General features: G+C 43.5%; 1 long non-coding RNA gene across 1 annotated transcript; it reads right to left on the reverse strand.

Annotated features, from left to right (window-relative positions):
• Window positions 1–15,090: 15,090 nt before the first annotated feature.
• LOC146829776 (uncharacterized) lies at window positions 15,091–21,214 on the reverse strand. The gene is made up of 2 exons (XR_014962297.1): window positions 19,996–21,214; window positions 15,091–19,888 (listed from the first exon to the last, which is right to left on the reverse strand). It is a non-coding gene; the product is annotated as an uncharacterized LOC146829776 (long non-coding RNA).
• Between the last annotated feature and the right edge of the window lie 50,875 nt (window positions 21,215–72,089).

Here is a 72,089-nt window from a genome sequence, read left to right on the forward strand (position 1 = left end):
CTGCTGTGGGCGGTCCTCCCACTCTTCTCGCATCACCCTGCTGGTCATGGATCTGCTATGGATGGCCCTCCCACTCTTCTCGCATCACCCTGCTGGTCATGGATCTGCTATGGATGGCCCTCCCACTCTTCTCGATTCACCCTGCTGTTCATGGGTCTGCCATGGGCAGCCCTCCCCTTCTTCTTGCTTCACCCTGCTGCTCATTGTTCTGCCATGGGTGGCCCTTCCACTCATCTTGGTTCACCCAGCTATTCAAGGGTCTGCTCGGGGTGGCCCTTCCCTTCTTCTTGCTTCACCCTGCTGCTCATGGGTCTGCTACGGTTGGGCCTCTGACTCTTCTTGCATCACCCTGCTGCTCATGGGTCTGCTACGGGTGGCCCTCCCACTCTTCTTGCATCACCCTGCTGGTCATGGGTCTGATATGGGCAACTCTTCCAATCTGCTATCCTTTTCATTTTGCTGAAACCAGAAAAATTAGACTCTTGAGCAGAGTAGGGGTCTGAATAGTGCAAGTTTGTCATTTTGCACAGTATTTTAGCACAACATGTTTTCTTCTGTAAAGGTTTGGGGCAAAAATGCATTAAAATAAGTACACCACAAATATTCTGTTGTTTCTGTGCCTTCTCTGTAAATCTGTACTTTCCATAATGCACCTCATCTAAACATCTATTTATTAAAGCCTGCCTTATCCATGTCTCACTTCCATCATGATACATTACAATAATAAATGTACTTCTATAGGTAAAGTGCAAAATCTTCTAGTCACAAATGCCTAACCTATGTAATGTCTGAAAAAAACATCATGTTGCTCAGTGTGCCTTTTTCATTTCCAATCCAAGTTGAAATACCCTGTATTCACTATGATCAGCAGAAACGTGAAGTGATGCATTATGCTTGGAGGGAGAAATTGGCAATGCTGTAATTACTAGATAGATGTTTGCGTGAGGCATTTTACAAGTTATGTTTCTTTTCCATCAATTGTTTCTTTTGCATATGTCACCGTAAGTGGGAAGGGTATGCCCATACGTGGGTCCTTTGCTCACTACATCACTGGATTCAAGCTAGCATGGTTGATGAAGGGTGATGCCCTGAAACCTGTCCCAGGATGCTTGTTTCCAGTCCAGGGAGGACCTGGCTTAGCAGTTCAGGCTGGACTGTCCCCACAAGGAACAGGTTCAGGACTGATTTGTAAATGGCTTGTTCCAAACTGGGGTGGTGTGGTGAGCAAAAGAATGATGGATTAAACACAGATCCTTGTGACTGGGGGTGAATGTTTGCATTGTCCTGCATTCCGTCAATCAATTTTTTCTTTTGCACCCCTTGCGGAGTTTGCGGAATTCAGGGACTCAGCGGAGGAAGCAGAATTCCTGAATTCCTCCATTCCTGCCTAAAGCAGATTTTATTTTTCATTCGCATGCTTGAGTTTTCTTTTTGTTCTCAACCGCTAGTGCCAAGACACCTGGGCCGCTTGCGCACAAGACTATCACACCGATAACAAGCTCCCACGAGACTTCACTCTCACTAACATCTAGCATTCTCAGAGCCTATTGCTATCCCAAACAAAAATATCAAGCAGATTTTCTGATGGAGAATACAGCTGAGAGGCATTTGTAGTGGATGTTCTTCTCAAACTGCCCATTGGAGTTTTTTTTGGGTGCAAAAAGCCATTCTTTTAAAACCTTTTTTTCAAACCACAAGGTGGTGGCCCAGAGACTCCGAATTCCTGTTTGAGTCTAGCAGGATCCTTCCAGTGCGTTGTCCCTCTCCTGGTCACTTTTGATTGGGATTAGGAGCTGGGTGGATCACTTTCCTTTTCTGTTGCATAAATGCCACTAGATTTAGGGACTTTGTTTTTGTGATGTCACAAGGGTAATGTCTTTGGAGGATGTGTGTTGTAAACATTTTTAGCCCTGTTAATTTTGTTTTTGGCATTGCTGAATTAATGCTGTGTTCTCTGTGTTACCAAGTCTCTTTTGTCTGACCACAATATGTGTGTTTGGCCTAGGCCACCATATGACTTTGTTGTTCATTTCCCCATGTGACCTGGTGCCGTTTTGTAAAGTCAGTGTCAACACTAGGACTGCATGTGTTCTTTGTTGATATTGGTACACAACAGCAATCGTGTAAGAATAATTCTATTTTCAGCTGCACCATCCTGAGTCCCACATCCCACATGATGCATTGCACATAAAGCAAACAGTTACAGCTGAATTGTTTTGTTGTTGTTGTTGCTCTTTCTTATCCTTCCTCATTGTACAGTCACCGTGAAAGTTTATATTGGTGTAGTTTTCCATTTTACGAATGAACACTGTATACTATTGTTAATTATTTATAATAACTTAAGCAACTACACTAAATGATATTGTTTGTTTGTGTTACTATTTGAACTGCAACAATGCCACATTTCACTGGTGTTTTTCTTGCATATTTGCGTTTAGGTTCCCAAAAAAAGAGATATCATGCACAGTACTGCCAGACAGAAGGCCTGTGCATGATGTGAAGTGTGACTGAGTTCAACATGGTCATCCCTTCAGCTTGTTGTGTTCAGCTTGTTGTGAAACTAAGTGCCACTACCAACTGACAGCTTCAAGATGGCCCCAAAGAAAGGTGCTGCTACAAAAGTGGCTTGTAGTGAGCAGAAGTACCAGATTTCCACCACTGGCGTGCTGACCAGGACCTTTTTCAGGAAAGGTGTGCCTGCCTCACTGGCCTCCCACGAGAAAGCTGAGAGCAGCACTCCTGCATCATCAGCACCACCCCCCCAAACTAAGCCCAGTACCATGTCTGTCAGTGAGGCAGCCAGTGCAATCATGTCGACGCCAACAAGTAGTGATGTTGAATTGGATTTGTCCATTTCACAAAGTAGTACACAATCATTTCAGGAAACCTCAAAGTAGACAGCAGACACAGCCAGCAATGGATTTGTCTGCTGTTGGAGTAGAACAGGAGGTTGAGCTTTCTTCAGGGACAGAAGATGAACCTCCTCTGTTAGAATCATTGGCTCCCACATCTCCAGCAAGAAAATGGAAGGGTACTACAGCACCATCTTCTCCAAGTACCACTTCTGATGATAATGATAGGGACAAGGAGTGGATGCCGGCGGAGACCAGGAAAAAACAGAAGAGGCAAGGGAAAATAAAAATTTGAGAAAGACTTAGACTTATGGAAGGGGATGAAGAGGAGGATGATGACGAGAGGTAGTTGTGGGGGAGGGTGACACACAGAATTCTGACTTTGCTATTCAACCAGCTCCGAGGGATGTGGCACAGGTAGCACTGCCATGAGCTCCCATATTTGCAAAGCCCTAGCTGAGACGTTCACCAACCCCTGCCTCAGGAGAAGCAGGGAGGCAATCTATGATGTGCCCACCTACAAGTTCATCTTCAGGCATTGGCAGTGGGCCAGTAAAAAAAGTACTCCTCCCCAGTTTGGGACTTTTTTTACACTTAGCAAAGAGGGGGAGCACATTGCAGTATGCACCAATTCCACTCAAGTGTTTGTCGAGATAAGCCTGGTACACATTATGGTACTGGAGGCAAGATGACCCATATAAATAAATTGCTAAACGTGGTGGTTGTTGTGGTGGGGCGACCAGGGAATATCACCTACAAGTCCAATCACAGGGGAAGGTGATTATGATAAGAAAGGGTGATAGGTTCTTAACACAAGCCAGCCTTCTACGTGTGCCAGCAGATTCACGCACCTCAGCTTTTTCACAATGGCACAAGAAGACTCAGAGTGAGATGATGGAGACACCGCGGCATACAATGATTGCCCCACCACCATAAAGCTCATTGCGTATACCAATAACAAGTACTTTTCAAAAGACATCTGTGTCAGGGCCACAGGAAAAGAAGATAATCCAGGGTACTATTACGGGCTTGTTTAGACAGGAAGGACACTAGGAGCAAAACCACCCACCCCCACATTTGTACAATGGGATGCTGGCACAAATGTTAGCGCTGGACCTCCTCCTCTTTATTTTGTGGGAGGAGCGGGATTCGTAGATTTTGTATCAGCCATCTGCCCAAAATGGAAGGTACCGAGTAGGACCTATTTTGCCAGAGTGTCTGTTCCTGCACTGCATAATGATGTGCTGCAGTTGGTTGGGCAAGCTTTGCAGCAAAGTGTTGTTCACACAATCCACCTGATGACAGACATGTGGACCAGTTGTCAGGCAACTGATTTCATGTGCATCACTGCACTTTGGTTCTCTTTTACAAGGTAAAGCAAAAGATATCTTCAGGTCTTGGTGCAGAAGAAAGTATTAAGAGCATTTGGCGGCATGCAACAGTGGCCATGTTTGCCATGGAGAAATCACATACAGCTGTAAACATCTTGGAGTAATTTAACAGCCCGTTGTATGAATGGCTGTGACCCAGTGGTCTTAGAATTGGATGTGCTGCCACGGACAATGGCAGTAACATAGTTAAGGCCATGTCAGACAGAGGCTATTTCAGGGTCATGTGTTTGGTCCACTGCATCAACCTGGTGGTGCAAGACTTCCTCAAATAGGAAGACATAGTCAGCAACATATGGACCACCTGCAGATGAATCTGTACCCATTTCAGCTACATTGTGTAGTTCATATAAACATATACAGGATCTGCACATTTAGAAAATTAGACAACATACACTGGAGGATTGCAGTCCAGACTGATTCTAGACACCGCTACTGGATGTGTTGGCCTGTATATCAGCTAGCTCACAGTGCCAATAGAAACCCCTCTTACCAAGGAGAGAATAGTTCTTAGCAACCATCGAACATGACAACTCTGATCCGTTAGGATCATGGAAACTGGATTGCTTTTAGTTCAGTCACTCATGCTCACTTCTTCTCAGAGAGGTACATAGAATAAACGGTGGGAACGTGTTTCAATAAGCATTTATTGAAACAGCGTCATTCTAGTGTAAATTAGGTGTGTTGAAACAACCATTAGACAGAAACAGATATAAATGATTAGAAGAACTAACAGAGTAAAAAGATGCTAGATTTCTACCACAGTGCTAATACAATGAATTCAGGCAAGTATATCAAATATATGACAGTAATAAATGTGTACTCCTGCGATGCAACCCTAACTAGATGTACCCAAGTGTACCTAGCATGTATGTGAGTGTAAAGTCAAGAATCCCTCTAGGATAAAGTCAACCCCATTACCTGAAGTAAGAGAGACTGTGGGACCCCATCTTGGTCTCGAGATGGACACCCCGCAAGGGATGTCCGCAAGGGATGTCAGACCACTGCGAGCTGGAGTGTCTGCGTGCAGGAACCTCAGAATCTCACATCAGTGTGTCTGCATGGAAGTCAGTTTCTCCTCTGACTAGCGTATTGATGCTCACAAACACTACACAGGAATAGAAAAAGGTTGCCTAGCGCTACATTCACCTTTTGTACCCTGATGCATAGGTGTGCACATGCAGTCTAGCATAGGATTTGTACTGGAAGCATCCCCTTGCAGTGCCAAGTCTTATCCCTAAACAAATTCTTACACATCACACACATTGTATATGTGCCATCCAGTGCAGCACACATGCAGTGTGCAGTATGTTTGGAGAAATGAAAGCATTATTTCTTTTTAGCTCTCACCTTAGGAAGCATTCATTTTTACGTCAAGTCCTGTCTGGCTCTGTTAATAGATCAGATTTTGCATTGAAACGCATGGGGGCTTTTGCTGACCCTCCCGTTATTGCCTCTGAGAAAAGGGCAGCATTCCAGCATAAATTCCCTTATGCCCCAGAGTTTGCGTCACTATGCATGACTTTGTGTGGCCTTGCCCTGGCTACCATACATAATTATAATGTGCAGATGTTATTGGTTTGTTCCAAAGATTAGGAGGGCTGTGTTGCCAAGGCTAGGAGTAACACACTGCCATCGGTTATACACTGACAGATGGATAAACTGGGATAAGCAACAGAATTTGGAACAATATTTGTGGTGGTTTCCTATGAATCATTTTAATGATTGGGCAAAGGGGATCATCTTACCAGAGTTCTCCTACAATTAAATCCTACACTCTTCTTTAGGACATTCATCTTTAATCTGTTTCTCAGTTTTCCATCCTCACATTAGCCAGCATCTTCACTTTCTATCGTTCCTTCTGTCCACAGTGTCCTTGAAGGGATGACCATCATTTAAGAATGTATACTTAACTTAAGACCTGCCAATGCCAGATTCAAAACCTTTCCAGATAGACATGTCTCTTAGGCCACCTGTCAATATTGTATCAACAATTACATTAGAAGACTAAACACTGGAATATGAAATAGTGGTTTCCCCAGGCCTCTGGTGAAGAACGAACCAGTCACAATATTTGGTTGCATGGACAGAGTATAGCATGACAGACGACTCAGGAGACAGCCACTTGTTCATGCTACTCAGCTGGTTCCTGCTTTATATAGACAGCATCCCTCTCAGCACAAACCAATGAGGGAGGGTGGCCATTTGAGGGCGGTACTCTCAGGCCACCATAAAAGAGAATGAAGACTGCACACTTGTTAAAGATGGCGAGCAGGCCAATGGTATATAAAGAAATTCATGTTAAGGGTCACCACTTATAGTAATCAAGCAGATCAGTTCCTCTGCTTGGGCTCTCAATTCCTTACTCATTACTGTTTCTGTGACTTACCGGTATTATATGTTTGTTGCTTTTGTCTCCCTGCTTCCGGATATCCCCCTTGTTGATGATGCAGTGGGTTACCTGTTACTTTGTGTTTTGAGCGGAAATCCAGACAAGCTTTGGAGCTAGTCATATAGTCTGCCTGCAAGCCTCAATCCTATCACTATGTTAGCTATATTTGTATCCCTTAATGGGTTTCCCCTCAACTAACAGTGCCAGCCCTCCCCTAGGTGAAGAATTCTTAAGCCCTTGATCCACAGTCACAGATGCTGTACTATATCCTTGCATTCCTGGATTTACAAGAACCCACCTGTAGGAGTTTTTTGTCTTTCCCCCTCACCTTTCCCTATTTTTCCCTTAGATTCATGTCCTCTTCACAGACCTTGACATAGCCACCGGTGGTGAGTGAACCCTCAAGGGGGAGGGATGATATCACTATACGGATATCTGAAAGACCATATTACAGCAGCAGCATTTCACAACAAGTTTACACATCTAGTGCTGTCACCTGCCCAAGCATCACATACACAATGAAAGATTTAGTCAATCTATTTAGGGCAGAAGGAACATGTGTTCCATGGAGACTTCTGCTGTGCATTCCTTGGGCTGCATGTCGTCGGGTCAGAAGAACAAATGCCCATTTCTGACCTATTTTCATCTATATCTTTGAAAGCATTGTTTAGCATTGTTTGAGGACTGCATGAAGAAACGAGGCGCTTCTGTGCACAACCTGAGGCATATGTGTGTACTGCAATAATAAAAATATGGTACACACCATGTTGAGTTTGTTTTCCTGAATCTGCCTCCGAGGCATCATTGAAATTCAGCCTTTGGATAGAATTTCAAGCACCCACTGTGCCCTGGGCGTATCCAAAACGCCCTTCATCTTGCCTACAAAGAAGAATATCTACATTTATCATAAAACATATAAAAGTAAATGTATTTGTTCAGTCAGATCTCTGTGTTGTTCTGCCTCTGTTCTGACTTTCTTGTGATGCTCCTTCAGTGTGTTGACTCTTCAGCTAATAAACCATAGATATTGGATATTAGAAAACAAATCCAAATATCTGAGACTGCAGCAAGTGAACCAGTAACTAATATTGAGTCCATAGTGAGCTTAGGGAGCAAATCTGGCAGGAAAATTGCAGTCATTGTATCTTACTAGCTCATGTGCACAAGCTGGTAATGGGGAGCATAGGACAGAGACACTGCAACATTCTAGCTATGGAGAGCATATTGTCAATCATTCTCATGGGAAGTAAACCCTTACTTGTGCTTCTCAACAGGTTTGAAGTATATAGAGTAAAAGTCCAAATGACAAACTACATTTGTGGCAGTGATGACATGACTTTTATTTTTTAAATGTGTTTATTAAAGTTTTACCCATAGCATTACATCATCTGCAGGTGCGTCGTGTTAAAACATGAACTTTTACTTTAGACAAGTGTTATCAATATGGCACCACAATTCTGGCACAGGATTGTACATTGAAAAAAACACATGAAAAAATTTTCTCCATTAAGTGAAAGATAAAAAAAGAGGAAAGGAAGAAAAAAGAGGAAGGCGAGGAACATCAACAAATAAAAAGGTTACTCCTCTGACCGGAGAGGGGGCAGCCATGGGCAAGGGCCACTAGGGGCGCCCTACAGCAGTTATCCTAATCCAACCCAAAGGGAGGGTTCTACTATACTAGTAACTATAACTAGGTGATAGATTGGGAAGGGTCAATACGTAATAGGTGTCTCAGGTAGGGCATAGGTTGTGTTGGCTTTGTGTTTGTGGGTCCATGTGTGTCCCACAAACTGGTGGGAGGGTGAAATCATGGCCGTGGCTCTGTTGATACATAATGTATGCTGGGTATGTGCATCAGTCGTGGTGGATGCTGCTCAGTTTTGGACTCCACATTGAGTAAGAAGTTCTCCCAACATTCCCCACCCGTGCGGGAATCCCCTCCCATACAGATGAGCTTCCACTCTGGTCCATGTCAGCTCTGAAGTTCTCGAGGTTCAAGCGTCCTGGCAATGGCTATTTGGCATTTAAGCACTACAAAGGACAGATCAATGAAACAGCGAAGATGTTTGTCCCCTTTGGCTCTGGGTTGTAATCTCAAAAGGCAGGATTCAGGTATAAGAGTAAGATTATGTTCTGATAATGCAGTCACTCTGGTAGTTTCCTCTAGCTAGACTAGATGCAACACCGTGCAGCCCCACACCATGGGAAAAACCACAGCATTCAATCATTTACAGTGTGGACATTCAAGGGAAAGTTCCAGAAACATGCGCTTAATGCCTTGTGGGGAGCGATAGGTGTGGTGTCCATAAATTAATTGTGTGAAGCTGAACCTGGGGTTACGAGATATCCGTTTCACCACCTGAAATGCCTGGGTCCGGCTGCATACGACAAAGGCTGTTGTAGCATTCCATCCCATTTAGTACTTGCCCCATTTGCATGGTCAGGAGGAGAAGTACTGAACGTTTCACACTGCACATGTAGTATGGCATGAAATCTTAGAAACTGACCTGTGCCCAGTCTGTAACTCTCCATGCCATCCTGGTAAGACAGGGCTGTCTGTTCACTATAAAGGCCACTTATCCATTCGACCTCCACATTTCTCCATGGAGTCATGTCAGCGTGTTGTACCACAGTTTGTAAGCGTGGTGGTTCCCAGGTGGCAATCAATGGAGAGTATGCAAAGTGAGGGCCTCTGGTGTTCATGTATCTGCACCAGCAGCAGAGGGCCACTTCCATCTGTCTTGTCTCCCCCTGAGGGCTGACAATGGCATTGGAGTGCCATGTTTATGTCCTCACACCATTTAGCACCTCACAAATGAGCGGTGATTCAGGACTATTCAGTTCCCATAAGTATGCCATCGGCCACTGCACTTGTGCGCCTGCATAATAGAGTCCGAAGTTAGGTCCCCCAGGACCATGGTCGTTTGAGCGTGATCAATGCTCCATATCAGTTGAGGAGTGATCCATTGAGTTCAGGGTAGAAACTGTAAAGAAGCACGAGTGGAAGGGCTAGAAAAAAGTATAGGAGTTGGTGTAGAACCAGCATTTTAAAGATCACTACTTGGCCCATCAAGGCAGTGACCGCCAAAAAGGCAGGGACTGGCAGATGAAACTGACTGCATTGTCAATGGTAGGTCTGGGCGAAAATGTTCACTCCGTTTGCGGAAGTTGCGAAGTTTTGGCATTTCCGCGTTCTGCAGACAACGCGGTGATGTCAAAACTTCTTTGATCCTCTGTGAAAGCGGAAGTATTTTCTTGTTCGCGCTTTAAAAATGTGTTCTAGCGTACGCATTAGCGACTTACCGGATCCCTGCGTTCACCGACACGTTTTCCTATCCGTTCGCGTACACCACGAGATGTTGTATTGTTGGTAGCCGGTCGCACTATCCCGCGAGAGTTTGCGATCTTGAACACGTCTTTCGACCCGGAACAGGAAATAAGCATCGCAAGCAAGATGGCCGTGCCCATTAGCGAACGCATGGGCAAGTTAGAGATATATTACCCCGCGAGCACGCAAAAACACATCGTGAATGGGCAGGAAAAGCAATCTCCGCGTCTTTGTGAAAGTTCCGCGTGCTCGCGGAGATTTAGAGCAATTTTGAGATAATTTGCGTAAGGCAACTATGCAAATTCAGCCCACCCCTAGTCAATGGTCCCCCCATAGTGTGGTATATCATGGCGCTTATATATTCAAAGGCTTGTAGAATCACTGCAGATGGTTCACCGTGGAGTTCAGCCCATGTGGGACTGGCCTATGCACTAGAGGAAATAAGAAGGATTTTGGCCAATTCACATGTAGGGCTTATTTTCTCCAAAGTTGTCAGCATACAATGAGATAATGTGATTTGTGCCTTGTTCTGTTGCTCTCTGGTGAAGCTGGCCAGTCAGAAGCTCCATAGACAAAGCGAAGATGAGGGGAGACAGGGGTCATCCCTTTCTAGTGCCCCTTCTAATGCTGAAGCTGTTGGAGATTAGCTGACTAGTCTTCACTCATACCAATTGGTCAGTGTAAAGGGTGCGGACCCAACCCAGGAACCCTTGTCCAAACCCCATGTTGGTGAGGGTTAAAAGAAGGAAATCTCAGAAAAAGGGTATCAGATGCCTCCTCAATGTCCAGTGATACCACTGCAGGAGCAAAGCTTCTGCTGGTGTGTTGTGCAGAAGGCATAGGAGCCAGAGGATGTTAAGAAACATGCTGTGACCAGGTATCAATCTGGATTCATCAGCGTGGATAAGCAAATAAATAATAGGCAGTTCGCAAATACTTTGTCCAGAATCGTGCAGTCTAAATTGCGCAAGGTTAGGGGGCAGTAGGAGGGAATTTCAAGCAGATCTCTCCCTGGCTTGGAAAGACCCATGATCAGAGCTTCATCAGCGAGTCTGGGAGGCAGACCCATACCTTGGCTCTGTTGAACATGTCAAGCAAGCATTGGCTGCTTTCAGTATTGAAAGCGGTGTAATACTCAACTGGGAGTCCATCAGTGCCGGGGTCTTGTTATGGGTAATCTGGGAGATAGTTTCTCATATCTCCTCCAGTTATATGGGTTTGTCCATTTCATTTTTCGGCAGGTGGTTCACTGATATGTGCCATCAGGGGCTAGAATGTTGAGTGCTATTCTACCCACTCTACACAATACTCCTCTGTTCAGCTGACCAGTCTCCAAGGCCCGTGGCCGCTGGATGATATCGTTACAGCATGAATCAACAGGCTGGGCCTGTCTCCCCCATCCGCTTCCCCCTATTCCTATCCCATATCCCCGTCTCCCGCCATCTGTTCCGACGATGCTCCACCAGTCTGTTCACCCCTCGTCGCTCTCTCGGCTTTTTACCTTAATACCAGATCAGCTGTCAAGCATCACCATGAACTCTTTACCCTACTCGACTCACACAAACCAGATCTTCTATTTCTCACAGAGACCTGGCTCTGCGACAGCTCCCTCCCTTCCCTACTGGCTATGCTTCCTGCATCTTATTACGCTCTTCGCCCTGATTGCCCGCAGAGAAATTACTTTTCAAACCCTAGATTGTCCCTCTATTGGATCATCGGACTGTCTAGTGGTCCGCTCACTTTCATTCAATTCCCCAATTACTTGTGTTCTTATCTACCGTCCTCCTTCTACCCCTCAACTCTTTCTTTTGAGCTTCCAAGATCTGGTGGCCACCCTAGTAGTCAACAATTCCTCCATTGTGGTACTAGGTGACTTCAATTTCTGGCCCTCTGACCCGGCCGAATGTTTAACATCTAAAGAGTTCTTGGAGTCTCTCCGCTCTCTCAACTTCATTTCCGCTGTCCACGCCCCAACCCATAGCCAGGGTCATATCCTTGAGCAGATCTGGTCCCTCAACTGCCCGGTAACCTCACTGTCTATTTCTCCCTGCACCTGGCCCGATCATTCCCTCATTTCTTTTTCCTTATCCCTTAGCCCAGCTCTTAAGCCCTCTCTCGCCAAAAACATTTGGGCGCGCTCATGGAACCGTGTCGATGTGGCTTCCCTGTCTGCCACACTTTCGGCTTCCAGCCCGGACCTCCGTGGGCTTTCATCTCTCGGCCAAGCACACTCCATCAACGCGTGGCTTCGAGCAGGCTGCGATTCAGTCGCCCCTTTAAGGCGGATTTCATCTAGGCGTTCTAAAGACGCGAATCGCTGGTTCAATGAGGAACTGAAGGCTCAAAAACTCAACGTCCGCCGGGCTGAGCGCTCTTGGCGGTGAGACTACTGCCCGATCCTTAGAAATCATTATATCACCCTTTTGGCCCTTTACAAAATCTCTATTTTGTTAACTAAGAAGGCTTATTTCTCGTCCATAATCCACACCGCCGAAAATCGGCCTAGAGAAATTTTCACCATTGTGCACGACCTCGCATACTCCGACAGGGCCACACTCAAACCCTCCCCCTCACAGCACCTCTGTGATTCCCTCAACTCTTACTTTCTCGATAAAATAGCTGCTATTAAAGCCAACATCCCCCTCCCCTCCCCGTCCTTTGTTAGCCCCCAGTGTCCCCCAGCTGCAGTCCGCCTCGAATCCGTCCCTCTTCTTACAGAAGATTCCTTCCTATCTCTTCTGCCTTTGGTTAAATCCGCTTCCCCTCTAGATCCTTGCCCAGCACACATCCTCAAACAAATCTACTCTACCTGTGTTCTGCCACCCCTTACCTTTCTAAATAGCTCCCTTTCACAGGGCATTGTCATTTCTCCTCTTAAATCGGCCGTTATCCTACCCATTTTAAAAAAACCTGGTGCTGACCCCTCGGTGTCTATCAACTACCGCCCCATTTCACTCTTACCTTTTCAGGCGAAGGTACTGGAACGTCATGTAACCAGAACACTGAGCACCTTTGTGGAGATGAACAATGTATTGGCCCCCAGGCAGGCCGGGTTCCGCCCCGCTCACTCCACGGAATCCGTAGTCTTGTCGGTCCTTGACAAACTTAGAGAGGGCATGGACATCAACCATCCTCAGGCCTTGGTCCTCCTCGATCTCTCCGCCGCTTTTGACACGGTTGATCATGCCATCTTACTTTCCCGTGTCAGAGCGGCGGGAATCGAGGGCTCGGCCCTGGTCTGGCTGTCCTCCTTCCTCCATGACCGCTCCCAAGCAGTGCATTTGGGTGATTATTCTGCGGATTTCCGTGCAGTTCAATGCGGGGTTCCCCAGGGATCCTCCCTCTCCCCTCTGTTATTTAATTTGTATATCGCCCCTCTTATTTTCGCTCTTCAACAGCTGGAGGTCTCCGTTTACAACTATGCGGATGACCTCCAGCTTATTTTCTCCCTATCTTCTTCCCCTGAGTCAATATCAATTTCCACTCAGTTATGACTTTCATCCTAGACTGGATGAATCACAACCACCTGAAGCTAAACCCTGACAAAACAGAGTTGGTGCTGACAGGTGGTTGCTCCAGTTCTTGGTCTTCTCCCTTCTGGCCCCCCTCCTTAGGTTCCCCCCCATTCCATCTTCCTCTGTTAAAACTCTTGGATTCAACCTCAATGATCAACTCTCTCTTCATTCCCAAGTCAGTTCTGTCATTTCCTCATCTTTTCTTTCCCTACATACCATCCGTAAAGTCTCTCGGTTTTCTCCCCCTCCGCACTCAAACTCATAGTCCTGGCAATGGTTACCTCCCGCCTGGACTATGGCAATGCCCTTTACTGTGGCATGCCCGCGTACATCGTGAGACGTCTTCAGCTGGTCCAGAACCAGGCGGCCCGCCTGGTTTTCAAATTACCTAAATCACACCATGTCACGCCCCTCCTCAAGTCTCTACACTGGCTCCCTATTCAGGAACGAGCCCAGTTTGAGCTGGGCTGCATCATCTTCAATGCCCGTGCGGTTCAGCCCCCGCCTATATCACTTCCGAAATTCATTCCTATGTTCCTCCCAGGGAGCTACGCTCATCCACCCAACAATTGCTCGTGCTTCCCCGTTTTAGAAGAAAAAAATGGGGAGGCTCCAAATTCTCCACACTTGCTCCTGCATTTTGGAACTCCCTCCCGGCCCATTTGAGATCCTGCACCCAGTACTCACTCTTTTGCAAGGCTCTCAAAACTTTACTTTTTACCCAAGCCTTCCCTTCTTAATGCCCTCAAGGTGACCCCGTTCTGCTGTTCCTCGGGAATTTCGTAGTACCTCACAGCGCCATGAAACCGCTCGGTGTACGTGCACTTAAGAAATATTTTAAACTCAAACTCATATATAACTCCCTGTAATCCCAAAAGTCCGCAATGTTGGCCAATTGCATGGTGACCAGCTCATCATCAGTCTGACAGATTGCATGAATAGGGGTGTTCTGCTTGTCCCCACAGGTGAGCCATGCTAGTATCCTACCCAAGTGATCCCCTCAGCCAGCCTGCTGTAGCATTTTCTGATGCCTATATTTGTGTCTGCCGAAGAGTACCTCAGCCTCATTTTACTGCTTCATAAGTGTTAAAGTTGTTCAGACAGGGCCTCTCGACAGGTGACCCATACTTCCAAGGATCAGAGTTAAAGTTCAATAGTAGACAGTTCCTCAAGCAAATGCCATTTCATCCCCCTGGAGGACGTCAAGCAGTGGCCACGTATTACCACCTCATGCACATTGCATTTGATGGCTCGGAATGAGGCAGAGTCAACATTGAGCTCAAAGTAGTGCTCAATGCATTGCACCAGATATGCGTGAAACAGAGGGTCAGAAAGATTTTCCACCTGCAATCGTCAAGGTGGTATGACTGGACGTAGTCAGCCAGAGTGCCAGGTGAGCAACAGGGGACAATGAACTGATAGGGTGTATCTTGAGTTTTCTACCCAGGCGAGCTGACCGCAGAGCCGATCGGTACATAGGAAGAGGTCTATCCTAGTGTGTACATCATGGACCTGTAGAAAATAGGCCTCAGCTAGGCCTACCAGTGCAAGGGGTTCGCCCTTCTCTGCACAGAGTCCTCAGACTATTAGAAAGAAGTTGGCACAGAATCTGAAATAGAAAATACATAGTTTATTAAACCTCAGGAGGTGGAACCACATTCACCCAGCACCCTGTGGTGCTGAATGAAGGTAGCACCCAGAGTAGAAGAACCATGGGTCTTTTATACCCACACAGGGGCTCAGGAAAAGGACGATGCAAGCATACATGAGAAGAGTTACATACATAGATGGTCATACAGAAATGCACCGTAAATAGTATAGGAGGAGCTAGCAGTTGCTGACTCTGGTAGAAACAACCTGATAGTTACAGACTAAAAACAGATGCATGGACAGTTAGATATTCCTGCGCATGTGCAGGGTAGCAGAGTCTAAGTATAGCCAGTCCTTTAAACAGAGCACAAGGGAAGACAAAATGGCTGCCAGAAATACAAAATGGATTCCACAAAATGTACAGGATAGCCTGTAAATACCAGATGGATTCTGCTAACGCTAATTTAATCGCAGCCAATTTACGACAGACGACCCTTTTAGCGTTAGCTGAAGACATCTCCCATAATCCAGTAGGAAAAATGAAAAATATGCATATTAATTTTTAATAACACATTTTTTTTTTCTTTTCATAAATTTCCTAATTCATTGCTAGGTGGGCATTTCTCATTCTAAATATTGTTAAGCGGGTATGTATGAGGTATAAACAGAAGTACAAAGGGAACAGAGAATTGGGTCATACAGATAGCAGGAGAGAGTAATTACTATTATCAGAAACAGAATTATTAGCTTTCTAGTCCTTAGCAAATCCTAGAACCATCCAGTAAAAACATTTTCAAGGTTCCCATGCATTTCAGTTACCATCAATTTCAATATCAAAGTATCCAACAGTACATATCTAATAAAAACATTTTCGCTAGACTTTTCCAGTGTTTCCTTTATGAGGGCTAGAGTATCTATCATTATACCCAATACAAACATTAAAGCAGTCAGACATATTATTTACAAAAATGATCCTGGATCCAGGGGACCAGGAGGACCATGAGAATTAGGACGAAGAGCTGCAAAGGGTTGCTCCTCCTCAAAAATGGGACGATCAATGGGGTACATTTTCAACAAAAAGAAAAAGAAGTCCTTGGGAAATTAAAGCCGCTGTACAACCAACCAGAGGGGAGTCTTCTCCCTGTGTCCGTTTGAGCCTCACAGGCAGGCTCTTGTTGTTCCCACGGTGGAGCTGCACAACTCGCAACTCAGGAATCATGGCCTAGTTTCAAGGGAAAAGTTTCTTCTTTCAGGATAGGGCAATCACCCACCAGGGCAAATGCGCTCAGCGATCCTGTCCAGTGTCTCAGGTAGTGCACCAGTTTTCTTCATTTCAATCTAACAGGCACCAGAGACACAGCACCTGTACCCTGAACTCAAGTCCTTCCCTAACTCCTGTATTGCTCTGCTGGCACACTGCTCTTTCGTTGGGGCCATGGATTGCATTCAGTGTGCCCAGGTATCTCCTTTACAGCCACTTTGGGACCAGGATTCAGAGGCCTGATGCTAGGATCTCTGAAGCAACCCTTGTTTCAAAGGGGGTTACCTCAAGCAAAAACCTTCTTCCCTTCCTGGTCGGTCTGTGACTCTCAGCTGGGCATCAAAAGCTTGATCCACGATTTCTCCTTTCTGATTTGTGACCCCGTCTTTCGCCCAAGATAGTAGCAGGGGTACGCTCATCACAATGCTTCCGGCCTTCTACCTTCACTGAGGTCCTGGTTGCCAGCAGTGCCTGTGCAGGTTACCTTCACTTTGACTTCAAGCTGGACTGGTGCTGACTCCTCAAGCTGGATCTGATGTACGCGCCCCTCTGGCAATGGTTGTAAAGCAGCAAATATCTATTGGTGGACAGAACAAAAGGTCTTTAGACAAGGCACAAAAATAATCTATCAACAGAGAGGATAGTCTCAGAATACTTCCTAGTCCAGGGACGCCCCATATATTAACAAGGCACCCTGGAACCACTTTCATATATGTGAGAGTAAATAAAACAACAGTCTGGACCTATTGGCAAGTATAAAAACTCTTTAGTGAACTGACAAGAGTAATACGTCACCCAATGCCAAGCAGTCAAGGAAGTCTGTGTTCATTTCTAAAGACCCTCAAGAAAAAGGAAATGTTATACACGTTTTACTCCTAAACATTGCATTATTTGTACAGGACTGCAGACACTTCTAAAATGATTTTTCTTAATTAAAGCACCTATATTGTATACTCAGGACCATGCTCTCATGTTATAGGAGCAACAGGAAAATCTAACACTGCTAATTTAACAGGGATTCCTATTACATACAGAACTAAAAACTTCAACATAATGGGTACATGTTCTCCAGCGGAACATCTTGTGACTAACAGACTCCTGTAAAACAATATTTTCCTCAAAAATGTTTGCTAAGGATCACATAGACCTCTTCCCTGCATTCTACATTTTCACAATCCAAACTATGCAACATTAGTTCTAGTAAGGACTGTCAGTTTATTTACACAGACTAGCTAATAAAACTAGCAATGCCCTTGCAAAACTGTATGTAGCATGAGAATAACAAACAATAGTGGTGTTGTCACCTGAGAATTTTCAAACAAAAACTACCCACAGCTAGTTCCCCTTAAAGATCAAATAAGGAAACAGCAACCTAGACTACTCATCCTCTCATAATTCCATCAGAGAGGATGGGTAGTAACATAGAAAAATATATTTATTCGTTTTATTAATGCTAATAATGTTTAAAACAGTATTACTGAATAGCCAATTTAATGTCTCATGGTTATTTCACAGACAGTTAAGACAGGCTCAAAAAAAAGTAAGAAAAAGAGAGAGAACACATAAATTTGCCTACCCTTAATTTGTAGAGGAGCTAGCCTCCACTCCCCAGTTTTGACGGTAAGAAACCTGTACCAGGTTTCATTCTGTCAACACAATCAACCCCAATTTGTAGCAACTGGGCATAAACAAACTCTGAGGAGCGAAATAGCACATTTCAGCTAGCCAAAGAACATATTCCTTTAGCAAATGTACTAGTGCAACATGAGACCGCATGAAGTCAAACTGAATCCCATTGCTTCCTGAATTCAACCCTAAAAACATTTATACTATATATATATGGCAGAGCCATTGTCCTTTAAAGAGAGGTCACATATACTATGTGCATTGAGTGCACACAAAAACTTGCTTTTACCAAAAAAAAAAAGGGTAAGCAAAAACCTCTTTCTTCCCCTGCCATTTCGTCTTTCAAATGTCGAAATGTCAAAGCAACGTTGTGCTGAGCCCTACAGGCTTCTAAATGTAGGACTTTGACCTATAACCTATGCAGCTGTTCCCCAGCATGCATGCAAGGTTTTCATGTGGTGCTTCCAAGTCAAAGTGACCCTAAAGACCGAAGACAGAGCAGCAAAACCCGCTCTGTGTGTCTACCAGCAATTTCAGAGGTAAGCTTAATAACTTCTGCCAATTTTTGTACATTGATATGTATAAGCAGTGTGCCAAGGGTTTGTCTAGCAGTATAGATGGTCTATGCTTACATATGTGCATTTACTGGGGCGTAAGGCAGTTTAAAAACTGATCTGACTGGAGAAAACTCATTTAAATAGTGAATTTTAACCCAATTTCGACTTTGATTTTCAGGGCACTTAAAAATTAACATCCTACAATGTTTTTGCATAATAGTCATCCCCAGAATGTCCTCTACATATCCCAGAGATGTGGCATCAAAAATGTATAATGTATACCCTTATAAAAATGAGTTTTGTACGCCTGGGTAAAGTGACATTTTCACATGTAATTGACCCCCTATTGCTGTATAGCACGGCTTAAATGCAATTTGGATGCTAGGAGGTCACAGTATCATTATTAGGCATTATAAATAGTAAAAAACGAATTTGTTTTTGCACCTATTTGAAATAACATTTTTTTTTTTATATAATCAAAATATATTCTAATCATTTTGATGAGTCTACATATGAAAAGCGAGCTGCATCCCTTGCCTATTATATTGAAACACATTAATTCTTAGCCCTAAGCACAGAAGCTTATCTTGAAACATCTTAAGTCTGCGCCACTTTTAAATGAAGGACAGCCATTATTATTGAACATCAAAAACCACTCTTATCCTTATTTTAAAAAAAAGGCATTAAGAAAAGAAATCCCTACTGTCAATCTGCAAAAATAATGAAACTACATTTCTAACTTTGGAAACAGCAGTCTGAAATGCAGAATTTTACTCCGTGTTTTTGACTTCAACTATTCTCTGTAGCCGGAGTCCGAAATAGAAATGGTCTTGTTGACACAGCTGTTTAACACGTAAAGGTGTCGAAATTCACACGCCTTGCAAGTCAACCCTTCAAGCCAACACAAATCTGTCGTGCTGTATAATGTGAATGCCTTTGAATACCCTATACAAAAGATAAATGCTGTGACATTTTGTATCTGAATTTAGTCTATTGTAAAACACACAATTTCGTTTTTCTCTTTACACAGGTCATCTTAATTTTAACTTTCTAAAGGTAAAACTCTTATCCGATAATCCATGTTAATTTTGCGCCACAATTTCCACTGAGAAAATTAATTCTCAATTGGAAAATCGTTTTTATATAGGCATATAGCCCTTAAAATTTCAAGCAAGAGCATCATTTTACTTTTTGTGTAGGATTAATGCAACAGTTTAAAAAAAAAAAAAAAACAGTTTTCTATGGAAAGTCTAACTGGTCTTTGCACAAAATAGGGCAGAGGAAGGCTCCTTGGGTTTCGTTCCTCAGCTGCCCTGTCTCATCAGAGAAGCTAAACCTCAGCGCAGAACCGGGCCACAGCGAGTGCTCCTAGCCCCCACCTTTCTCCAAGGCTGTCCTGCTGCAAGCATTACACATTTTCATGTCAGTGAAGCTTTCTAAGCAGTGATTTCACCTCCTGGTTCACTCCTCTATTTTTAGCCCCCACCTTACAAGCTGCAAGGTCAAAATCTGCCTTGCACAGCCCTGAAGCTGTCAAAGACAAAAAGCCTTCCTAATGTTATCTAAACTGCAATAATTTGCCCTATGGAAACATTTATTTTAATATACAATTTCTTTTCAAGGGTCATAAATTTAGGTTCAATTCTCAGATTTAGCAGGTTCAGCTTAAATTAGAACCTACAACCCTGTGGACCCAGCACATTGGCTCACTGAACCACCAAGAACACAAAGCTGCATAGGAACAATTTGCAAATTCGAAATACCCACAATTTTTCCAAGCTAAACTTTTAACGGGTCCCTAATTACTCTTCATTAATACTTTTGTACATTAAGGGTGTCATCAAATCACAGGGGTTGCTCTTTCTCTTGCTACACCCCTCTCAATTTCCTTTTGCGACTTATTGATGGTGATGAGACCAAATTAAATTTACTCCTTAACAATTTCACTTCTCAGAATTCTTTCACATATTCACAGTCATTCAATCACACACTTTTTCCAGTGCTAGCAACATCCAAAACACAATTTACCACACCATAACATGTAAACACACATTTAACCCACAGATCAACACTTAAGACAGAAACAAAAGACAGCCCACAGACTGTACTTAAACCAAACCATTTGTAAATACTAGTTGCAAGTCATATTCACCAGATTTGGCTGGCAGAACACCAAAAAAAAACGCTCTGCATCTCATCACTTATGAATGTTACTAAGTGCACAGACCAGGATCCTTTTATGTACATATTTAGTTCCTCGGGGTACTAGTCACCACTTACAAGTATTTTTATTCCATAATGCGCTGTACATTATAGAAGAAAGACCATACTTAATATACATATCCCTATTAGGCGTCCCCTCCGAGGGGGGGCCAGTTGTGCTTCATCAAGTTTCATTTTGGTACCATTCCAAAGGCAACACATCTTTTGAAGTGTGCTAAAGACAGATATGCCAAAAAATAGTGCAGAATATGCAATATTATAATCAAAGTAGCACTTAAGGTACCTTTAGTACGATGTGCCGTTCAAATCAATTCAGTTAGAGAAAATTCTCCTCATTACCTGCCTATGTGAATTGCAAGTCACATATGTCAAAACAAACCAAGTTGGCCAACACAAAATATACCATACTCATAGCCACAGTAAGCGTTACTAAACTACCTTACCAATCACAGGCATCAAAACCAACAGCAAGCGCCGCAGACACTTACCAATCACTTGGTGTTCAGATTCATCCTGCCAAGTTCTAAAATCGACCAAATGGTCACTGCACGGTGAATCAACAGAAGAGATCTCAGTCGAGGACCGGTGCCACCTGGATGGTCAGATCAGAAAGAAAGGAAAAGTCGCCGTGGATGCCAAGACTCTGGTCTTATCGGGCAGTGATCACGTCCAGAGCGAGATTCCAATCCTTCGTCGCGACCAATCCTTTGGGCATCCGAGTCACCGATGAGCCCCACATTGGGCGCCAATTGTAGAAAATAGGCCTCAGCTAGGCCTACCAGTGCAAGGGGTTCGCCCTTCTCTGCACAGAGTCCTCAGACTATTAGAAAGAAGTTGGCACAGAATCTGAAATAGAAAATACATAGTTTATTAAACCTCAGGAGGTGGAACCACATTCACCCAGCACCCTGTGGTGCTGAATGAAGGTAGCACCCAGAGTAGAAGAACCATGGGTCTTTTATACCCACACAGGGGCTCAGGAAAAGGACGATGCAAGCATACATGAGAAGAGTTACATACATAGATGGTCATACAGAAATGCACCGTAAATAGTATAGGAGGAGCTAGCAGTTGCTGACTCTGGTAGAAACAACCTGATAGTTACAGACTAAAAACAGATGCATGGACAGTTAGATATTCCTGCGCATGTGCAACGACAGACCTGGGAATAGTAGGAGTATTTGTGCTCCAATGTGAGTAATACTCTCCATACATAATTCTTGTGCATCCATATGAGCATGTGATAAAAGTGCTGTGTGGTGCCATTGCAGGCAGCTGTGCACAGGGAGTGAACCGGTCAAGGCTCACATCTGGCACACACTTAAAATCACCTCCCCGCAGCCTCAGGGGCCTGAGTCCTTAAAGAGCACCAGTTTGAGTGTATTGAGGAATCCTGCTTGGTTTGTATTGTGGGCATAGATCGCTACCAGTGTGAGGGGACCTCCATTTAGGTATCCTTCTAGGATCATGTAGTGTCCCTCAGTGTCAACCCTCTTCTTGCCTCTGGCAAGGGTGACACCCAAGTCTGATCCCGATAAGAGCCCCACGGATGAAAGTAAAAGTGGATGTGCCGTCCACCTGTCTCTTCAATTTTGGTGGTGAGATACGTCTCCTAAAGCATTGCAATGTGTATGTGGCTAAATTTAAGGTGTGCATTGGTGCGATACCTCTTGGTTGGAGTGCCCATACCACGCAAATTTCAGTTAATGACATGATACTGCCAGATATGAGTGTCAAGTGACACCCCAGCCATGGATTTCAGTAGCAAGGTCAGCTGTGATGGATGTGAGAACTTCATGTTCATCCGACTGGCATTTAGTTGCTCCTGGTAAGACCCCCATGTGTAGTCAGGTGCTCCCGAGAGGCATGCATATGAATAATAAATCTATTGGTAGGCATAACCAGAGCATTTTTAAAACAATATCAACAAAAAACCAGATGCTCCATCAGAGCCTGTCCAAGAAACCATAACTGTGAAGCAAACACAGTGTGAGAAAAAAAGCAGCTTTTAAACTTTAGGTAGGAACACTGGTGGAACGTGTCACTGCGGTGCAGGTCCAGTCTCAACATCACCTTGTGTCCATGCTATAGGCCCATGTTGAGTGGTAGGCCATCCAACCACCAAGACAGTACTGCTTACCTTTAAGGGTATCAAACCCAAGAGAAATCCTACCACACCTGGTAGGTCATCCCAGGGGACAGAGGACAGCGTATATGTCATCTGTTGATCAATGGGTGACTGTCAGGCCCTGATAAACCACAGCTGTTGATCAAAGTGAGCCACCTGAGTCTGATCCCAACTCCAATAGGTGGTCAGAGCCGAATATAATATGATAATAATAATAATAATATAATAATAATAATAATAATAATAGTAATATAATATCCACGTTTGTAAAGCATGAACAATCACCCGTAATGGTCTCTAGGCGCTGGGGGCCATCGGGAAGATTAAGCAAGTTATTGCCCAGAGTCACTTGGTGCTGGGCTAATCTGCTGCCGGATCGAACCGTGATCCCCAGATTCCGGAGTCAGTCGCCCTGGCCGTGGTGCCACACCCCAGAGGTGCATAGGAGTTCATGCTATGGAAGAAGGCCTTCAATACCACCGCTGACTCGTACGTTGTTGCTTTTGTCTTGAGGGATCTGCATTTGTGCCTCCTGGATTTGGGCACCAGACAGTCTGCAGCATTCTAGTCCTCAGGTGGAGTGCAAACCAGATCCTTAGCATAAAGCCAGGTCCATGGATCTTCTGATGAGTGGAATATGTTGATCATTTTGCCATCTATCACACTGAGTTTCGCTGAAAACAGAAGGGCATATTTAAATTTTGGGAGATTTTTCTTAATTTTAGAGAAAGAGCTCTGGTGGTGCTGTACCTCCATAGTTAAAATCAGGAAATCCCATGATTGTTAAGTTTTCATAGCGCCAAGGGCCCATAATGCAAAACCATTTCAGCAGCAGGTCACTATCACGATAATTCAGGAAATGAGCTATGATTGGCTGTGGTGGGGTGCCGAGTGGGCAGCCCAGTGTTAGATGTGCCCACTCAATGCAGAATTATGGTGCCTTATCTTTGAGAACTGACTTCACCAGGCATTCTTCACGGAATAATTTCATGCTAGGACCTTTTAAGCATTTGTGTCTTGGCTAGCCCTCTGCGTCTGCCACTGTGCGATGTAGGTTAGCAGCCTCCTCTTCATTAGGTTTTAGCCATTCTCTCCCTGGCTAAGATTAGCAACAACAATGAATTTGTACTACAAGAAGCAGACAAAGGGGGCAACATTGTCCTGACAAACAGAAAAGATTATGCGTCAGAGATACACAGGTAACTTTATATCACAGTCTGCTACAAAAAACGGATTGTGAATCCTTACCCCACTGTCTCCATTGTTTTCAATGATAATCTCAATCATTGGAAGGAGATTTGTCTCCTGTCTGAGGCATAATTTAGATTCTTACAAGTGGAACATCAAAGGTATCCATAATTATAAGTTTTTCCAGAAATTTCCACCCGGTCGGCCAATCATCTCCGGTATAGGTTCCCTTACAGAACCGATGGCTCAGTTTGTAGACTCTTTTCTTCAATCTATGGTATGCAATCTTCTGACTTACATTAGAGATACCACTGATCTGCTTAACAAACTAGATGATCTCAAACGGGTCGAGTCATTGTGGCTCGTTACATTAGACATGTAGTCTCTTTATACTTACATAAGAGAAGAATATGGCTGTAGAGCAACAGAACACTTTCTATCATCCCGTAGAGCAAGCCAATATGATCATTGTAAGATGTTACTGGACATGATCTCTTTAGTCCTCAATAACAACTTTTTTCTCTATGATGACACTTGGTTCCGACAACTCCAAGGGACCATGATAGGGTCTAAATTTGTCCCAGCATATGCTAATTTATTTATGGGGTGGGTGGAACTAGTAGACGCCTGGGCCCCAGCAGCTGCACCCTGGACTAAGTCCATCAATTTTTGGGGCGTTTCATTGATGATATTTTCATCATATGGTCAGGAACAGAAATTACCTTCAAATCATATTTTTACCTGAACAGTAATCCATTTAATGTGAGGTTCACCATGACAATGTCCCAAGTCACGATTCAGTTTTTGGATCTGCTGCTATATAATCAGAAAAACACCTCACAGAGTACTTTATTCAGGAAAGAGACAGCTGTCAATAGCCTGCTGCATTTCCAAATTTTGCATCCCCTAGTACTACGAAAGCAATCTCCTATGGGGAATTGGTTTGCATTAAGTGAATCTGCAGTGAAGACACAGAGTATATAGATCATAGTCATCAGCTAATACAATGACTCAAACACCTTGGATACAAAGATTCTGTGCCTTCACAAGCAGTGGATAGAGCAAGTATCTTAAAACGTCCTGAAATATTACTACCAAAAAAGGGATCTAACAAGGAACGTTTATCATTCATTACCACAAACTACACTCTGAATCAAGAGATGTTTAAGATTCTTAAAAAACAGTGGTATTGCTCAAGGGGGTACCTGGAGTAGGTAATCTTCTCCAGAATAACCCAAGCATTGTGTACAGAAGGTGCAGAACTATTAGAGAGGTAGTGTGCGCGAGCTATACACGGCCAAAAAAGAAGGTGCAAGACACCTGGCATGCCCGTCCTTTAGGTTTTTTCCCATGTGGCGGGTGTAACATTTGTCACTTAGGAAAGATCACAAAGACGTTTGAATCTAACATAAGGAGGACTTAATCTAAGACATTACATAAATAGCTTAACACAATATGTAATTTATGTGTGCGTCTGTGTATGTAGGAAAATCTATGTGGGTAGTACTGCTCGTCTCCTAAAAACGTGCATTCAGGAACACAGTAAAGCATGCGTTAACGAGGATACCTCGTATGCGTTAGTGTGCCTTGTGTGTGATTCAGCTAAGAATAGGTCCAATTTTAAGTTCCATGCAATTGGCCACCTACCAAACATTTAGAGGGGAGGTGACAGGGAACGCCTTCTACACCAACTGGAAGCTAAATGGATCTGTAGATTGAGATGTACTCATTTTGGACACAAATCACTTCCTATGATTTTTTACCGTGTTTTATAATGACAGCTTTAAACTATGTCTGCTGTTTACTTTCTGGACCAAGGATAGCAGTTAGTTAAATCTTATTGCCTATATTATGGCAATGTTAAATGGAACAAACTGTGAGGTCAGATATTTTATTGTGGTGATATCAACAAATGGGAAGCAATTTTGAACACTAGATATTGGTGCGGCTTTGAGCCCTCTTGCTCTTGCTCTATCTATTATCTGTCCCCTTGATGATGTTGTTCTTACTTATTCATTGCCCTGGCAATATCACCAGTTTAAATAAACAGTAGGTTTTTATCCTTTGCACCACTGCCATATACTGTATAAGAGTGATGGTATGCTTGATGTTCTGCCTAATGAGAAATTTATGATGACATTCCAAAAAGGAGTTCAGAACAATGATATGGTTTTTATGTTCGACACAAAATTATGTATTTTTGAGGTGTCTGCAGAAATTCTGTAGACGCTTAGCCACTACAGACACAGGAATAACTATGTAATCCTCTTTTGCGTGTACTGTTGCTATTTCATTTAATTTATTGGCACATTGCTGTGACTTAAATGTTTCTTTTTATTTGAGGACACTCCGTACAATGTACGCTATGAGATAGATTGGTGGTGCAGTCTTGTTGCGCCGAATGTCATGTCTGTGTGGCTCAATGGTTGTCCAGGGGGACCTTCGGCGTGAGCTGGTGTTCCATTGGGGTTTTTCACAAAGTGGAACAATCCACGCAGCGCAATAGGTGTAGGTAGGTAAGGGGCAGGGCTTGAGGGTAGGTTATTTATAGAGGGTCTTTTGGTGTTTTTTTCATCGCTGAGGGGATTTGTGTAAGCATAGTTTGTATGTGACCCACTCCTTTTTAGAGTTGTTTCCTGTAGTATGCATATGTATTTAAAAAAAAAATAAACATTTTTATATGTCATGTTAGGACAGGTAGCAGTTCTTCCACTCACTAAGTCGTTCTTTTAATTCAGTGCTTTTTGTGGCGATTTGGATAGTCTGGAGCAGGCTTATCCTTCCCTCTGGGGTGGGGGAGGGTGGACGGGAACCTTGTTGGGAAAAATAAGAGGAGGTAAAGGATATGATGTGTTTGTGCAGCACATGGGGTATTTCTGAAAAGTCTTGTTGGGATTATTTTTGGTTACATTTATGATAAATGTTTTTAAAGCATAATGACAATGTAGAATTTTGATATATCTATGTTTGCTTTGAGGAAGCGTATTTCTGTTTACCTGTCTTAATAAAGTGACCTTTTCTGCTAAGTCAATAACAGTGTGTGTGGATTGTTGTTATTGCGCGATGCTGCGTACGTACATCGCCTGACGTCGCTGGTTACTCGTTATTTAAAGTCCTCCCCATCCGGCATGGCAGTTTACTCTACTTTGAAAAGAACGCGGCAGTTAAACTTTGTCTACTATGTTTAGGTTAGTACAAATGGGGTGAATAAGGAACAGTAACCTGTTATAAGTGTGCGCTTTTTACTCAACTTGCGATACAGGCTCATGTAGAGGCTCGGTTTAGCAGCACAAAATTAATATCCGAAAGTAGTAAACATTACCAAGTGTACGTGTTCTGTTAAGTATCACAAAAAGTATTTTTCAAACATGGTTAATGTTGGGTAACAATACTAAGCACGTGTGTTCTTCTTACTTGTGTTTACATTACAGCCCTGTTTTCTAGCACGAAACAGTATGCGCTTTGGTTTTTGATTTTATTAAATCCTAAACCTCGACGATGCTACTTTTCTACCTGACCGTATGAGATAGGCTGCACCAGGTATATGTATCTGTCTCTGCTTGATGCACATGGGTTTGTAGGTTCTTCATTTGTTATGGAGCAGGGACTTTGTCCCATCTTTCTCGTCTAAACACATGCGATGGTGGACAGTAGCTTGTCTGTGTCTCTGTGTGGCTGTATTTTAAATGTTTGTATCACAGATGAATGGTAGAGGTTGCACCCCCTTCCCTTCTGTAGATAAAATGGAATGATTGCGGTATATGTGAGCATGTTTTAATGTTTTGTGACTTCATCTACGTGTTCCTTACTTTGAAGATTAGTTGCACTAGATCTGTAGGTGTGGCGTTTTTTGAGAAACGCATACCTTTTGGTGCTTCTTAGCATTTACTTACTGTAGTCAATATCTGTTTGGTGTATTTATATTTTTTTAGAAACACATGAAAATTCCACATGAAGCCTTAGTTCTAATGCTTGGGTTAATACCCAGTAGCACTCATTGGACTATTACTAGTTGGGTATCAATTTCAATGCTGTCTTTTCAGACTTTAATCGCGATGTTCGACTGTCCTAGTTTGACTGCGATTGACTGGTTAGTTACTAGGTACTAGATCACACTCTCTGGACTATGATTAGATAGGTATAAATCCTAAGATGTACTTTATTAGCTGCAAATTAGAACGCTTGTTTTTATATCACAAGGCTGATTGCCATTTTGGTTGACCACCTTTCTTTGATTACGGGTTTGTGCTGCCATAATATGTGTGAGCAGTAACATTATGGTTTGATAAATTAATATCCTGTGTGAGGTTTTACATACTTGCGATAGTTGCTTTACTTGACTTGTTAAACCACGAGGCATCATTAACTCGGGGCACTATGTGTTGATGGTGCATTCATATGCTTGCCGTAAATGTTAGCAGGGTATTTCCTCTTATTCTTTTCTCTTCTCCTTTTTGGTTGAGTATTTGTCTTGTCTTTCTCTTTTCACTGATTGGTCTTTCCTTTACTCTTGCTCCTCTGTTCTATTATTTTACTTTTATTTTTGTAAGTTATTTCTTTTGTCTAAATTCTTATTCTTTCTGCTGATCTTTATTACTGGTTTTACGATGGGGATTTTAATATAAGCTTGTAGCTTGACATTTTTTATGTAATAAATATTTATATATATTCATGGTTGAGTGTTAGTCGTGTCTAGTGTAGAGAATTATCATCTCTTGTCCTTGTATTTGTCAATAATTTTGTGATTTGAGATCTATTCGAGAATACAGACTTGTGTTTTACATGTTTTGTACATGTGTTATTGTATGGCATTGCTTCTCTTTTACTTTTTTGATTTTGTACATTGTGGTGATTTTGTTATTTTGTTATGTCTACAGCCCTGAAGAAGCCTGGAAGGGTGGAAGTGTTGGCTGAGTTGCATTATTTGCCTGAACAAACTCATACTATGAATAAAAGGATTGAAGACAATATTTGAAAAATGTACCTCTGTCATCGTTTTTCTTCTCTTTGTTACTTGGATTAATCCTAGAATTATGTTTTAGATGTCTCTGTATATGCGCCCCTCTTATTTCTGTGTTCACCATTCCTGTAGGTACTGCACTGTTGGTCTCAATGTAGTCAGGCCTGACTCTTTTCACCCACTCTGTCTGCTAATTTGCGGTTCTCAGCTCAAATTTAAATCTAGAGAGACCATAAAAATGCTGGACTCCGGGGAGGTTTTGGTGTCCATGATAGCCTCAAGCACCTTGTCATACAGTGTAGAGTGAATTTGAAGGCTTGATTCAAGATAATGGAGGCTTTCAAGGGTCCTGTCAACAATGGACAGTGGATTATTAACCTTGGGTTTCACCATCTTGGTAAGCCAATCTCAGGAGTGACCAATTGGAAACCAGCGTAGCAGATGTCCGGCAGTCACACCAAGCGATTCCCAGTGACAAGCAGGTTGGATAGAGCGCATATTGGCACATTGCAGGGGAAAATCCGACATATCCCTGTTAAAGAGATCAGAACAAATTTGGGCAAGATAATCTACCTTCCAGGAGTATGTTTTGGAGTTCTCAGACAGAGGGTGCGCATCCTTCAAGCCAAATAAACTGCTGGAACAGGGGCAGAAGTACCTGTTAACTCACACTTTTCAGGTGGAGTCACCTATGTGCTAGTCTCCTCTGAGGCACTGGGGGACAAGGAGACTGTGTGTTTATCAGGGTTCACGGGAGGTTTCCTCCATACCATCTCACTCTGGCTACTATTTCCCCTCACAAACTCAGCTGAAGACAGTTAATCCCCTTAGATGGAGCGCTAGTTGACACCACAGAAACTGTAACATGGCTGCCAAAATTCTAACACTGCTACAGAATATTGCTGTTTAGCAGTCTAGTCTTTTGAAATAATGAAAGTCAGGTGAAGTGTGCTTCAACATTCCACAGCGCACTTCACTGAAGAAATTTCTGAGAGAACACCTGTTCCTGAGGCATCGTGAAAGTCAGTTAGAGGAGTTGCTTTTAAAAATCGAGTTTAGTTTAGTCCGAATACACATACATTGTGAAATAAGGTCAGTGTATTTAAAAAGAATCAAATGTATGTCACTGCAGAAATTGAACGTTAAAATAATAGCAATCCTCAAAGAATTCCCAAGTGCTTTTATTTTTGTAAACTTGCGATATAGTCAAGGAAGTTAAAACGCTTGATTAATGGAAGTTAGCCCGGAAATGTTCTTTTCACCGTGAATGCTTTACCGCGTGTGAAAGAGGCTTAACCATCTGTTTTTTGTCAGCAAGGTTAAAGAAGCCAACTAACTTGGGTGCTACCTGTCAACGCGCCGCGTAGTTGGAATTCACTTAGTAAAAGAAATTTCAAGCTCCAGTTAAATAGGGTGAAAGCACAAACTAGCCGAGACAAAATAAAATTAGAACTGTCATCGAGTAACTTCATTTAAAATAAAAACAACAGAAATAGAGTTCAGGAGAATCCTATTGTTTCCTCAATGCTACAACTTGTGAAGAGCTCAATCGGTAATTCAGTGAAAAGAAGGTTTAAAGCAGCACATTAAAAATGAAACTGAAAAGATCAAAAGAGCGGTCCATACACCGTGAGTACAATAGATAAAGGGGAGAATAAATATAACCAACTCAAAAGTGAATAAATAAGAAAACTCTTACCACAATCTTTCTTGCATCATAGCCACAAAACAGGATCCTGAAACAGTAAAAGAAAATAAACAAGCTAAGTGAAATCTTCTCATCTCAACTAGACAAACAACACCAGAAGTAAGAAGAGTAGTACGCTTCCCAAGTTTCCCTGCTAATATAAGTTATCTAATGTGTAGGACAGTAGGATCTGCTTCACATGGTTACCGACACTTTTTGCTGGTGTTCCCCTGTTTTTCGACTTCAGTCAGGCTGGGACCCTGCTATTCAGGGCCCCAGCCTAACTGCTTCATCTCTAAATTGATTGCATGTACTTTAGGTACACTCCAGATTGGATTCTGGAGTACCCTTGTGAGTCCCGAGTATATGGTAAACTATGTACCCAGGGCATAGGTACTGCAGAGGCCTACCAGGGGCTGAAGCATGTGTTGGGCAACCCCTGGGAAGCCCTCCAAAATGACACCACAGGTCTGCTACTGCAGCCTGGGTAAGGTGGTGCATGCACCCCTTACTGAGGTAGATGTTCACTATATCTCACTTCATACTGTACATAGAAACCTATCAGTCAACCCTATTGCAGGCCTTATCAATCCTGAAGGCAGGGTGCTTGGTTATATGTGAGAGGGTGCCCAGGCATGAGCTGAGCCCCTCTGCAGTCTTCAGAATCTCTTCTCCGGGGTTGTCGATAGTGCAGCCTGACCATATACTCTTAAGTGCATTATATCTAAAATGGTTAATGCTAACTTTGGACTGGCTGCACGGAAACATGTCGTGTTTGGTGTCAAACACCTTGGAATCATACCCTCACATCAAGTCCTGATGTGAGAATATGATCCCGCCCTTTTAGAGGGAGAGACATGTCCTGATACATCCGTTAGAAACTTATAGAGCCCTGGCATCACAAAATGGATGCTGCAGCAACAGAGACGGGTCTGGCCTCCTGCTGCTGACTGAAACTCTGGCAGGGGAGGGCTGGACAATAGGTTTCCTGTCACAGGGAGGTGTAACCACCTCCCAGACAGGCTTATGTGTATTGGGGCTGGGTGGGAGCATTCTCTGAGTGCTTTGAAGTCCTACACTGGGGGCAAATTTGGTGTCCCTGTGCATAGTCCAGCTCTAACCGGCTCAGGAGCTTCCAGCCCCTGCTCTGGCGTGAAACTTGACAAAGGAAAAGGGTGTAGTCACCCTTCTTTCCAAACCCTCTGATGGGTGGGTTCCCAGAGCTAGTCCAACCCCTTCCTTAGTAAGGAACCCCTGTAACCAGAACTTTAGATATCCCTGGATGAAACTCTGAAGCTGAATCCTGGAAATTTCTTGCTCTACTAAAGACTAGAGGAATGACGAAATCTCCCTTGGGGTCAATGAGTGACTGCCCTGCTTGGCAGGCACCAACAAAGCATTTTGCCGGTCTGCATTTCCGAAGTATTTGCAGCCCAGGAAGAATATTTCCAGACATCGTGTAGGCCGACCCAAGTTTCCAGCAAAGCGGAAACCCGCAGCCCTCGTGAGTAGCATGGAACTGGAACTCCTGGTCACCATGTACTTTTGCAAGAGCATTAACTTCTCGATGTCTCTTGAAGTCATGCTTGGGGTTACTTGTAGCCCCCTCCTCAAGCAGAGAATCCACCGAAGATTGTCAGCTTAGTCACCAAGAGTGACCCATAGGCTGCAATTTTGTGTTGTCAGCCTAGTCACCAAGAGTGACCCATAGGCTGCAATTTTGTGTTTCCTCTCAAGGCTTCTTTGAGATGCCTGGTCTATAGACTGGTGGGTCCATGTGAAGGCAACTTTGATTTTCCTTGGGCTTCCCTGCTTGCTCCATACATGCCCTGACTCCCAACCTAGTGGTGAGTCCTGCAGACCTTACTGGTCTGCACCAAAGCATCTTTCTGCGTGGGTTGCTGTTGCCAAGGCTTGTTGTGTCCAATCCGGGCACCAACGCTGCAGCACTCGACACCCTTCGTGGCACTGCTTGAATCGAGCTCCTGGTCATCCTCAATGCCTCCTGGTCCTCATGGCTGAAGAGTCAAGCTTCACCTTCTTCACCTGAAATCACCCGACTTAGGTGGGCATTCACCTATCGTCCTCCTGGTCACTGGCAAGTGACCCAGACTCTGTCCCCTCTGCTTTCAGGTTCTTCTCAACTTTGACCCAGGCTTGAATCTCTTCATACACTTTGCATCTTCCCAGCAGCATCACTTCTTTACCAGCTCCCATTGAAATCGACGATGCGACCCGACACCATTTGACATCTATGCACCCGGCCTCCCCGGCTGAGGTAACACGAGTACTCCAGTGCTTCCATGGGTGTTGGCCCTAGAACTTCCTAAGTCCCAAAGAGTTTGGTCCTGACTCATTTCTAAGTGTCCCTAATCTTTTAAAATCTAAACGCGACTTTCCCCATAGAAGCTAACGGATGCTCGCGGTATATCCTGTCCACCAGTTATAGTGGGCACCCTGTACCAGTCCAAACAACCCCTAGGTTAAAGACAACTTTTATTGAAAGCTATCCTGGTGGTAGCTTTGGAGAGCAGTCTTCAGGCTAAGTCTTGAAGGAATATAAAGCAGCTTGTTTTACCAGTCTATAATCTCTCGAATGGCTACATGAAAGACAACCACACCAGGTATATATATATAATATATGTATTTATTTCTAAACACACCCTCCTAGACTCTTTATGAGGCTAGAGGTCAAAATACATAAGTAAATCTTTAAATATGACATTAAAAAGCACAAATACACATCAGGCCCTAAGGACGAGCCAAACCATATACAAAAATAGTGGTATAAGAACCACAACTTAATTAGACATAAGGCCTTGAGCCTGTAGAGTCTCTGGGACCCCAAGGAACCACCCAAGGTGGGGACACAGGGGACCCACGGGGGTCTATGTGCAGTGTTTGAACTGCACATAAAATCATGAAAGCACAAACATAGATAAAAACTGATAAAAGAAAAAAAAAGTTTGATATGTACATTAGTTAAATAACATTGTCTATCCCAAGGTGTAAAAGTGCCTTCAGGTGGAGGTAAGTTAGCCTACAAGATGGTGCATTCCAGACTTTAGTCACAAATAGACATTATGCGTTGACACTTTTTCTGATTCTCATAATATTTTTCAAGAAAACAGTCATCGCACATACTAGTAATGTACTATCTAGAAATTGTAGGTATAAAAACGCACGCTGCTTGATGTCCATACACGGTGCCATAGCAGCACGGGTTGCATTTTTATAATATCAGAAACGTAGGGGATGCCTAACTCGCTATGACAGTTAAAAACCAGGGAGCTCGCTGGTACAGCCAGAATAAATCTTAAGAATGCATTTTCTACACGTTGAATCATAGACACATCATGGAAGCCCCACACTCCAGCCCTGTATATTGCAATGCTTAAACATTTGGCCTGAAAGATTTTAAGGAGTATACCGAGGGGCCTTTTCCCCATTTTCTTGGAGAAATTAACAAGGGCGGCAGTCTCCTTCATAAATAAGAAGCTCCTGCTTTTCACCGCTGGGCCCCAAGAGCCCGTATTAGTGAATAGTACTCCAAGGTAAGTAAAAGTGTTGGTGGAATCTACTCTTTTAACCCCAAGGGGAGGCTGTTACATTTAATTCTCCCTCGCCAGCAGGTCATCACAAAAGTTTTTTTAGCGTTTTGTTTCAGGCCTAGATTATCCACGAAGCAAGAGTAGGTTGAGAGTGCTTTCTGCAAACCTAATTGCGTACGGGCCATTAGGACAGCGTCATCAGCATGCAGGAGGGCGACCATAGGCCGTTTAGTGACATACGGAGGATTCTGTGCCGTTCCTTCGATCTACTGCTCCAAGGCATTAGTATAAAGATTAAAAAGGAATGGCGCAAGAACACATCCTTGCCGCACCCCCTATCCACAGAGAATGGTGCAGTACATTCCCCGTTCGTACCATTGCGCACCTTAGCAGTGGCCCCAGAATACAATTGTTTTAAAAACTGGATCAGTACCGGGTCAACTTTTAAATTTGTGAGTATGCTCCACAGGTTATTGTGTATCACACAATCAAAGGTGGCTGTTAAATCTACAAATGCCACATAGAGTTTCCCACCCTTTGCATGTGTGTACTTCCCGATTAAAATATTTAAATTCAGAGTTTGTTCAATTGTCCCTAGTTCTTGTCTAAAACCATATTGCACATCACTTATTATGTTATTATCATCCGCCCAGGTTTGTAATTTGTTCAGGACAACTTTCATCAAGGAATCGAGTAGAGATATCGGATAATAGCATGCCGGTAACAGTCTCTACCCATGTTTTTAGAAAACCCTTAGCACAACTTGCATGGAATACCCTGGTTATCAGAGGTGACCATTGTAAAGGGGCGGTTTTAAATAAGTCGATGGGAAGGCCATCTGGTCCAGGGGCCTTGCCACCACTACTGGAAATTATTGCCTTGGTCACCTCATCAAGGAAGATTTCTAGTTCAATTGGGGTAAAAGTAATGGTGTTTTCAACCTGTGGAGTTTAAAAATCAGAGGTGATTTCATCATGTCCCTGTGTGCTATAGACCTTTGAAAAATAGAGTACCCATGCCTGTTCATCTATTGCAATTGAGATCAACGCAACATCTTTAGGTTTGAAAAATGGCGCATTCACTGCCCGCCATAACAGGGTACAATCTTTACTAAGTGATGCATCATGAAGAGACGTCCATATCTGTTTTTTTAATTCTTTCTTTCGATTTTTTCTTGCTAAGTTATAAGATGTTCTATACTCCCTAATCTCATCATAGTCTCTCTCTATCCTATGTAGGACCTCTTTTGTCACCCACAATGCAATGGTTTAGTTGAAAGATTCAACAAAACCTTAAAGGGCATGATCAATGGTCTCCCAGAAAAGCTTAGGCGTAGATGGGACATCCTTTTGCCCTGCCTCTTGTTTGCCTACAGGGAGGTGCCACAAAAGGGGGTTGGTTCCAGCCCTTTTGAACTTGTGTTTGGCAATCCTGTTAGGGGTCGTCCTTTGCGTCTGGTGAAGGAGGGATGGGAGTTACCTCTCAAACCACCTAAAGAGGACATAGTGTTCTACGTACTTGGTCTCCACTCCAGGATGGCTGAATACATGTAATAGGCAACTAAAAACCTTGAGGCTAGCCAGGAATTGCAAAAGGCCTGGCATGACCAAAATGCTGTACTGACTGTTTACCAGCCAGGACAGAAAGTGTGGGTGTTGGAGCCTGTGGCCCCAGCAGCCCTCCAGGAAAAATGGAGTGGCCTCCATACAATTGTTGAACAGCAAGGGGAGGTCACCTACTTGTTAGACCTTGGAACCCTTAGTAGTCCCCACAGGGTACTTCATGTCAAAAGACTTAAAACATATTTTGATAGGACAGAAGTTCAGAAGATGTTGTATTTAGGAGTCATTGAACCCTCAGGTAGCCCTTGGGCTAGTCCAGTAGTCCTGGTACCTAAAGCTCACACCAAAGATGGCAAGATAGAGATGATGTTTTGTGTGTACTACAGGGGTCTCAATGCAGTCACTTAGACTGATGCCCATCCCATCTCATGGGCAGCTGAGCTAATAGATACTTTGGCCTCAGCCAAGTTTCTAAGCACATTTGACTTGACAGCTGGCTACTGGCAGATCAGACTAGCTGATGATGCAAAGCCAAAGACAGCATTTTCCAGCCCTAGTGGGCACTATCAATTTGTGGTGATGCCCTTTGGTTTGAAGAATGCACCTGTCACTTTTCAAAGGTTGGTGAATCAAGTCCTTACATGCCTGGAAGACTATAGTCCAGCATATCTAGATGATATTGCTGTCTCTAGACCCACCTGAAAGGATCACCTGGTCCACCTGAGGAATGTTTTGGAGGCCCAGCAAAAAGCAGGCATAACTATCAAGGCTACTAAGTGTCAGAAAGGGCAGAGTCAGGTTGTGCACCTGGGCCACCTTGTAAGTGAAGGCCAGGTTCAACCATTGCAGAACAAAATCCAGACCATAATGGACTGGGTTGCTCCAACTACCCATACTCAGGTGAGAGCCTTCTTAGGCCTGACTGGGTACTACAGAAGATTTGTCAATAGTGACAGTCCTGAATGATTTAACCTCTAAGAAAATCCCCAAAAACGTTCAGTGGACAGCTAGCTGTCAAAAGGCATTTGATGACCTGAAGCAGGCCATGTGCACTGCTCCCATTCTGCAAAGTCCTGATTACTCCAAAAAGTTCATTGTCCAAAGAGATGCAACTGAGTTGGGGGTAGGGGCTGTACTGTCACAGTTGAATGATGAAGGTCAAGATCAACCAGTAGCTTCCGTAAACAGAAGGTTGACCCCCAGAAAGAAATTTTGGTCAGCCATTGAGAGGGAGGCCTTTGCTGTGGTTTGGGCTCTCAAGAAGCTGAGGTCATAATTATTTGATACTCACTTCATTGTTCAAACAGACCATAAGCCCCTCTTATGGCTAAAACAGATGAAGGGTGAAAACCCCAAACTGCTCAGGTGGTCCATTTCCCTGCAGGGGATGGACTATACAGTGGAACATAGACCTGGGAATAACCATGCCAATGCAGATGGACTCTCCAGATATTTCCACTTAGAACATGAAGACTCAACTGGTCAAGGTTAGTTTAATGTCCCTGTGTTTGGGGGATTTGTGTAAGAGAGTAGGTTCTGCTTCACATGGTTACCCCCACTTTTTGCTGGTGTTTCACTGTTTTTCGACTTTAGTCTGGCTGGGACCCTGCTATTCAGGTTCCCAGCCTAGCTGCTTTCTCTCTAAATTGATTGCATGTACTTTAGGTACACTCCAGATTGGATTCTGGGGAAGACTTGCGCGTCCCTTGCATATGGTAAACTATGTACCCAGGGCATAGGTACCCCAGAGGCCTACCAGGGGCTGAAGCATGTATTGTGCAACCCCTGGGAATACCTCCAAAATGACACCATAGGTCTGCTACTGCAGCCTGGGTAAGGTGGTGCATGCACCCCTTACTGAGGTATAGGTTCACTATATCTCACTTAATACTTCACAAAGATACCTATCAGTCAGCCCTATGGCACGCCTTATCAATCCTGAAGGCAGGGTGCGTGGCTATATGTGAGAGGGTGCCCAGGTATGAGCTGAACCCCTCTTCAGCCTTCGGAATCTCTTCTCCGAGGTTGTCAGTAGTGCAGACTGACCAGATACTCTTAAGTGCATTATATCTAAAACGGTTAATGCTAACTTTGGACTGGCTGCATGGAAACATGTTGTATTTGGTGTCAAATGCCTTGGAATCATACCCCCACATCAATTTGTGTTTTGAGAATATGACTCCACCCTTCTTGAGGGAGAGACATGGTAGTACTGGTATACCCGGTAGAAACTTAACAGAGCCCTGGAATCACAAAATGGATTCTGCAGCCACAGACATTGGTCTGGCCTCCTGCTGCTGACCGAAACTCCAGCAGGGGAGGCCAGGACAATAGGTTTCCTGTCACAGGGAGGTGTAACCACCTCCCAGACAGGCTTATGTGAATTGGGGCTGGGTGTGAGCACTTTCTGAGTACTTTGAAGTCCTGCACTGGGGTCACATTTGGTGTCCCTGTGCATAGCCCAGCTCAAACCTGTTCATGGGCTTCCAGACCCTGCTCTGGCATGTACAAAGGAAATGGGTGTAGCCACACCTCTTTCCAAACCCTCCCATAGGTGCACCCTTCTTCCCTATTTTATGACCTCTCTTGCCTCTTTCTACACCTCTTTAGCCTCTTTCTGTGACCCCTTTGCTCTTTCTGCACCTATTGTACTTCTTTCTGCAATTTTTTGTGCCTTCTTCTGCACCCCTCTTGTGCACTTCTGTTGGTTCTTTCTGTATTGCTCTTGTTTCTTTCAGCACCTCTTTTTCCTGTTCCTCCAACTCTCTTGTTTCCTTATGCAATTATCTTGCCTCCTTCTGCACCTCTGTTGCTTCTATCGGCATTTCTCTTGCTTCTTTTTTTAACCCCTCTTGCATCTTTATGCACTTCTGTTGCTTCTTTCTGCACTTCGCTTGCTTCTTTATGCACCTCTCTTGCTGCTTTCTGCACCCCCTTGCCTCTTTCTGCACTCTTCTTCCCTATTTCTGCACCTCTCTTGCCTCTTTTTGCATCCATGTTAATTTATTATGCACCTCTTTTACCTGTTTCTGCAACTCTCTTGCCTCTTTCTGAAGTTCTTTTGCCTATTTCTGCATCCCTCTTTTCTGTTTCTGCACCTCTCTTGGTTATTTCCGCACTGCTCTTACCTCTTTCTGCACCCCTCTTGTATGTTTATGTACCTCTGTTGGTTCTTTCTGCACTGCTCTTGCTTCTTACCATACCACGTTTGCCCACTTCTGTAACTCTTGTGCTTCTTTCTGCATTTCTCTTGCCTCTTTCTGTAACCTTGTTGCCTTTTTCTGCACCACTCTTGCTTCTTTCTGCACTTCGCTTGCTTCTTTCTGCACCTATATTGCTTCTTTCTGCACCCTCTTGCCTATTTTTGCACCTCTCTTCCATCTTTATGCACCACTTTTCCCTCTTTCTGCACCCCTGTTATCTTTTTCTGCACGTCTTGCCTGTTTCTGCAACTCTCTTGCCTCTTTCTGCAGTTATCTTGCTTGTTTTTGCACCTCTGTTGCTTCTTTTTCCACTTCTCTTTCTTCTTTCGGTATCCCTCTTGATTCTCTCTTGCATCCCTCTTCCCTCTTTCTGCACCTCTTTTGCCTGTTTCTGCAACTCTCTTGCCTTCCTCTGTACTTCTCTTGCCTCTTTCTGCACCTATGGCAATTCTTTCTGCACTTCTCTTGCTTCTTACTGCACTCTTCTAGCCTCTTTCTGCACTACTGTTACTTTTTTCCATCCTTTCCTTGCTTCTTTCTGCACCTCTCTTGCCTCTTTCTGCACCCTTGTTCCCTCTTTCTGCACCTCGCTTGCCTCTTTCTGTACTCCTTTTGCTCTTTCTGCACCATATTTGCTTCTTTCAGCACTTTGTCTTGCCTCTTTCTGCATCCCTCTTGCCTCCTTCTATATCTCTGTTGGTTTTTTCTGCACTGCTCTTGCCTTTTTGTGCTCCCCTCTTGCTTCTTTATGTGCCTCTGTTGCTTCTTTCTGCACCTCTCTTGCTTCTTTCAGCACCCATCTTGCCTCTCCCTCCACAGATCTATCCTCTTTCTGCAATGATCTTGCCTGTTTCTTCACCCCTTTTTCTTGTTCTGCAACTCTCTATCTGTTTCTGCAACTCTATTGCCTCTTTCTGCAATTCTCTTGCCTCTTTCTTTACCACTGTTGCTTCTTTCTGCACTTCTCTTGCATCGTTCTGTACCCCTATTGTCTTTCTGTCCCTCTATTATTTCTTTCTGCATTGCTCTTGCTTTTTTCTGCACTTTTCTTTCTAATTTATGTACCCCTCTTTCCTCTTTCTGCACCCCTCTTGCCTCTTTCTGCACCTCTGTTTGTTCTTTTTGTACTACTCTTGCTACTTCCTGCACCACTTTTGCCTGTTTCTGCAACTCTAATGCCTGTTTCTGCACCTCTGTTGTTTCTATGTAACCATCTTGCCCCTTTCTGCACCTCTGTTGATTCTTTCTGCACCTCTCTTTTAAAGTGTGCACCCCTCTTGTGTCTTTCTGTACCCCTCTGTCATCTTTCTGCACCTTTCTTGCTTCTGTCTGTACCCTCTTACTTCTCTCTCCACCTCTTTTGCTATGTTCTGCACCATTCTTGCCTCTTTCTGCACCCTTATTGCCTCTTTCTGCATCTCTGTAAGTTCTTTCTGCACTGCTCTTGCTTCTTTCTGCTCCTCTTTTGCAATTTTCTGCACCCTCTGTCCTCTTTCTCTAATCCTCTTCCCTCATTCTGGACCTCTCTTGCTTCTGTCTGCACCACTGGTCCCTCTTTCAGCACCTCATTTGCCTGTTTCTGCAACTCTCTTGCTTCTTTCTGTACTTCTCGCTCCTCTTTCTGTACTCAAATGTTAAGTGCAAGCTGTCACATTTAAAGGTCTGCATGCTCTTGTGACTGAGGTATATGTATTCTCACATTTGTTATGTATCTGAAGATGGTAGCTTAAAAAGAGGGGTAACTTCCCCTATAGGTGGTCAAATCTTCTTAGCACTGCTCTGACATTTGGTTGCACAAGCAGACATGTCTTATGCATATAGGTGTTATAGAGCCCCTCAAATATACTATTGAATATTCATGTGCCCTATATTATGAGCAGAAAGATATACATACACCTTTTTGTACACACATTTACAGAGTATGCTGTTTGAAACACAGGTGTTCAAAAATGGGTAAGTTTATTTTTGTATAACATGTCACAGAGACACGCATGCATACCTTCACAACCTTGGTCGGACTTACAACAATCATGCAACAAATCTATGACAATAATGTGCACAATTTGCATAATAATATTCTCTTATATTGGAGAGGGCCAAGCCACCTTCCTTAATTGATTTATATAAAGTGGCTAGTGCTAATCTCAAATCTTGATTGCCCATATAAAGGATGGAAATAACGTATCTATTTCTTGAAGACGGACGCTTGCAATACGTAAGCGATTGCTGAAAATAAAAAGTTAAACAAAGGTAAAATTGACAAGCGGATTAAACTAACACGTCCTACTATTCAAATGGGTAGTTGGTTCCATTTTATAAATAGGCGCTTAATCTTTTGTATTAATGGAACATAATTTAGGGTATATAGATCAATCCCAATTTCAGAAATAAATATACCTAAGTACCGTTTAGTTTTTTTTGCTGATGAAAAGTTTAAATTCTGATATTAAGGTATGCTGCGAGCAGTTGCAGAGCAAAATTTCAGTCTTGGCGTTATTTATTCTATAACCATCCCGTTCAGGAAATTCCTTGAATTTTGCAAAAATGTCCCTCTGAATGTGCTCTCCCGGTTTAAGAAAAAACACAATTACGGCTGCATATAATTTTATATTTGTCTTGCCTGGCAGTGGGGCAGATGTTTTTGCTTTTTGCCTAATGGGTATGGCCAGTGGTTCTATAAGCAAAAATTATCGGGGAGATGGGACATCCCTGACGAGTGCCTCTATTCACTTTTCATCGGCTAACATTGTTGGAATTTATATTTATTTGTGCCTCAGCATCCACATGTAGATAAGCTATTATTCATACAACATTTTTGGGAAATCCGAATCTGTTGAGTATCAAAAAGTGGCTTTCCCAGGACACCAGATCAAAAGCCTTCTTGGCATCCAAAAACTTGACCTGAGCCGAGATTTTGTTCTGGGTCAGATAATCCAAAGCTTCTATTAAAAAATGTGTATTTGTAAAAAGCTGTCAGCCTGCCACTAAACCACGTGGATCTCTATAAATAAGTGAGCCTATGACACTCTTAATTCTATTTGCTAAAAGTTTTGTAAAAATGCTATAATCTACATTTAGTACACGTATAGTCTTATAAGAATTATTATTTTCTGGATCCTTATCTTTCTTTACAAAACTAACTATTAGAGCGGTGCTAAAGGACGGCGGAGGTTCTCCACCCTTTAAAATATAATTAGTAGCTTTAATATTTATGTATTTAATATTGGGGCAAATTTCTTACATAATTTACTTGGTAGGCCATCTTCCCGAGCCGATTTACCATTAGCGGCTGAGTTTACAACCCTTTCTATTTCCTCTAGGTAAAATTCAGCTGGTAGGATTTGACTTTATTCATTTAATAGAGTTGGAATATGGAGTTTGTCTAAGAACACATTAAGATGATTAGCCACACTTTACTGATCTGTTTGGTATATTTTCTCATAATGTTTTAAAAATGCCTTTCCAATCTCAATAGGGTTAGTTATCTGCTCTTTCGATTCAATATTTGCTAAAGATGAAATTCTATTTCACACCTGTCAATCTTTAGCTGTCCACGCTAAAAGTCTTCCAGTGTATTCACTTTCTTCATACAGCAGCTGTCGCTAGACAGTATTAGGAATACTGCCCTGTGCGTAATAAAAATCCTGCTTATGTAATTCTGCTTGCTTGAATGCATGTTTTTAACATTATTTCTAATTTTCAGATATTTTCTATTCACTTGCTCTTGTCTAGCTTCTAAATCCTTTTTTTACAAAGGTTTTTCCTTCTCCTGTTGAATCTCTTTAGATGTAATATAACCTCTGAGGCAGGCCTCAAAAGCTTCCCAGGCAATCTCTATACTAGTGGTATCAGTATTAATTTAAGAGAACTTTATAATCTCTTCCAATACTTCTGCGTACCATTCTGTGCTCTCCAAATTAATATTATTGAAATATAATGTCTAGGCATTCTCTTAGCACCAATTCTGGAAACTTCCATCTTAACCAGTGCATGATCTGAGTAAGCGTTTGGAATATATTCATGATTGATCAATCTCAGCCCCTGTGTAGCTAGAAAATAGTATATTCGGGTAGCAGTATTGTACTTTGCTGAGACACATGAAAATTCCTGCTTCTTGGGGAGTAGAATGCACCATGGATCAATCAAGTCTAGATCTCTGTTAGAATTAAAAATGTGTTCACTGTGTTGCTCATATATTGTTCTATGTAAGTTAGCATTTGCGGCAACATTTTATGTTTGGCTACCACTTTGAACCATGATTGAAACTAATCTTTTCTTCAGTAAAACTCAGCTTTTGGTAGCTCTCGTTTCTCCAAGGTTGGGCCTTGCTTTTTTCCTATGAATGCACTGTTCTCATTAGCGCATATTTTTCCCACTAGATAGAGGCCTTCTCTCACTAGTCTAACAGTGGGCACGAACGGAACAACCTTGAGTAAGAGATAGTTTTTGTCCAATCTCAGGATCAAAACTTATCCTTCTGCACTTCTTTGTGTAGCTGCTCCTACCTGGAAATTTCCATTCTGGATGTGCCTTCATTGGTTCTGAATTGTACATATTATATCTCCATGTTTGCTGATGTAAGTCCCTCTGCAGCAATCCTAAGAGACTGGGCAAACTGGGCTCCACTCAAGTGCATCTGAATAAATGTGTTGGTTTGTATTCCGTACTGTCTGACCGACTTTTAATTTGTATGGAAGGCTGAGAGGTGGTTTCAAGTGACTCGGGTTACCCAAATCGGGTCACTTCCTTCATCTCTTTTATAGTTTGCTAAGGCTAAGGCTATTTGTGGCTTATTTTGCCATCGGGCTATGGCCGATGAATCTATTAGTGGATCTTGAAGAAAATTAAAATCACCCCCTAAAATAACTTGGCCAGGAATAACGGTCAAGACCTGCTTCAGTTCTAATAATGGGAGAGGGTGATCAAAGATTGGGGCATAAATTGTTGCAATAGTAATGTTTGATTCATTCAGTTGCCCATTAATAAATGCCCACCTTCACCCCAGAGTCCGTCTGCATAGCCTTTATTTGAAAAGGTGTATGCTTACCAATGTATATCCCTACCCCTTTCTATGCAAAATTATCAATCGATTGGCATTGAAATCCGGCCCATTTTTGCAGGTCTTTACATGGGTTATTTGTGTTCTTTAAATGAGTTTCCTGCAATAATATAACATCTGTAGTACATCCTTTTAGCCAGCTTTATACTGCCCTAGTGTTACGCCTATTATGAAGTCCATTAATATTTAATGATAGTTCTCATAGCATTTCTTTACCTGACATGCTTACTTACGTAGTTTAGCTAACTAAAGTGTCTAGTGCTTTTACTGTAATAATAAACAATCTCAAAAAGTGTCCTGTGCATTATGTTCCTTTGAGACTCCATAATATCCATCAAAGGCATATGTGTCAATATATTATTTAAAGTGCATCAGGTGACAATATATACAAACTAAAATGTTCCCTTGCTTTTCAGCATTTTTTTCCCCTTTTATCATTATCCAAGACCAAATACAAAGGTGCATTTTGTCAAAAAGTGTCTTGTGCTTTGTGCAATATTGAATCCTGCATGGCTCGTATAGAGGAATTCCTATGAGAATGTAATCTACACTTCATAAAGTGACCTTGATTGTGATTTGGAGATATTTCCTCTTTTTTCTTTGCTATTCTTAATAAGTTGCTGTCTTCCTTTTTACATTTTTTCAACATCCTTGAGATTAAACCCCTTGTCATCTACCATTGGTTTGACCTTCTTTTTCCATAGTTGATCTGACTTTATCTTACCTCAACAATTAACTAAAAACTGTCCTTTTTCATTTTGCAACCCCCTATTACATCCACCACCCTTTTTACCCCATGCACACTCCAGAAGACGGATTGTCCACATTTCCCTCTTCCCCCTAGTTGACCCTGGTTGCCATGGTATTGCATCCTTCTTGCACTCCACCTCTCTCCTCCCATCCCCAGATGACCTTTGTTATGCCCAACCATTACAATTCTCTCTATTTCCTATGTTCATTTCATTTCAGCCAGGGGTCATTTTGAAATATTAGGCAGTTTCATTAATGCTTCTTGAACGTCCGAGTATAAAAAAAAATTGACCCTTATTAAGAACTTTGAGCTTGGATTGTTGGGCTATTAAAGCTTGAACCCCCTTCTCATTAAACTGATCTATCATTCTAACAAACTCCTTCCTTTGGCGCGCTGTTGCTGCTGACATATCCGAAAAAATCTTGAAATGTGAGAATTCTGCAGTGGAATAAGTTCTCCTGCCTACTGCAGTAATTAATATCTGTTCCCTGAACCCGATAGTCAGTGAAGTTTATTAAGATCATGCAGGATATTTTGAATTCATCTGTCTATGGGCTGGGACTCTATGAGCCCTAGTGATTGTTAGATTCCCCTTGAGTTCTGATATTGCTTTCTTTAAAAGTGTCTCAGTCCATATGGGGATCTGGGTGCCTTCCACTCCTTCCGGTATGCCGACCAGTCGAAGATTGCAGCGTCTGTTATAATTCTCCATGTTCTGCATCTTGAGAGCCATCTCCTTTTTACTCTTTTCCATTGTAGTTAATTCTTGTTGTATTACAATCAATGTATCTTCTAATTCTGAGATGCGATTCTCAGGTTCATCTAGTCTTTTTGGCGTATTGGACATACTCACCTCCAGTTTAGTAAGCTGCTTGTGCAGCATGGCAATCTCATGCGCTTGAGATGTTTTCAGATCACTGATCTCACCTAGTAGTGTAATTAACCTATCCTTAACCGAGCTATCCTCTTTTTCCCATCTTCCAACCTTTGCTGCGTTGGCTCTCGGTCGCTGGTTCAGATGCCACCCCTCACCTAATGATACTTCTTCTGTAGTATTTCTATTATATTTCCTTGATAAGAAAAGGCCCGATGATAAAGGAGCTGTTGAGTGGATCACCAAGGACTGGATTTTGCTGCTTAAAATTTCTGATCTCCCATTTTGGCTTTTGGATGGGACTTGAACTGGAGGTAGAAGGCAGGCCTGCTTTTCCATAGGTATAGTAATATGTAGTGGCGCTGAGGGGTCATAAGACGGCTGCTGCTGCTTTCGAAATAGCGGACATTGTTTAAGGCAGTCCAAATTACTACTTTGAGCAGGGTCTGTATCTTTTTGTGCTAATCTCTTGGGCATCTTGAGAATCTGCTTTCTGTTCTGTACTTAAAGCTTTATCGAGCGGATGAAGCCCGACATGTCCCATGTCTTTCTGGCTCTAACATTTTCTATTGTCCAGGATACTCTCCATATTGGCCTGCCTTTGCTTTAAATTCCATTCTGTACTGCGTGTTTATCTGCACCTTGCATCTCACTTTAGGTGTCGGCAAGGAGGTGGATTGATTTGGCATTTTATGCTTGTCGTACAAAGCTTTTTTCTGCTTATATCAAACCCTCACCTGACCATTCTATACTGAATGTCCACCGTGCTTCTTCTTATACCGTTTAATCTTTCCTTTTCTCCTTTTAATCTTATCTTTTTCTTTATCCCCAGTTCTCTTGACCTCGAGTAGCAGGGTGGGCCGAAATGTCAGGTGGCTGAGATGCACAACCTCTGTGTTTTAAATAAGTAGATTTTTTAATTTTACCAGGTCATCCTTAATGTGTGAAACCCTCCTCCACCACAACCATGGTAAAAAGAGTCACCACCACCCTGACTCTTTGTTGTGGCGTGGACTCACCTCACCGAGGTCTTGATGAGGAATTCTGTAGTATGTCAGCTCCGCTTCTATCCTCTGCGATTTCGCTTTCCATCCTGGGAGCCTCCCATAGCATGGTGGGTGGGAGGAGAGAGAGTGCTGGAGCGCTGATGGTCGTGCACGCAGAAAAGGTGTGCCCTCATTCCCCTAACATACCAATATGTACTTTTCTGTTACAGATGTGGCAGTTGCACCACGTGATCCCTAGTGATCTGTGACCCTGAATAAGAAATCTGTATAAGCCAGTGGCACCTGTCCCAAGTATGTCCAAACGAACATGTATCCTTGAAGGCTCTGCGGTACTTGCTCAAACACATGCCCTAGACGATTACACCATAGGAACTGAGTCTGCTGCATGTAGGTACTTGATGACTGTTTGCCCAGGTGAGTGTGAATCTTGAAAGACTCTGACTGAAGTGCACCTGACTGGAAGTGCTGCACTAAAGTGCTGTGAAAAGACTCAGCTGCTCACCCTGGACCTGCAACCAGAATCAAACCACAACCCTGCCCATTTGAGGGAGGATGAAGCCATTAAAGATATGACTGGCATACTCCAGGAGGCAAGAGGATCTTAAACAATCTGTACGCCAATCAGCCAGTAAATCCAATTGCCCAGAGAGGCCCGTTGACTGAAGACAGCTAACTTCCAGACACTGCCTCTGAACACTGTTGCACACCACACATCTGTATAAAAGAAGAGGAACAGTCACATGACAAACTTCTGGCTGGTATATTTTCTATGACATGGGAGCACCAGGATTGAAGAACCATAGACCAGACTAAGGCTTCCCATTAACCTGAACTACTGATGAGACAAACATTGAGAAACCAAATGATTGCTAGTGCCTACCAGGCCAGGGGGAGTACTAAATGTATTTTGAAACGCACACAAGAATATTTATTGTAAAGATGGTGAATTCAGATGGAGGGAGCAACCACTCTGAGAGACAATAGTCCTGCTTCAGAGAATCTGTGTACATTATACGGTTATGCAGTGTACAGATTTGAGGTTTACATGCATCATCATTCTTCTATTTTTATAGAGATATGCAATGATTGGACAACATGTTATTACACTCCTGCATGTCTGATAATTGCTCAGCCTCTTGTACCTCCAAACTTACTTCCTTGAGAAGATTGTAACAGTTTGAAACAGCTACAACAGATAGTCACTTGCTAACGTGGTTGTACTTGGTCCAGTTTCAATACGCATAGTAAAACTAATCAAGGCTCCATGAATGAGTATAAGTACAAACTGTTTGATGAAATTGTGCGAAATGAAAATGAAAGAGAAGCATGCCCTTAGAGACCCTAATTCTGCCCTTGCTCATCCACAGATGGTACCTTGGAGATCCTCATTTGGTCTATAGACACATCAATCAGATTTGTCAGATGACACTACATCCACTTCAAATCATCTAGGTGTGTCCTAGAAGCCTTCAAGCAGCTTTCATACTGCCTTAGTCTGACCTCAATGAGGAACAGAGAATCCTTGGTCAGCTGGAGGACACTCACCAAGGCTCTAGTTGCCTAGATAAACATCCTGTGGCATAATCCTCTGGGTAGCTATGAGATTAGTGGTGTCTATGGCATGTCCAGAATAATTGGGTCTCCATGCTCTGAGCCTGATAATTCTGGGATCAAAGATGCTGGATTCTTAGCCTTGTGCTGTGCTGTAGGGGCTACCAGAAAATGCTACTCTCTTACCTCAAAATCCTGCAAACTGGGGACCAAAAAATGCTCCCCCAGTTTAAGTGAAAAGTGATGTTCCCTTCTACCATCCCCTTTTCCTGTGCGTTCACTACAGATGTAACTGAAAGTTCCCCAAATAACTCTGCTCTCACAGACTCTTGGAGTGCCCTTAGACATCTCCATTATTCTCTAATGGGCATAATTATGAGTTCCGATGCAATTCTGCATTGTGGCAGTGTAGCATCAGGAAATTTTGCACTGTGTTGCAGCATTTTCTTGCCCTTTGGATGGGCGTATTTATGGTACGGAGCACCATGGTGCAAGGACTGGTCAAACATTTTGACACAATGGTATAAAGAATGGTGCAATGCTGATATGCATTCCGTAAAACCCTTTAAGGTGCTGCTAATCAGCAGTGTGCCAAACCACATAACTTTTCAAAATAAACAAAATAGAGGGAGCAACTACAAGCCAGGAGGACTACAACCCCAACCATGATGACCATCCAGCAGCCTATGGGAAAATGAAGTCTAAGTTAATTGATAAGGAGAATCAAATCCTTATCAGTAGGTTGACAAATAATGAACACCTTCACTTTGTCGCCTCAAAATTGCCATATGCAAAGAAGGATGTGATTTGGCAAACCATGGTAGATAACATGCCATTCTATTCTGTTGCGGGGATTCTGCTTATGCACAGAACTATGCGCAGGAAACCAGGACCTCAGAGAATTGTGGTGTACCAGAAACTCCCCTCAGAACCAAGAACCCCTATCCGACTAGCTTAGTGTCCCATTCGTTATCCGAGATTTAGCTCGGCGGTCCCAATGTATAGACAACCCAGAACAAGCGACTTAGATGTTCTCAGGAGTGGTGGGAATCCGAAATACCCGTTGGTATCTATATATCAGTCCACAACAGAATAACAAAGACATGGTAAAGTTTAAAGAGTTTTTTTATAAACCTCGCGTCCTAAGATGCAGTACTTTGGCTAACACAAGCAGACAAATGGTTAAGATCAGAACCATCAGCATTGTTACAATACCATAGAAAATGAAAGGAGCAATCATAATAATAATGACAGTGGAAAGCGACCACTCTCCTTTCTCTAGCAACTAATAGGTTATTATTAGACTAATAGAAGGTCTCTTAGGCTTGCATGGGGGACCCCATACCTTATAGATCAGCTTAGTGGAATCACATCACAGGATCAGCTAGGCTGTCTCCTGCAACAGCTCTTTGTTTCGAATGTAAGTGAAAACATGCTGCTCTGCAACATTAAAGGACTCGTCTTTCAGGTATTGGCAGCTGTATATATGCTATGGCTTAGAAGTGGTACGATCAACCTGAACACAACAACCTGCACCGTCTAGTGACCCAGACTCGTTCTTTACACGGTGTACAGACCAAGGTCACTGCTCACTGTTAAGGATGTTAAACAACAGACGGTTCTCATGTGAAGCAAAGTCGAGTCAGCAGTTCTCGAATGAATAACATGTAACAACAGTGTCGCGTGCAAAAGCAGCAAAAGCGGCAAGCTGGCTTTCTAACAGCCGACGAGGTTATGCTAACTTAGCGTTGTACATAGGGAGTGGTTAACCCATACTACACCCCCCTTGATCGGACTACTAGCCACTAGGGACACACTTATCAAGAACGCAGAGTTCAAGTTAGAAAGAACGGAACCAAGGGCATGAACTATACGTCCATATAAGGTAAGTGTAAACTTCGAAAGGAAAAAAAAATGTCAAAATGGAAAAATTATGTCGTCAGGGAAAAAACCATGAAAAAATGGGAAAAAATGACATAGATGGATGCACCATGAGTTGCCCAAGACAAAGAGTTAATCCATCAAGGTATAGGCACAATAAGTTGCAACAGCCTCCAAGAGGAAATCATTGGAGCGTTCCGCAAAATTATCCGCCATCCAATTCAGCAAGGGAAAGGAACACACGTGTTCACTCACAATTGAAGCTTCCAGCACCACACGAGGACAACAGGAAGGTTCCTCGACATAACTTCGTTCCAGCAAGTCAATCGCAGCCTCTTCAATGGCCCAATTTCCAAGGACTCCATGTGCCGCACCCAAGGCCATAAACCCCACACCAGAACATTCAAACTCATGAGCCACTAAGGGGCCCATTAGTTCATCAAAATCCGGGACAGGTGACACCGAGTTTGACAGGCATAAATCCAGAGCCCACTGGAATGGACAATCCAGGCAGTGAAAGACTGGTTGCACACAAGTAAAGAATGGAAACTGGAAGGACAATCCATATGCGACACTTAAGGTCACCTGGGGTAAGGTGCCATAGTAGTCAAGCATCCGGTTACGCAGATGTAACAGCCGGGGCATGTTGTCTCGGTACGCAAGTTGCGCAGCCATTGCGTAGTACGCAAACCAATAGAAGTATTCCAGCTATAAGGGCGAGAAGCAAAGGGAGACCTCCGAATATGCTGGAAAAAATAGAATGAAAAAATGCGGGAATCACACCAAAAATAGTTTGAAAGGAGGTCACGAGGCCGGAGGACACAAGTTTAAAGAAATGAACTATGCCAGTTGTAGACGAGGCATTAAAGATAGTCTGTATCAATGTTCCAAAATGGAAGGGGAGGTCAGTATTCAAAAGCGCCTGCACCTCCGTGCGGGTGTTTGCCACGTGAAGAAGAAAGGTTTCACGGGACGAAGTCAAAGCGACCTCCCTTTGAGACAAAAGAGCTTTTATTCTGCTCATCTGGTAGAACTCTGCGTTCAAGGTTGGAATCGAATGCCAGATAGAAACATCGAGCCGGCCATGCGGGGGCGGGAAAAGGAAATTTTTACAGCAAACAACACGCTGTGAAACAGTTACTATGTATGGTATTCCCTTTAGCATCCCGCAGCAGTCTTCAATATGTAAAAGCAAATAACTACCATTAGCAAGCAGCGTAAATGAAGGGGTTATAACCGGCACCGGTATACCTTTCAGGAAGCAAGCCAAATTAGGAGCGTGTACATTGCAAGCACCATGTAATTGTATGTGTCTACACACTACAGAATGATCAGGGGCAGAAGTGCATTCCTCACCCTTCAAATAAACCTATTTTCCCTCCCGCAAGCATCTATATGTGAACGGGAGCGACCAAACTTCGTGCAGGAATGCAGTACCAAGTTGTTCATATCTGCCAAGAGCATAATGTTTCATGCACAAACTAAACTTAAAAAGCAGAAAAGGTAAAGTGATCACTCCGTGGATAAGCCACACGGCCGAATTTAACTCAGCAATAGAGAAAGGTAACGGTTCTAATTTTTCAATGTGCAGTAATGAATAAGTAGCATCTTTCATGGACATAAACTGTTGTTTTGCAGTTAAATTAAAAGGGAGGAACAAAGATGAAACATTCATGAAATCCCATGGGACCTTCCCTGCCTTTAACGTTTGTAAAGTCCATGCAAACTGCATAACAGAACGCAACTGATTCTGGCCATGATACAATACAGACAAATCATCCTGCACAATGTCTACGACAGATGAAACAATATTATCTAAAGTGTAAATTCTAGAAGACAAGGTGTTTATACTATTATCAATCACAGCCAATACTTTTTTCCATATTGGCCTGGTCAATAGCACGTAATCTGGATGCAGCTTCAATTTGCGACATTTTCTAAACTTCGTTGTAAATAGCATATACCCATCTTTTGGACCTGCCTGTCGCAGGACCCTTAATAAAATCATTCAGATCAATTTTGTCGTTTAAACGTGACAAATGAAGTTTAACAGATGCTAATGTGGAATGTTGCAGCCATGACTGGCATAACTTACCCACAGAGTAGGTAGTTACAGTGTGTGATGATTCAAAATGAGGATCTACCCTCACTTGAGTATACCCAGGTGCTAAGGATAGAAATCAACGTTGACAGGAATCTGAACCAGTTTGCCATACCAACCACCCATCAGGATTAAATGTTGAAACATTAAAGGTGGTGTTGGAAATGAGGGACTGTAACCTAGTAAGGGAAAGATCTGTGTGATTACCCCAGCCGGGATAAGCACCCAGATCCGGGATCGAGGGCGAATTCAAATTTTTAGATGTGGCCAATCCAAAACAGGTGGTCTGAAAAATAGATGAATTCAAAAACAAAATGTGGTTCGGGATAAGACAAGCGCGATGCAAAGCTTCTGTTCCCTGAACCTGCCATGGTTTAGTACCCCAAACTGATTTAGGATCGATAGTAGCTTTCCATAGCTCATAGCCTCCGATAGCCAATTCGTCCATAAAGGACTTGGAATATAACAATTTGGTATGTGTCAACCTAACCTTAGAGGCGGTCTCAACCGCTACTTTAAAATAAAAGGAGGTCGGACTAGACACACTAAAATCCGAAAAATATGTGAACTTGTTCACTAATGTGGCAGAGCTGCCATAAGAAGGGGCCGGACAGTGTTCCCATTGTGTGTAATTAACAAAATTACGAAAGGTATTTGCTCTATGTAGGAAATGTGTGCCATAATGTTGATAGCAAAATTGTTCACCATAATTTGCAGAATTTAAATACAAATCTTCAGCATCAAATGCAGCATAATATTTTAGATCAGAAAATAGTACTTCTATTGCTTGTACATCCCAATCATCCAGTCGGATATTCTGTTTAACTACATCACCCATAGAAACACGAAAGACATTAGGCACATTAATCACTTCAGTTGGTCCATGAATTTGAAATTTAACAGCATCCCAAGCGATCCCATCACGCACAGGCCAGGCAGTAATGTTCACAAAAGTCTGGTCCCTTTTCATAATGTGTGATGAGGAATGGGGGGCCAAAGTTCCATCAATTAACCTAATCGCAGATCGCTCAGCCAGGTAGTGTCCACTGATGAGTTTAAAAAACACTACTACAAAGCCAATGGTCATGAACAAAAAAATACATATTAGCACCAGCAAGATGTAAGTCCATGGTGCCACCAAAAAATGTCTCTTGAACCAAGCAAAAAATACTGAAATTTTGGAAGGGCAGTGGAAGTCATTGACTCAGTGTCAAAGGAAGAACGTGACTGGGTAATCGCTGTCGAATGTAACAGAGGCAACCGGACACCTGCAGGATAAGCATACTCAGGATCATCAGGCAAACCACCAGCAGTAGGCGGCATAGATAGAGCAGTAACTGCATGCATCTCAACGGCAACCTCAGGCATGATGTTCGAGGGCGGCATCACAACAGCATTTCGCAGAATGGAAGGGCAAGAAACTGAAGGTGTCGTACTATGAAGAATCGGCCACCCGCTGTAGCTTGACATTATCAATCGAGATGTACCTGTTATCCTTGCGACCAGGAAGTGGAGGTAAAATAACTGTACGTGTACCCTGGACTCCAAGCACTGGGACCAGTGCACGATAAGAGGGGCCAAACTCCTTCTTGTTCTCCACCTTCTCACGGACCAGGTCACCAACTCGAGGTAGCCAGCCGACTACCGGAATCAGGAGCTCAGCTACGGATGTAGAGGGTACGTGTTCCTTTGCTAGAGTGTCTCTGGCTTCTTGAAGATTCCGCAATACAGCACAGTGATCATCTAGGTCAAAAGGCGCGGCAGCCGCCGCCATGTCTAGACCCTCAAGGTCCGGGACAAACATTCGTACTCCAAAGAGCATCATGTATGGGGTCCGCCCACCCAGAGACCTTCTAGGGAGATTATTAAGCGCGCGTTGCACGTCATACAAGTGGGTCAGCCAGCTGCGGCCTGTACCTAAAACCCTTGCTGTCAAAGATTGCTTTAGGTCACGGTTCATTCGCTCCACAACACTATTGCCCTCAGGCCGGTATGGAGACGAAAATTTGACTTGGACCCCCAAACTTCTCATGGCTTCTTTGTACGCCCTAGAGGCAAACGCAGGGCCCTGGTCAGAATGAAGGGTACTACATGCAAAACTCCCAATAAAGACACGCAAATCCTTGATGACAGTCCGGGCATCAGCACTCCTTTGCGGCCACACCCACAGAAAACGTGTGCACGAATCTACTGCAACTAAGATGTACTTGTACGCAGTATCAGAGGAAAAAGGACCGCAATGATCTAAATAAACACACGCAAGTGGTTGATTAGATATAAACAGATGCGTTTGTTGTGGACGCGTGGCAGAAGAAGGTTTATTCTGCTGGCAAATGTCACATAAAAGGACAAAAGCCCGCGCCTGTTTGTACAAACCGTACCACCAGTAATGTTGCTGCAAAAGAGATACAGTAGCCGAAACGTCGGCATGCGCAGATGCAACACCTTCGTGGGCAGCTGAAATCAGAGATGGTCTGCAGTCCGCGTTGGGAATCAATCTGTCACCAACGTCGTTAATCCTCACTAACGGGACGTTATCAGGACTTGAGCGATAATGGTAGCGAGAAGGGAAACCTTTCAGAAAGCCTGTCCCTGTCTCGGACGCAGCAATAGCTGCCAAGATGTCATCATCAATCTTAGTTTTGGATGTTGTAACTGCTGCCACTAAATATGTTGCCACTGCGGTTTTTGCTGCCTCGTCAGCCAAACTGTTACCGACAGCATGGACACCAACCCGTTGGTGACCAAGAGTGTGAATTACATTCACGAGGGGCAAACGTTCCTTAAGTTCTGCCACTCGAACCCAAAGCGTTTTATGCTTTACTGTGCTACCTTTAGAATCACGAAAGTCATTGTGACTCCAAAAATGTAGATTTTCATTGTATGATTGAACGCAATAGTACGAGTCACTCACTATAAGAGTAGTGACTCGAGGATCAGCAAACTCCAGTGCAAGCACCAGAGCCCTCAGTTCTGCTAACTGCGCGGTACAATCACCCAATGACTGCGTATGCACGACATCAGATTGGAACTTTTCGTTCACAAAAGTACCCACCACAATTGCGCAGGCCGCTGAATAGGCGTGCTTTGATCCAGTAGTGGGTCGCGCAGACCCATCAGTGTAAATGACACAATGGTACTCCTCGAGCGGGCGCAAAGTCAGAGGAGCCGGATGAACAAATTCATACTCCAAGAACTCCTGTGTCTGTAATGCCGCGTCAAAGATATATGTGACGTCAGGCGAGGTCAAGGAGGTTGCCCATTTTATCCACCTTGGATGCAAAGCCTTAGAATTCGGTACACTGGCTTTAGTGACCGCCTCAAGGGCAGGGTACGGTGTTACCACCAGCATGTGCTTCCCCTGTGATAGCGCTTGCTCTTTCAGGATCGCCATCTGAACTGCTGTCAGTACTTTTTCGACAGCGGAAAAGCGCAGCTCAGCCGAAGTGTACAGATGAGATTTGTAGGCAATGGGGACGGTGTCGCCCTCATTGAACGTCAAGTAGGTGAAACCCACTGCACCCGGTACGATTCTAATGACCAGGTTAGTGTGGTTATCACGAGTTTGTAAGAATTTCGAAGCAAGAAGATCAGACTGCAAAGATTGCAATGCAGCAGGATGCTCTGGCAGCCAGCAAGATTTGGTAAAAGTAGGTTGTACCAAGGCATAAAGCGACTTGATACGCTGGGCATAATCAGGAATGTAGGTACAACCGAAATTCAGAAAACCCAGCAAAGATTGTAATTTCTTCAGTGTTGTAGGAGCACTAAGGCGTGCACATTTCTCAAGGAACTGCGGAGCCAAGCCTCGACCCTCATTATTGAGTTCGTGCCCCAAGAACAACACTGTGAACTCAGCAATGTGGGACTTCGCAAAGTTGAATTTGTAACCGAAGTCAGCAAACATAGTAATTATGTTATCCACGCGAGCAAGGTGTGGAAGCAACTCATCGTCCGTTAGGTAGATGTCATCTACATACGAATATGCTTCCGGGTCAACCATCTCCAAGAGAGAGACCACACGAGCAGCAAAGACCCCGGGGCTATTTTTATAGCCCATCTGGAGCCTTTTGAACTTCTTTTGTTTGCCACCCGAGGTAAACGCCGTCCACTCATGGCTATGAGGGGACAGATTATGACTATAAAAGCCATTGGAGATGTCAAGTGTGGTTTTAAACCGTTTTCTCACGAGACTATCGAAGAGAGCCGAACTGTGAGTATTTTGTACCGCACATGTCCGGCAGTGCGAATTTAAGTGCCGGTAATCCAAAACTAGGCGGTACGATCCGTCAGGCTTCGTCACAGTGAATAAAGGATTATTCATGGGTGACACACATGTTTCAATTACTCCCTGATATTCCAATTGTTCAAGGATAGACGCGACGTGAGACCTAGCCTCGCGACGCATGGGATATTGGGGCTGTGGCTGGGGTTCTGACCGCAACAGAATCGTATGGTTGGGAGAAAATTTGTCCCAGCCCACCTGAGTATGGTACAACGCAGGTGCGAGCACCTGCGCCCACTCCCCGGCTAACCTGTTAGAATGTTCCAGTGGCACCGTGTGCCCAAAGGACCGGAGGATCACTACCTCCCCTCTAGGAGCATCTAAAACGAAAGCTGGGGGCCAATCCGCCTCCGCCAAAAGGATTTCATAGGTGGAGGTTAGATTATCCCAAAATACCACTTTAATTTTACGTTGTATGTCACCCTCAATTATAAGGACAATTTCAAACATCCGTTCAGGGGGAGATACGCGAGTATCAGCAGTTTCAACACTTACAAATGTATCAGTTGCTGTCGCCGCCAGATATGGACGCAGCTCTTGTCGCACTACTGTAACTTCCGCCGCGCAGTCTAGCAAACTTTAGCGCCCATGTCTGTTTCAGAAGCTGTGTCCGTACCATCTGAGGCATATCTCGCAGTCAGAGCAGCAACTTTTTTCTTTTGAAACGGGGGTCTTTGACGTGCAGATTCGTCCTGCTTGCCTTTACCGTCAGTCTGACGGGGCTGCTCACGACCTTGAGCACCCCTTCCTTTCCCACGATCTCCGCCACCGGATTGAAAAGCCGATGTTTCCTGTGAAGAACGAGGAGAGCGTTGTTCAGGAACCTGAAATCTATCAGGGGACTTAATATTAGAACGATCGCGCAAATCATAAGTACGTTCAGTTTATATCTGCACCTGCTGTGGTAAATAAAATATTACGCTCTCAGAATTTTTAGTCTATAAATAAGATCATGCATAAAGCAAGAGGCTGAGTCTGTGGTATCAGGTTCAAAAAGGGCTTTATTCCAATAACTCGAGTCAAAGGGAGAATATTACCATCACCAAAAAGGATCTGGAAAGGGACTCAAAAGTATTCTCAATATTCTCAAAACATTATTCACAGAGTACAGTATATATACATTTCTCAATTGTACGTAAGCAAAAGAGCAAGAGAGAATGAGATAAGAGCATGTGGGCGTGTAAGTAGGCGTGAAGGTGGGCGTCCATGTGGGCGTCCACTTGATGATAATGGGTAATTTGTCATGTGTGGGTGGATACCTGGAGGGGGTTGCGTGATCTGCTGGAATTGTACTGGAACTTTGCCTTACTTGTGCTCAACTCGAGCATAACGTGTAACTGACGTGGGGAGGGTTGCTATGCAACCGGACAAGTCTGGAAGTGAGGCCTTCAGTGAGTGAGGCCTTCAGTGTCAGGACGACCAGCACATCTTGTATTATCTGATATCCGATGTCTGGAGCAGGGACTGATTTGTGACATAGGTTGCTCATCACCAAGAGCCGATGTGGCATCTATTTCTTCATTTACTTCATTTACTGCAGAGGCCTTACATGGGGGCTATGGGCTTTTTACTGACGTGAGCTTTGCAATCTCACAAAGAGAGACAGTAGGGCTGGGCTCCCTCCTTGCAGATGGGTCGCGTTCATTCCTCCTTCACCAGGCAAGAATGTGGTTTCAGTAAGAGTAAGCAGATAACCGTGCTCAATACTGTCTCGGCACCTCGGTCGGGGCCCCTTTGGCTGAGGCCCAAGTGTGCAAGGCCAAGGATACGTAGCTGTAGCTTTCAGAGCGTTCTGAGGCATGAAACCTCTTTTCGGCTCTGGCTGAGCCATAAACATGGGCTTCATGAAAATGCAGGAAAACATGATGAAAAACGTGTAGGCCTCAATACAGATTTGTCGTTTCTCTCATGGGAGACTGGATGATGGCAGGCCACGTTATAGCATAAGCATCATGATAGAAAGGCCATGGAGGGGAAATACATAGGTTACATGTATGTGCATATAAGCGTTTGGGGGGGGCACATGGGGACACATAGGCCTCATAGATTTTTATTTTCCTCATTCCCTCCTTGTACCCTAGTGAACCCCCTATGTAACGTCTATTTTCATGAGACAGTCGATCTGTTCTTGCAGCATTATTTTTCCATTTTCAATGCTTTGTAAATAGGGATGTGGAACACATGCAGTAGCACACAGGCCACAAATGGCCGGGCCACACTGCAGACATAGGCAACAACTGAATATCATTAATAGTATCAACCCACAGACGGTCAACACTTTCCATCCCCAAGCCGATATTAATCCCCAGAGCCAACCGGACCATGTCCACGTGCCTGGGTCTTGATGTATGTTTTGGGCAATCTTTTGGAGCCTTGTTATTGCTTTGTATTCTTTGGCATCACCGTTGATGGATGTAATGAAGGCAAACCATGCTCCGCAAGAACCATTATGGGAGAACGGAAAAGGAAAAAGAGGCAACACTCCCTTTACCTTCTGATACGGGGGAAATCGGCCACAGACCCAGCAGTCTGTAGCATTGCTAGTCTGATGTGAATGGTGCAGTATCTGAATAAAGGTATTGTTGCGTAAGGCAAGTCGATATGATAACTCATGGGATGGCAGATCACTAAACGTGTGTTTTGTGGCATCATTAGTGGAGGAGTGTAAAAGTGAGGCAATAGGAGGAAAAATAGCATGTAGTATTAAGCTGATACATATTATCGTGATGCACAGAAGAGATAGAAAAATTACAGTCACTATACATCTACCACGTAATATTTTACAGTATTTGCCTTTTATCTTGCTCTCTTATTTTTGCTTTATGTTATTGTCCAAGATCTTGTGCGAGCCAGAATACATGTTCAACCGCTTCACCACCTAGTGGACTTAATTGATCAAACGGGTTCTGACTTTTTAGATCAAAGTTTAGCTTTGTGGAAACTTCTGGGGAGTCTCCTCTAGAAAATGGTGTTCAAAGTCTTTCCTTTGTAAAAGAGTGGTGAAGGTGCAACCATCCTTTCCGCCCTTTGACTTTAACGGCCGTCCCCGTGGTCCAGAGCACTGACTTTGGCGCCTTCCATCCAGGAGCGATGGAGTATTCTTTGACCTGGGTGTTGTCAGGGAAGGCGGCAGCAACCTGCGAACAACAAGAGAGTAGTGCAGACATCAAGGAAGCCAGGTAATCTGTCAGCATGTTACTATCAACATCAGTAATCTTTTAGGCATTGGAGTGCCCCACATATTTGGTAGTCTACCAAAGACCACTTCATAGGGAGATAAGCTTGTTCTAGAATGGGCCACCATTCGCATGTAAAAGAGGGCAACCGGCAGGGCTACCATCCAATCTACACCTTTGTCTGCGCAAATTTTTAATGTCTGATTATGTCTTTCTACAAGGCCTGCTGCTTCAGGATGTCGCACACAATGGAATTTCCAGGTATACCCTAACAGAAGGGACACCTGCTTCATTAGTACCAGGACATATTTGTAACCTCTACATCTGTTTATTTGGATATAATCCATTTGGAGCACTTCAAAAGGGTGGTCAGGTGGATGGAATCCACCTTGTTCCATCGGAATGCCTTTACCTGGATTGAATTGGCAACAGATCATACATGTTCTGACCTTTTGTTTCGCTGCTGCACGCAGGTGCTTGTTGAACCATATATTCTGTAAGCTATCTATCATTGCTTTCTCTCCTAAGTGTGCAGGACTATGTGCGGTATTTATAATCACTTGTACCATCGAATCAGGAAGAAACCATGTGTATTTGCCCTTATTCATCCAACCCTGATCAGTCAGTACCCCTCCTTGTTCCGACCATTTCTTTAATTCGTCCATAGTAGCATGTGTCTGTATGTCTTGTACATCCCTGGAAGGATCCCTAACTGTCATGGCTTTGGACAGTGATAGTATCTGTGATTTTGTCATGTCTAGTGGGGTCTGAGCTGTCTGTTTAGCTGTTCGGTCTGCCAGATCATTGCCTTGGGAAATGGTATCTGTGGCTCTAGTATGTGCTTTACATTTTAGGATAGCTATGGCTGTTGGTAAATGTATTGCTTCCAGTAGGGCTTGAATAAGGGGGCCATGCTGTATCTTGGCCCCATGAGAGGTCAAGAAACCTCTTTCTCGCCACAGAATCGGTGTAAATGTTTACTCTCAGGTGCTTAGCTCTTATGCACGCTTGTGTCAGGGCGATGAGCTCTGCTGCTTGTGCTGACAATATGTCTATTCTTTTAGTCTCTATTATTACAGTATCAGTAGTCACTGCATATGCTGCCACTAATTCTCCCACCCCTGTCCTCATGCATGAGCCGTCAACTTATAGTGTTAGGTCGGGGTCTGGGAGTCCAACGTCTGTCAAGTCTTGTCTTGGTTTAGTCACGGTATGTATTACTTCAACACAGTCGTGTGGTGAAACGCTTTCTGTACTGGAAGGCAAAAGGGTAGCAGGATTCAGTATGTTGCATCGTCTGATCTCTATGTGTGGTTGAAATAACGTTGGCTCATAGCCTGTCAGTCTAGCTACAGTCAGGTGTTGTGTTTGTGTCCGGTTCAAGAGAACCTCTACTGCGTGTGGTACTTGTACTGTCAGAGGGTGGCCCAGCACTATCGAGTCACTTTGTCTTATGGCTAAGGCCGTTGCTGCAACTGATTTTAGGCACGCAGGCAAAGCCTGTGCTACTGGGTCTAATGTACTAGAAAAATAAGCACAGGGCTCGTGTTTTCCTGCATGATCTTGTGTTAGGACAGATAGTGCTGTTCCATCCCGCTCTGTCACAAAAAGCATAAACGATTTGTTGTAATCAGGGTTTGCTAAAACTGGTGCTTGACATAAAGCTCTCTTTAATTCTTCAAATGCCACAGTGTGTTCTTGTGTCCAAGGGAGGACTTTAGTAGAAGCTGTATTAGGGGCTTGGACTAATTCCCCTGAAAGATCACAATAAAACATGAGAAAAAGGGGAAAGCACCATACCTATTTCCTCGGCTTAATTTCTAAGGGGGCTAATTTCTAAGGGGCTTAATTTCTTAAGGGGCTAGCGGGAAGCGAACCTCCTCAGGGGCCAGCAGAAAGCCAATATTCTCCTCCTTCCCCCCCTTTTTGACAGGATGAAATCTGAAACAGATTTCACTGCTGTCAAACACTATCAAACCCTGTGTCTTGTCAACACTATTAATCCCTGTGTGTAGCTACTGGGCGTAAGCAAAATTATAGGAGATACACAGCGTATTTGAAACGGCGAGAAATCCTTCAAATTAATGTACAAACCTCATTGTGTTAGCTCATAAGCTGGCCAAATGACATCTCATATGCAAATGTCCCTATTACATGAACCTACACCAACCTGAAGTCAATATTAATGCTAGGAGGCCCTAATAGGAATGCTAAATTACCTAAATATTCGGAAAACCAAGTTTAAGAACAGTTGTTAATGTTGATAATTAATAATTCATCTGCTAAAGAAATCAGTCATTTTGCAATAATTTCCACCTATACAATAAACAGCCTAATTTAAAAACAAGTCAACTTTTGGGGCCACCACTTACAAGAATGAGCTTACTAAAACAAACTTTAAAAAGGAAATCCTGTCAGATATTTTCTCATTACCCTAAATACCGAGCCTCATTTGTCACTCTGGGGTGGCAGTCCTTATTTAAAACAGGCCTTTCAAGAGGTAAGATGCGAGTGCACAGATCATAATGGTTCCTTAATGTCCAATCTGGAAACATATGACCGAGGCTGCCTGTGTATAAGAGAAAGGCAGTCATGTGATACATATTTAAGTCTTGCATAACTATTTTCTTCTTTTATTCATCACCAATACCAATTAGACATACACTGATAACGTGTTGTCTGCTATTTTGACAGCATGATAAAGGAAATATCATGTCTGTGAAATTTAGTAATTGTGAACAAGTTCCAGCCAAGCGCTGCGCAAAGATTTACGTCGTCACGTCCATCTCTTTGACGCCCAGGAGAACTTGTATCAATGCCAAACATATTGGTCAATACAACACAAAAACAAAACATATATAAAATACATATGCCAGGCCATCAGTATACCAAGCACAGAAAGCATAGACAATTACACTAACATATATAAATGAGCAGTGATGCGCAATTACAGTACCTACAGCTCAGAGGCGAACATTCTGGCCTGCTTAATTTGTCAGGCTTATAATCAATAACTGATTTACCTGCCCTATACACCCCCATCTGAAATCACCGTGTCAAGTCTGACACACAGAATCAGCAATAATAATCAAAAACGAAGAACACACAAACCTGTTTGTTTTCTTTTATAAAAATGAGCTATGCATCTTCGTCAACACAATGTACCCTAATGTCCCAGACGAAGACGCACCTCTCATCTCTCCTCACAGACTTTTAACCACTGGATCATTTATCCAATGCAACTGGTGGCAGCTTGTGGCCACAATTAAAAAATGTCTGAATTTGAAAATCGTTTTTATATAGGCATATAGCCCTTAAAATTCCAAGCAAGAGCAACATTTTACTTTCTGGCCAGAAGCAATATAACAATTGCTAAAAAATAAAACAAATCTTCTCCATAGACATTTCCCCGGGGCACTGGTTTAGCACAGAATAGACCAAGGGAATCTTTCTCGACTTACATTTCTCAGCTGCCCTGTCTTATCAGAGAAGCTAAAAATAGCCCCTCAGCGCGGCCTGAGCCTGGGCTGCCAGCCAACTTTTTTGTTGTTCTTACTCCTGGCCCCCAAGGCTCTCCGGCTGCAGGCATTACACAGATGCGATGTCAGAGAAGCTTTCTAAGCAGTGCCTCTGTTCTGCTCCTCTCACCGGCCCCCACCTACACTGGCTACAAGGTCAGAATCTGTCTCCGATTTCTGTATCACATACTGCTCTACACAGCCCCCACCTTCTCCTCACTCTGAAGCTGTCAAAGACAAAAAGACTACTCAATTCCATAAAAACTGCAATAATTGGCCCAATTGAAAAATTATTTTTACATACAATTTGCACTCAGGGGGTCACAATCTCACCGACTTGACCCAGCACATTGGCTCACTGGACCACCAAGAACACAAACCTGTATTCTTGAACAATTTGCAAATTCGAAATACCCACAATTCTTTTTTCAAGCTAAACTTTTCACTAATTATTTTTTCGTTAACACTTTGTACATTAGGGGTGTCATCAAATCACAGGTGTTGCTCCTTCTCTAGCTACACCCCTCTCAATTTCCTATTGACAACGTAGTCAAATGTTGGACCATGTAAACACCGGCTATGCGCTGTTCATTTGGTGGGAGGCTCAAGAACCTTTGGGCTACTATATCATTATTATATGTATCGTGGTACTTGCGGTGGCACTCTAACTGGTCCTTCTACTGGGGCCACTCTTGCTAGGTCCTCTGAAAGGACGGGATAAATACCAGCAACGTCAGTATTTCTTTCTCTGTCAGCCTGCGCTTATTTTACCTGCTCCACTTCCTCCTGTAACATCTTTTCCTTGGCTTTTCCAGACTCCAGTCTACTTCTCTCTGCTTCGTGAAACACTTACTCTGTCCTCCTATGTGACTCCTTGCGCCAAAACTCAATGGCATCCTTCCGAGCTGGTCTACATTTTCTCTTTCATAAGAGTGTTTCGTTGTCTGTCTACTTGTTCTGCTTTTACTCGGTACCTTCCTCAACTAATACGTTTTCTCGGACTTTGTCTGAATCCTCCCTACTTTTCTCTTCTTTTCTGAGCGCTTTCTCTGTGCGTCTATGCCATTCTTTACGCCATAATTCAATGGCATTTTTCTGTGACTGTCTGGCTTTCTTTTTCCATAATGCTTCTTCTACTCTCATGATGCAACTGCATCCCATGTCCCAACAGCGGGCCATCTCTGATTCTCTGCTAAATCCTTGGTGTAGTCCACCCACAAATCGAGATATAATACGGCATCTAGGCCATGTTTATGATACAAAAAGTACCCTGGAGTGTCCCTAGGTGGAATGGGAACAGCTTCCTCGAGTACCCCTTTTCTAGTTTTGATCTGTCTTAATTTTGAAAAGAACGGCATCTTTAAACTTTGCTACTTGATTTTGAACACAATAAATTACAATAAACACAATAATGAACACTCATTCATACCACAATTTTTAAAACATATTAAAACATTTAACATTTAACATTTAACGAACGATGATAACTAATAGGAAACTAGTTACTGACATAATACTAACACTAGAGAATACTGAATTATATGCAAGACATACTAGATATACTGCTAAACAGTACAGATACACTGCTGAAACAGTGCAGACCGGATTTGTGTACCCAAACCCGTCTTGACCGGCACAACCTAATGTGCACGTCTAACTGCCTCCCCAGCAACGGTACTCACCGGGTAGCACGGAACGGAAGGCCTCGGAACTGAACTGGACTAGACCAAACTGGACTGGACTGGACTCGACTCGTGACCTGGATACTTCGGAACTTCGGAATCTGGTGGGCCTCTGTATACCTCGGACACAGCTCTCTCGCAGGTGGGCTCTGGGTAGGACAATCTGCGTTCCTCACCGCCTCGTCTGGATGCCTGGTCGCAGTCCGTCCCCTTCGTTGGCCTGAGGGAGTTGGCGGGAAGACCCGCGACGTGCGCGCTTGAAGTCCGTCACGGCTATGGAAGGGGGCAAAACTGGACCTTCATCTCCGGCGTGTGGGGAAAGAGATGTCCCTGTTCGGGCGCCATTATGTGGTAAATAAAATATTACGCTCTCAGAATTTTTAGTCTATAAATAAGATCATGCATAAAGCAAGAGGCTGAGTCTGTGGTATCAGGTTCAAAAAGGGCTTTATTCCAATAACTCGAGTCAAAGGGAGAATATTACCATCACCAAAAAGGATCTGGAAAGGGACTCAAAAGTATTCTCAATATTCTCAAAACATTATTCACAGAGTACAGTATATATACATTTCTCAATTGTACGTAAGCAAAAGAGCAAGAGAGAATGAGATAAGAGCATGTGGGCGTGTAAGTAGGCGTGAAGGTGGGCGTCCATGTGGGCGTCCACTTGATGATAATGGGTAATTTGTCATGTGTGGGTGGATACCTGGAGGGGGTTGCGTGATCTGCTGGAATTGTACTGGAACTTTGCCTTACTTGTGCTCAACTCGAGCATGACGTGTAACTGACGTGGGGAGGGTTGCTATGCAACCGGACAAGTCTGGAAGTGAGGCCTTCAGTGAGTGAGGCCTTCAGTGTCAGGACGACCAGCACATCTTGTATTATCTGATATCCGATGTCTGGAGCAGGGACTGATTTGTGACATAGGTTGCTCATCACCAAGAGCCGATGTGGCATCTATTTCTTCATTTACTTCATTTACTGCAGAGGCCTTACATGGGGGCTATGGGCTTTTTACTGACGTGAGCTTTGCAATCTCACAAAGAGAGACAGTAGGGCTGGGCTCCCTCCTTGCAGATGGGTCGCGTTCATTCCTCCTTCACCAGGCAAGAATGTGGTTTCAGTAAGAGTAAGCAGATAACCGTGCTCAATACTGTCTCGGCACCTCGGTCGGGGCCCCTTTGGCTGAGGCCCAAGTGTGCAAGGCCAAGGATACGTAGCTGTAGCTTTCAGAGCGTTCTGAGGCATGAAACCTCTTTTCGGCTCTGGCTGAGCCATAAACATGGGCTTCATGAAAATGCAGGAAAACATGATGAAAAACGTGTAGGCCTCAATACAGATTTGTCGTTTCTCTCATGGGAGACTGGATGATGGCAGGCCACGTTATAGCATAAGCATCATGATAGAAAGGCCATGGAGGGGAAATACATAGGTTACATGTATGTGCATATAAGCGTTTGGGGGGGGGCACATGGGGACACATAGGCCTCATAGATTTTTATTTTCCTCACTGCGACGCAGAACGTGACCTCCGTTTCTCTTGCTGCTTCCCCTGTTTTTTGGCTTGCCAACTTTGTTTTGGAAAGTTGGGCTTTTCGTCTTTGGTAGACGAACTCACTTTAGGTTGCTGTACTACAGTAGGAATGATCATGGTGGGTTTCACACCCAAGGCGCTACGACCCACCATTCTGTAGGCTTTCGCTATAATTTTAGCAAATTCCTTTGGCCTGTCGGCCGGATCCACAAGTGCCAACATATTGCCCACTTGGAATTGCATGGCATCTCCTTTGAGGTTGCCCATTACCATGGAACAAACCACATCGAAGCTGTCGACAAGCCTCATCCCCAGCTCAATAGCTGCCTCTGCACCATGATTGTCTTGGACCTTCTTGATGACAGAGGGTAGTACGGACATAGACGGAGTGCCATAGCACTTCGCATAGGTCGCCGCAAAGACCTTGCCCCAATTGTCACAGTCGGCAATATCCAGGACCAGGTCCTTTGGCAAAGTAATAGTGAGTATCCTGTGTTTATCCACAGGAGAAGTATGCGGAAACACGGCTTCTAATTGATCAAATTTTTCAGCAAGCCAGTAAGGAAATTCATCCTTATTTTGGGGGCGCTTGCCGACAACCGCATTAACCATAACTGGACTGATGACCACCGCGTGATGGTCAGTCGTCTGGCCCGCAACTGCAGGTGCACCCACCTGTACATTGCGAGACACGTACTGCACTAACGCCCTATGGACCGTAATCAGGGCAGTGTGTAGCACACGCAACTCCTCCACCGCCACAGTCATGTAGCGGGGATGGGGCGTATAACCGGCCAGCAACGGCCATGTGGCCCCTGCAATAGACAACGGGCCCATTCTCGCCGGTACTACCGCATGGGGAAGGGCGCCATTAAACCAAATGGTATGCTGCCAGGCAGTGAGAGGAATTTCAAGTGTCCGATAAGGGGCATAGGCTGCAGGCATAGCCGTGGCAGTATATTCGTGGAACAAATTATCGTTCGCATCCACTGCATCGAACGTCACCCAAGAGTAAAACAACTCATACGGGAATGCCGCATCAGCCCCTACCACAAAAATAACAGCCAACCCATCATCAGGAACCCCATAGATCCGTAAATGTGCGGTCAGGGGAACCCGACTATGCGCGGCAACGTTGACCGCCATCGGGACACATAGAAGAATAACGACAAGCTCTACAGTAGCACTGGGGTTCAGAAAAAGAAAACCTTTTTAATTATCAAACTTGAAAGAACCTTTAGTCGAAACCTAGGTAGGTTAAGCCGTCACTCCCGTTGTCCGGAAACCAGAGTGAGGGCGTTGTGGACTAATAAAAGCACTACTAAGGCGTTTCAGATCAAAAGACCAAACGTTAGGTGCGCCATGTTGTGGGGATTCTGCCTATGCACAGAACTAAGCACAGGAAACCAGGACCTCAGAGAATTGTGGTGTACCAGAAACTCCCCTCAGAACCAAGAACCCCTATCCGACTAGCTTAGTATCCCATTCGTTATCCGAGATTTAGCTCGGCGGTCCCAATGTATAGACAACCCAGAACAAGCGACTTAGATATTCTCAGGAGTGGTGGGAATCCGAAATACCCGTTGGCATCTATATATCAGTCCACAACAGAATAACAAAGACACAGTAAAGTTTAAAGAGTTTATTTTATAAACCTCGCGTCCTAAGATGCAGTACTTTGGCTAACACAAGCAGACAAATGGTTAAGATCAGAACCATCAGCATTGTTACAATACCATAGAAAATGAAAGGAGCAATCATAATAATAATTACAGTGGAAAGCGACCACCCTCCTTTCTCTAGCAACTAATAGGTTATTATTAGACTAATAAAAGGTCTCTTAGGCTTGCATGGGGGACCCCATACCTTATAGATCAGCTTAGTGGAATCACATCACAGGATCAGCTAGGCTCTCTCCTGCAACAGCTCTTCGTTTCGAATGTAAGTGAAAACATGCTGCTCTGCAATATTAAAGGACTCGTCTTTCAGGTATTGGCAGCTGTATGCATGTTATGGCTAAGAAGTGGTACGAGTCGAGTCAGCAGTTCTCGAATTAATAACATGTAACAACAGTGTCGCGTGCAAAAGCAGCAAAAGCGGCAAGCTGGCTTTCTAACAGCCGACGAGGTTATGCTAACTTAGCGTGGTACATAGGGAATGGTTAACCCATACTACAATTCTATGGCAGTGTAGTACTAACATCTGCTACACACATTGAAATTAAGTGACATCAAAAGAAGCAGTAAAGAGGCTAGTTGCCAAATAGACAGATTCAAGGTGCTTTCTAAATATCAGTTCATTATCGATGAACAACACTGTATGGGGCAGAGAGTTCCATGATTTGGCTGCAGGGTAGGCAAAGGGGCACCCTCCACTTCTCGCTACCCGGATATAGAGAACCTTAAACAGTTGAGCATTGGTTGATTCAAGGGTTCTGCCTGTGGTGAAATTAGAGGTTGTATGAGAGGGGGGGCTTTTCCTTGGAGTGCCTTCTGTGATACATATAGGGCTTTATATTTCACCCTCTGGTCTACTGGAAGCCAAAGGAGAGTGACTAAGACCTGACTAGCTGATTGATGTCTTAGTTAATTGAACAGAAGGTGGGATGCTGTGTTCTGCACAATTTGAAGCCTCTTTGTTATAAGTTTGGGTGCACCCAGGTAAAGAGAGTTCCAGTAAACGAGAAAAGAGAGAATTAATGCCTAGTCCACGAGCCTTCTTGATAAAAGATGGTTCAGTAATATATTTTTCTGCAGCATTTTCAAAAGAGCACAGCAGCTGATAATTTTGTTGCCTGTGCAACTATTGATGGATTTATCCAACCATACTCCAGACTTTTTATAACTGTCTCGGGAGTAGGGGACATACCAAAGCAGTCAGGTCATCCTAACATTGGATGGAAGTTGGGGTCAATGCCTAGTATAATCAGTTCTGTCATTTCTCCGTTTAACTTGAGTCTAGAGCTGGCCATACAGCTTACTACCTTTTCCTTATTAGGCCCCAGAAATGAGAGCTGGGGCCCGTGTTGAAGGACAAGACATTGTTTGCACTTAAGAACCCAGATAGATGCTGTTTAACATGCTTCTCCATCACCTTTCTCATTCCATGGAGCAGCAAAATGTCTATACTAGCTCCCTAGGCATAGGTGGTCGAGATTATGCATTTTCAATAAGGCTTTCATCACTGCATATTTCCACTCAGGTGGTACTGTCCCATATAGCTTGAAAAGATTTACCATTTCTAGCAGGGCCAGAAAAATTAGATCTGCCACATGCTAAAGGATCATCAAGAGGCGATCCTGATTTCCATGATTGTCAAATAGTACTGCAAACTATCAGGGTTAAGTTATGAAAGTCCTAAAGGCAAGCCTTCCCCTCCTCCCGCTTGCCATAATTTCCATTTAACTCTATGTGTCTGTCAATGTCTTGAAAAGTAGAGTAAATGTTTGTGATTCTTTTTTAGGAAAATATTTGCAAAGTCTTTGCAGCAAGCTATAGCGGGCAAAGCCTTGGGACTTTCCGAGTTTGACTCTTCAATGTTTTGACATTTTGAAACATTCCTTCAAAGGAATTAGAAGCATTATTACATTTTTCATTCACAGTAGCCAACTTGGGCGAATTTAATTTCTGTATGGTAGCTCCTCGTAGCCTCACAATACTTCAATTTACCTAGCTCATCATAATATTTCCTTCAGTTCCTCTCACATCTTTTGCATTCTTTACTAAGTGTCAGAAGGTGGGGAGTGTACTACGGAGCAGATTTGCCCTTGGCACATCGAATAAGTGTCTTCACGGGGATAAGTTGAGCAAGAGTGTGTTTAACCCACCGGGTGACCTTTTAATTAGCCAACACTCAGATCCCTTATAGAAGCGCTAAGGGCAGATTTCCATTTCTCACTCTTCAGTTTCGTCCAGCTACGATCCCTCCAAATGACTAGACATGAGGACAGGTTGGGACACGGAGAGCCCAGCACCATGGGACTCATGAAATAGTCTAAGCACATCACAGGTTCTTGATCCAAAACTTTCAGGTGTAGGTCATTACCAAAAATGGGATTGATCCAATGCCCTTGTTCATGTGTTGGGCTGGATACATTTTCTAGTAATTAAATGGATCATGTAGTAACCTAGTTATTGGGAGCATTTACGATCTTCAGGATGAACATTAAAATCGCCAGATTAGCAATGGCATCAGGAAGAGCCTCAGCAAATTGGTCTCAAGGACCAGGGGTTCGATATAGGAGCACACCTGAGATGGAGAAAGCTGTGGTCAAGGAGATGAAAAAGCCAAGCTTTCTCAGTCAGGATGATGCAGTGGTTCATGAGGGCATCTAAATGTATCATTGAAGATTATAGCAATCCCCTTTTTTTTAATCCACCCGTTCTCTCTGGCAGATAAAGTATTCTGAAGCCAAGGCTTGGATGATGTTGGGCCCGACTCAGAGCATATCCAGGTTTCTGTGAGGAATAACATATTTAGTCTTGCCTCCTCCAGACGAGTGAGTAATTCAGATATATGGCATGGCTGACATCCTGCAATTGATCATATAAATATACTAGCCACTGAAAAGAGGACCACTGGGGGAATAGAGCAACTTTTACAATGAAGTTCCAGCATAAATAAATTATTTGGATCGAGGCACTCCTCCCTGATAGATCCCATTAGCTCACCCAATTGTAAGGTTGAATATGTACACATACTTGGAATCAGTGGAACAGGGTTCCTGCCCTCTGGTCTCATTTGGACGTTGACAGGAGTAGACAAGCTTGCCTTTGGCGTATCAATTATGTGCCAGCTGTGTGCCTGCGTCCCAGCCGTCATTTTATGGTGTAGGGTAACAACTGAAGCGTCAATCAAATTGGCTATTACAGAATAGTAATAGAGATGACAACAGTACTATAGACCTGATATCTGAAACAAAGAATGCACAAAGAATAAAAGCAATGTGCAATGTGTAATTGTTTAAGACTTTTCTCGGTTTTTGCTATTTTTAAAGTTTTTGAAAAAAATAATGCCCCTTTGAATAGTGGAGTGGCAGCATGTTGCATAACCAGCTCAAACACACCCAGACTTCATTTTATGGTAAAAAACAACTGGAGCGCTAACCAAACTGACATCTCTCAATGTGCATATGATCTCATAACACAAACTAGCAATACAGATCACGACAATACTATAGACTCATTTTCTCAAATAAAGTGCCAAAGAAGAATACAAACAATGTGCAAAATGTTTTTGTTTAAATGTTACAGGTTTTTGCAATTTTGAAAACTTTAAAAAAAATTAATGCCCCCTGTCAAATTGTTGCATTAGCAGCTCGAGCGCGCCTTCATTTTATGGTGTTAGGTTAAAAACAACTGGAACGCTGACGTAAATAGACATCTCAAAATTTGGAAATTCCCTTCTAACACAGACTAGAAATTCATATCACAACAGAACTATAGACCTGGGACCTGATTCACAAAGGCAAATGCGGCAAAGTAGACATGAAGAAGACCAGAAAGTTAGGTGTGAAGCATTCTTTATTCAGCCATCCACTCTCCGACTCGACTGTCAGTTCAACGGTTCCAACAATCCATGGCAAGCTCTCTTGGAATGTACAACTGGGGAACATTACAGGGGTTGGGAAAGATGCATACCAAAGGGAAAACAAAGGCAG

Source organism: Triturus cristatus, chromosome 5_2, assembly GCF_964204655.1.
Source record: "Triturus cristatus chromosome 5_2, aTriCri1.1, whole genome shotgun sequence".
Taxonomy (NCBI): domain Eukaryota; kingdom Metazoa; phylum Chordata; class Amphibia; order Caudata; family Salamandridae; genus Triturus; species Triturus cristatus.